General features: G+C 35.0%; 2 protein-coding genes across 5 annotated transcripts; one reads left to right on the top strand and one right to left on the bottom strand.

The window, feature by feature from the left end:
- Positions 1–18,406: 18,406 nt before the first annotated feature.
- Positions 18,407–40,095, bottom strand: LOC146165528 (contactin-2-like). Of its 4 annotated transcripts, none has more exons than XM_083381422.1 (24): positions 39,688–40,095; positions 39,197–39,340; positions 38,300–38,434; positions 37,344–37,439; positions 37,052–37,279; positions 36,893–36,989; positions 36,477–36,655; positions 32,430–32,711; positions 32,178–32,315; positions 30,910–31,047; positions 30,041–30,136; positions 29,667–29,903; positions 29,500–29,596; positions 27,435–27,613; positions 26,737–27,018; positions 24,905–25,052; positions 23,936–24,063; positions 23,673–23,857; positions 21,901–22,006; positions 20,839–21,129; positions 20,434–20,504; positions 20,245–20,370; positions 19,784–19,889; positions 18,407–19,337 (listed from the first exon to the last, which is right to left on the bottom strand). In XM_083381422.1, exons 1-24 carry the CDS (start codon positions 39,791–39,793, stop codon positions 19,210–19,212), a joined length of 3,723 nt encoding a protein of 1,240 aa, XP_083237548.1. In that variant the 5' UTR covers positions 39,794–40,095; the 3' UTR covers positions 18,407–19,209. The 4 variants fall into 4 exon arrangements, with proteins under 4 accessions (XP_083237548.1, XP_083237547.1, XP_083237549.1 ...); XM_083381421.1 differs by having other exon boundaries at positions 18,408–19,337; positions 38,300–38,437; XM_083381423.1 differs by lacking the exon at positions 39,688–40,095 and adding an exon at positions 39,498–39,678 and having other exon boundaries at positions 18,410–19,337; positions 38,300–38,437.
- A 13,610-nt stretch (positions 40,096–53,705) lies between these two features.
- LOC146165527 (uncharacterized) lies at positions 53,706–59,183 on the top strand. Its single transcript, XM_083382790.1, has 10 exons — positions 53,706–53,760; positions 54,121–54,293; positions 54,889–55,001; positions 55,936–56,021; positions 56,256–56,385; positions 56,730–56,894; positions 57,206–57,337; positions 57,517–57,594; positions 57,852–57,988; positions 58,375–59,183. The coding sequence occupies exons 2-6, from the start codon at positions 54,287–54,289 to the stop codon at positions 56,742–56,744; spliced, it is 351 nt and encodes a 116-aa protein (XP_083238916.1). The 5' UTR covers positions 53,706–53,760; positions 54,121–54,286; the 3' UTR covers positions 56,745–56,894; positions 57,206–57,337; positions 57,517–57,594; positions 57,852–57,988; positions 58,375–59,183.
- The last annotated feature ends 4,960 nt before the right edge of the window (positions 59,184–64,143 follow it).

The following is a 64,143-nucleotide window of genomic DNA, read 5'->3' as shown; positions in this document are numbered from 1 at the left end:
AAGATCACGCCCAACGTTAAAGAAAGGTGCATTTTTATAAAAACAACTATTATTGTTTGTTTAATGGGCACAATTTTTTTTAACACTAACGAAACGAGTTGTTAAAGTTACAATTGCATGGAAGACATAAATATGTAAGAATACATATAATATAATACTTGACCCACTAAAAAACTGTCACCCTAATCAAAGTATTGTTAGAAATATAAACCCCAAGACAAAAATGTGGTAGGATTCTAGACCAGTGCCGTTTAATGATATACAGCTGTTCCAAATCGGCCTGTTGTTGAGTTTTGTTAAATTACAGAATTACAAGATTAAAAATATGCCGTACATGTACAAACTAGCCTATTTTAAATTTGCTGCATTTACGCCAACGCCAAGGCCACGGGAAAAGATGAACATTTAAAATGACAAAATCGTCATTTCTAAGACTGATATTAATTCTATAACTGGAGCATTCCGTTGAAAATTAAACTGATTCAGTTCTCTAGCCTTTGCAGTCATTTACGATTCCATACACCAAGCAGAATTGGGGCGAAATAATTTCAACGACAGAGTCTGCACTTGCTGTTCAACTCCTGAATTGTAACGCGAGAAGCTAAACGCTACAAATGCTTCACATAGCAACGAACGCTTCAAAATTACGTCTTCGCGCCCAACCCGCCGTAACATTACGTCATGGCTGCCTTTTTCTCTTACGTTTTCGGCAAATAGGAAAAATGCATTTGCGCTTTACTGACATAATGCGGTTAACTGATATTATGATTTTTCCACTTGAGCGCGCTGCTTCGAGTTGTAACATTCGCTACAATTTTATTAAATAAAACAGGGACTTACCTTAAGCTTTGAGATGTGCTTTCGTCCAACATCGATATTTTAGCGGTTTACAACATTGCATTTATTTTAGTTAAACTAGAGATACTTTCAGTTGGATGTATATTTTATACTCATGGATACAAAGGTTAAAATATTATAAAATAATATGGATACAGATCATTTTACTAACAATGACTCATTTAAGAAAGAATGCAATAAGCATATATACAGGATAGCTAGATTATTATGTAACTCTTAAGAGGCACCAATATATCTGTTGTTTTATTTTTTACAGTATTTTAAAGTCTGTTTTGTATTACTGGTTGGGTTTTAACTGTGTATTGGTTTAACTATATGTAGTCATACACAATACCAACTCACATCGACCTTGTTGCTTATGAGTTTGTCGAATACGTACTTCCCCTTCCAAATATTTTCGCGAAATTCGAGGGATAAAAAACCTCACTCCCCCATCTGTACAGCCTCGTTCTAAACATCAGGTCGTGGCAAAAATTTAATAGTGTGGGTTCTAGAGGTGAAATTACCCCTTTATATAAAGGAAGACAGAATTAATATAAAGTTTGTAGATGTGGTTTTTATTTACTCCTCCCGTTGGATTTTAAGCCAATCAACCTTCTCTTGTCGCTATCCACTTGAAATTTAAGTTTTGCAAGTTCGTTTTGATACTAGTGGTGTGTAATACACATAAGCTTGAGTTGGACATTATTGCTAAAACTTATTCTGGCGCATTTTTTTGTACTTTGTTGTTATCAAAAAAAAACATTAAAATGGAAATATGGATTGGACCCACGAGAAGCACATTACGTGTTTTGTTGATCATTAGTCTTGCTACTTTAACTTTAGGTGAGGTAATGGTGTAATTTGTTAAAGTAGAGCAAGTATAAAATATAAAAAAACTTCATCTTTAAGCTTTAAATATATTATCCTAGAAATTTGTGCCTAACATAATTGTCGTCAATAGCACGTTTTGTAAATCTTATTATGCTTACTTTTTAGCCAAAATCTTCTCACTTGAACCAAAGGATTCTTTTGTTTCGTTGGATGTGAATGCTAACACAACATTAAGTTGCAAAGCAAAACTAACTGATGTGACTTATAGTTGGATTAAAGATAAGGAACATATTTCAAATGAAGGTATGACGTTTGTCTCGCGCATTAAACAAAAATAAATAATTACTTATCAATAGAAGTTCTGAGATGATTAAGTTCAACGAAATTTTATTTTGATTACAGGACAAAATGGGGTACTTACCTTGCCAGGATTGATTAAATCTGACACTGGAAATTATCAATGTTTGGCTTCCAATGAACAGGGAATCGCCTTGAGCAATAAGGCTTCTGTAACGACCAAGTGTGCGTATTTAAATGTAATTTATTTTACAAATAGTGCGAAAAAACTCATAAGTTATTCTTGCGTAATAAAGTAGTTTGCTTGAACTCAAGTAATAGTCACCTACTTCTCAGAGATATATGTGACATCTCATTTGCAAGCGTGCTAATTTACCAGCACAATGAATGTAGCTTTTACTAATACGACAAATATCCTATGCAATCGACTGTTACCCGCCAAGTGAGTATAAGCCTAGTCGGTTGCAAGGTTTACTAAACTGTGACTTTTCCATTCACCGTGTGTTTTCGGATTAGATCATTGTTTGGCGTTATGGACGACATGATTTAACAAATTGGTGGTACTTGTTACATGTAAGGAGAGTATGTCACTGAATAGTTGCTTCATTTAAGACGTAGTAAGAATATCAAAGCCCATATAGAAGTACAAGTGTCACTTTAAACCAGGGGTTTTTAAACTGGGGTCCATGGACCACTTGAGGGTCCGCGAACTAGTTTTAGGGGGTCCATGAAGGCTCACTTAAAATATTAGTGTATATTTAAGAAGTAATCTTTTTTTAAAGAAAACCGTTTGATTAAAAATAAAACGGTTTTGCACTGAATCCTATTTAGACTCCATTTCACTTTCACATTTTTGGACCAAAATCAGCAGATTTATAAAGTCTATTTGTACTGTGACGTCAATTTATGATGTCATTTTAGATTTTTTTTTGCCGACCGTGTTCAACGTTAGGTTAACAACCTCCAACCATTTTATGCTCCAATGCTTGATGAACATATGTCTATTATTTCCATTTAGTCTTCAGACCGTTTTCAAACAAAACTCAGACGCCAGTGAAAACTCAAGAAAGTGTTGGTGTGAAACTAACTTGTAATGGGGCAAACTTTTCCCCAGGTAAGGGCATTTGTAAGAAACAGTGCAACTATGAAACACTCAAACATGTTTTACTTTCCAGAAAACTCAGTGCATTTCTCGTGGGAAAGGAAAGTAAGCTTGAAACGATTCGAGTATCCGGGAACAGCCGAGTACTACGTTTCGCAAACTGATGGAACTCTTTATCTCTCCAACCCAACAATTGCTGACTCGGATGTATATACTTGCCGTATTACTTCAAAGATTTCATTTTTTAACAGTGCTAAGGAATACAACTCTCCAGGCGTCAATTTAACAGTTACAGGAAACGGTAGGCGTAACTGCAAATATTTTTGTTGGGTTGAGTACTAAACTGCTTTAATAACACAACTTTGTTTTACTTAGTAAAAGAGCATGGACCCACAATATTGTTGCTGCCTAAGGAAATAACTCAAGCTGAAGCTGGAGAAAATGTAACTTTGCATTTCTTTGCCAGTGGAAAGTAAGTGGAAAGTTATAGGTTTGCCGAAAAACTACAGAACTTCAAATACAATGGTTAACAATTTGGGCACAAATCGATTGACATTGTCATTATAAATTAAACCTTTTCCTGTTGTTCTTCTCGTTAAAGTTGTTCTTCTCGTTTTTTGTTAGATCTTGAAGTATGTATAGCCTAATAGAATAAGCAAATTATATGTTATAAGGGCATATGTCATACCGGAATTGTCGCTCTACCGCCTAAGCAAGCAGGTTCAAAGAAAACAAGCCGAAAAAGAACCATACCACCATTGCCTGCTGCACCCTGTATGCAAAAACCGCCTGTGGTAAGAATCGAACTCACGACCTCGGTAAAACCTGGACCGTCTCCTTACCTCCAAACTAGTGAAGCCTGTCGAGAAACGACGATAATACAACTGTCTGGTCCGACCTGTTCTTACATACAATTTATTCAGAAGGCCAAGATCACAGAATATATAAAATGTGTATTATAAAAGGTTTTTGTATTAAACTACATTTATCCAATGATATCTAAAGTTTAACTTTCAATAAAACAACTTTTCAGTCCCACCCCAACAATTACTTGGAAGAAGGTCGTAGGTCGACTTCCCGTGAATCACGTGATCACGAGCGCGGGACAACTTGAGCTGTATGACGTCACAAAAGATATGGCGGGAATTTACGTTTGCATCGCCACCAACAAGTTGGGGAGTATAACGACAACTGGAAGTTTGGGTGTTATCGGTGTGATATCAATTAATTATTATTAAATAATTTGTTTGAATTAAGTCGAAGGAACTGATGATGTCGCTTAGGCGAAAAACATTGCCTTATAAACAAGCGTCTGATCTGTTTACTCGAGTTACAATTTGTACTTTATTTGTTTACTTGGTAGGTCAACGAATTATTGGTTTACAATTCCAGTACTGTTTTACTCCTATTCGCACCTTGTTTCAGAGACTGTAATTTTTAAGCTACTTGCCTAATCAATCAATAGATTGTTAAAGCAAAGTTTGTTAAGTTTTTAGTCTCAAGAGCGAAAACTATAAAGCCACACAGTTAAACAACCTGTCTAACGGTAGTTAATTCTTTATACTTCTACAGTTTCTGGGTTCTCCTCTGCTTGTGGCAAAATGTCTGTACGAATGTATTATTTCTGTGTTTTTAAGGGTACATATAATGAGGTACATTTTGTTGCCAGAAAATTCACATACCAGCCCAATACTGATAACCTTATAATTTTAAGAGCGGGACCATTTTTTCTGTATTTAAAAGCAAACGTAGGGCAAAAACAAACATGAAACCATTATTTACTTTATATTTTCTATGGCTTTGGACGCTATACAACATGAGTCCTTTGCTATATATTCTGTGTTTTAAATGAAAAGGCAAAAAAACTAACGCAGCATTTTTTTTGCCAGAAAAACCGACTTGGCTCACAAAAATCGATTCGCAAAATACCAAGCTCGGCGCAAGAACACGTTATACCTGCCAGGCCACTGGTATTCCTCCGCCGGCTTACAGGTGGCTGAAAAATGGCGAGCCACTAAACATGACGTCACGTGTGAGTTTGAGCGTGGGAACAGAAGGCGGAAGTGTGATGACGATTACGGAAGTCAAAGAAAGTGATTTGGCGATTTATCAATGCGTGGCTGAAAATCCATATGGAAGTTTGTATTCCAATGGTAAACTCAGTTTAAAAGGTAAAAGGATTTTTTTTTTGGTTTTACGCTCTATTTTAAATATAAACCTTCCTTGCTTTTTATATGGTTGTTATGTAAACAACGTAATTTCAAATCAAGCTCTATTTAAAAATTTGTAATCCAAGTCTAGTGAATAATAAGGTAATTGTTTAAAAAGTAAAAAGTTAAATCGGTTAACGGTTGAAATATCAGCAGTTTGTACTTAACAGATAGACACACTTTTATTTTTAACAGAAATACGTAATTCAAAACCCCTTGAACTTAAATACATATTTACTTCAAACAGATTTATATTTAATAACTTTAATGTATAATAGACAAAGGTCCTCGTTTTGTATCTGAGGTGGAATACAGAGTGTTAAAGCATTCAAGCATAAGGTAAGTTAAAAAGCTTTTTTAAAGGGGAACTTTACGCTAAGCCCCTATAAAAATGTTTTGCTCTCAAATCTATTACGTAATACCACCAGTGGCTTCTATGATTTATTTCGGTTTTGTTGAAGTGATGTCTTTATCACTAGTCAATAAACTTTCCCAATAGTAGGCCTAAGGCAAAGTGAGAAGGTGGTGTGAAAACAGGTTGCCGAATTTCACGATATTGGGGACAACACTTAGGAAAAGTTAATTATTCTCTATAGCAGTCTTAAGATTCATTTGATTTTGACAAAAATCGTTATTTTACTTGATATTGCCTGCTACCTTAATGACATGCAAATGGAGGGATTGGAACTCTATTTTATCAACTAACTGGTTTATAGTCAAATTATTTTACAACAGCCTCGAAGAAACGGTAAAAGACCCGAACCTGCTCCTCGCCGCTCCGGATCAAGGAGCGATTATCGGTTATGACGTCATATTGAAAAGTACCTTACAAGGCTGGCCGAGGCCGCGAATCACTTGGGAAAAGAACGGAGTTCGAATCACGAAAAACTTTACGTGAGTCGCTCTGGGTGGAATTTGTTTTCTTTGTTAAACTTGGCTTATTTAAATCGAATATTATACAAAGGGTGAGATCAATGATTATCTGAATTTTTAGTCATTTTTAGTTAATTTGAATTTTGTAGTCAATTTTTAGTTTGGTTAAGGGTTTTTTTCTTGTCGATATTACTGTTTAATATTATTTTTTTTTTGATGGATAAGTGTTGGGTTTGGTCGATACACTAGATTTTATAATAAAAAACAATTGAAATTTCTAATGATAATAATTACTATTGACCGCTATTTCTTGATTTTGTGTTTAGTACAACCTCCAATGGAACGCTGACAAACGGATGGTTGTTGATTAAAAGCACTTTGAAAGTTGACCAGAAGATTTACAAATGCGTGGCGGAAAATAGCAAGGGAAAAGTAACAAGCTCAAGAAGACTGTTAGTTTTCGGTAAATTGAAGTTGTATCGATAAAACACCACATGATAATGTGCCGTAGGCGTAAGAAATCCCTAACTTTATGTTTAGTTTTTTTAAATATAATGTTTAGTACAATGTCTCCGATAAAGCACTACTTCGTAGTTTTGACTGTATATAACTGCTATGGTTTTTACTAAATGCCGATTTTGGCTTTAAGCAATGGCTTAACATTTTTAGGTTCGGATTGTAGCCAACTATTAAACAATCAACCAATTTACCAAACATATTCATTTGGCATGCAAATGCAATTTTCTAAAGTTTTCTTTGATGAGCCTATTTGCAGCTACTCTTGTCAAGCGAACCATATCCGATTAAAACTTATCTACCCATGAAAATTCAGTTTTCACAGAACATTTTACTTTCAGATAATCCAAGTTGGTACATAAGCCTCTATTCTCGAAAAGTGCTCTTTGGCGGAAAGGTTCGTTTTAGGGCCGAGGCCGTTGGTATTCCTCCGCTAACTTACAAATGGCTGAAAAACGGAAAACCAATAAATATGACGTCACGTGTGAGTGTAAGCGTGCGAAAAAAAGGCGGAAGTGTGATGACGATTGCGGAAGTTGATGAGGATGACGTGGCGTTATATCAATGTGTGGCGCAAAATGTTGCTGGAAACATAACTACGAATGCGAAACTAAGAATAAGAGGTGAGATTTCAATATATCTATGTTTTTCATTGTTGTTGAAATTAAAATGTTTAAGCCAATTTAATTCAATTTTTTTAGCGGAATTAGGTGGCGACTTTCACATATTACTAAAATAATGAATTTACACCACCAAAACAATTGCAGTGCCGCATTATTCTGTTACTGTGGCCAGTGCTTCTTTAATTGATTAAATATTATTTTTAACAAGTTTCAAGTCACCATTAGAAAGCTAGCGACGTTTAAGTCTACTTGAGTATGTACTCAATTCGATATTCTTATTCGAAATTGATATCATGTATTTTAGGGTCCATTTGATGCTTTAGTATAGATTATTTGCTATATTCAGATATAACATAATTTTTTCCTAATTTGTTATCACAGCCAAGAAGCCTCTAATTATTTCTATGGTCTACTTAAGAGCTCCGAGTTCCTCAAGTATGAGGTAAGTAATAAACAGTTTAATATCCAAGACGAAACCTTAATTAAAGTATAAGGTTTTGTTAAATTTAAGGTTAAATTTGAGTAAAAGGTGGAACCTTTTTGTTAACTTGAAAAAATTATTGTTTTGCAACTATTTGTTCCAAATAATTTTACAAAAAAAAACAATACATACAAAATACCCCAAAATCGAAAAAGTATTTTAAATTATTCATTGTTGACATTTGTTTACATTAGTCTCGCCGACGCAATTGCGAACCAGTCGATGCTCGTTGAATCTCCGCTAGATGGAGGTGTTGTACATTCTGGCGTCATAATTAGAGCTACAGTTGAAGGATACCCGAGACCGGTAATCAGTTGGACAAAACATGGCGTTCAAATTGCTGACAATTTAACGTAAGTGGGTCATACAACTTTAAAAAACTTCAAATCGGTAAATTGAAACAAAAATTAGGAAAGCGTGTTAGTTCTAAAACAACATACGACGTTGTTCCTATCGTTAGGTTTTATTTTATTTCGAAGCTAAGTCTTTCACAAATATTTTTACGACTCTGCTCAATCCGAACAATATATGTCAAATAAGACTTGTCTTCGAGATATTTTGGCCACAAAACGAACGTAAAACGGATAACGTTATTACATACAAATAACTTACAATTATTTTATTTTTATTTAGAACAACCTACAATGGAACATTCACGAATGGTTGGCTGTTGATTACCACTTCTAAATCCGATGAGGGAAACTACAGTTTTACGGCAACAAACTACAAAGGGGAATCAACATCAAGTGCCAAGATGTTTAATGTTTACGGTAAAACAAAAATAAATTTATGGTTGATGTTCTTTAACATATACCATAGAAATATGGCAATCGATAACCTTATTTAGTAAAATGTTTAATGACTCTAAGATTATTGATCTTTATAACTATGAACAAAAATAAACTTTTACGCCAATAAAATGTTGCGAAAATATAAACAACATTGATGACCAATCGGTTAACTATATTCTTACAATCAACCACCTATTTAAAAACGCACAGACCACTATTTAGCTCCGTTGCAAAGTTTATAAATGAACAACTGTCTTCATTTTCGTTTGCTTTTAGAACCAACTTTGGTGGAAGCGTTAAACAGTTCAGTTTTGACAGCAGCAGGTCAAAACGCAACATTACAATGCAAAGTAACGAACGACCAACGCCTAAATGTAAGCTGGGGGTGGTTTTACAGCGGGGACAAAGGAGAAATAACTGTCCTCAACGCTTCACTTGGTACTCTTCAGGTAGGCCAACTAAATTATTTTTAATAAAGTATATAGGGTGTATGTTTATGGAATCCCAAACCATTGGCAGCAGGTTTCTGCTTGTCGATCACTGTTCCGCTGGCGCGTATCAAAACGATAAAAAGTGTAAAAAAACGACTAAAACCAGGAACTGACGATGCCAGTGTAGGCGAAATTTGTATTACTTAAAACAATGTTTTATCCTGTGCTTTACTCGGGATATTAAACTTTAAGTTTTATTGTAATTATATTTAAGACACAAAACTCTGGGCTTTGAAAAGGTGAAATTCGCAAAACTGTTTCTTCTTGTCCTTTAAAGTTAAATGTAGGTGCATTTTTTACTTTGTTTTATTGGGAATACCGACCGAGTACACATCATAAAACACAGATTCAAATTATTATTTTTTTTTTATTAAAATTTTATTTGTTTGGTATGTATAGTTGGAAAACGTGAGAAACGATCAAAACGGTTTTTACAAATGCTGTGCAACCAGTCCGATCGATGAAAGCTGCGCTCTGATATTCCTTTTCCTGAAAGGCAAGTATGAATAATGTGTAGTGAACTATAGGCTGACCTTTATACAGAATCCGATTTTTGGCTTCTTGTTCGACTAAATCTTTCTTTGGAATGTCAAGACATATTTTTGGTAGAACTCTATGTATATTGTGGTCTATATCAATCGGATTTTTCAGTGAAAGATAGTAGGTCCGTATTTTGAAACAATGTGCTCATATAAAAATCAATAGAATTTTCGACCACTTTTTAAAATCCAAAAAATATTTTCAATCAAATTTTAATTTTTTACACACCAAGCCATTCTAACCAGTGTGTTTTTAACCAAAGGAAATTACCGACTACTCTTTCTATGTTTGGTGATTCTTGGTTGTTTGGCGCCGTTCATTCTCATACTGGTGTTGGTGATTTTATTCTGCTGCGGCTGTTGCTGCTGCTGTAAACGAAAATCCAGACGAGGTAGATTCAGTCCGGATATAAAATGAAGTTTACGTCGTTTAGTTTTGTGAATGCTTTTCGGGGGTTAATAGTCCTGTTCCTGTAAATGCTTAAGTTTGGGTGTTCCTTTGTAAAGTGTTCTGTATTTTAAGTTGATTTGTAGTTTAACGAATTTATGGTTAATATTATATTTGATATCAACGGAAAGATATAAATGCTGTCTCAGGGCTCAGTAAGTTAATAATCTAGTCATACTGTTTGTTTTATTAACTTAAAGTGCAAAACTCACTATATTGTACTTAATCGATTTTTAACAAGCACACTTCCGTTAAAAGTAAATTTTAACCACAAAAATTATAATATATTTTGTAGGCCTGGTTAAAAATTCGACTTTCCTTAAATGATTATACACAGGAAAGTATTCAACCGAAGCTGACAGAAAAGCGTCACTGGATGAAGAACTCAAGCACAGCTCATTGGTCCTCGCTGTCACTCCCAACCTCCAAGAAGAAGTACAGCAAGAGAAAAACGAGGAAGAAGTAAATAAACTGTTGCTCACATCAGCTGTTGCAAAATCCTTAGTTGAAGATGAACAAAAAAATAAGCAACAAGAAGTTAAAGAAGGTTTGATGATCCCTGCTTCCTTAGAAGTCTCTCGTACGGAAGATGACGGATCTTTTGAAGAATCATTTGAAGAAGATGATGAATTGTCTGAGGAACCTGAAATTCCTTTAGTTATTCCAACATCAACATCATCTGCAGAGGATGACAACCAAGGATCACTGATGGAAAATGAAGATCCCTTGTTGGAAAGTTCAGCCACTATCCAAGATGGAGTTCTAGGGATACGCGGAGATGATGAGATTAGTCAAGAGGATCCGACTCTAGTCGAATCATATTTGCCACCGGATCTCGCTGTAGCGCAAAGTTTTTCGGCTACAGTCGATGAATTCAGTGAGGATATTACCCTTGGTAAGTTACTTAACTGCAGCGTCGTATTCGCCACCTTAAACAAAAATAATAAATCAAATGTTGGAAAAACAAGCTTCTTTAAGAAACATCACGTTAACTTGCCAGAAACCGAAATCAACTGGATATATTGCAGGAAATTGGCCGATTAATTCATCATGTTGTTATCTTATTCGACAAAATTTTTCAAATTTGCGCAAACCTATAGGTCAAACTTGTTTTTGTGTGGTTTAAGTTTATTAAATGATAAATGGAGTTTATAAAATGAATTTAGTTCGTCAAGAGCTTGAACGTTAAAGTGTATAACAGCACGTTAGTAATTAGTTTTGCAATCTGTGTAAAACAAAAGCAGCAAAACACGTTGATTTTTTCTAATGTCATAATTTTTATTTTATTTTTGGACTAAGACCATCCGCTCATCCGACAATACGTGGCCTTGGTGGAAGAGAAAAAGTACGACGAGGCGAATCAGGTGGCGGATGACCTTCAGGCGCTTGTTCAAGGTCAAATATCCGCTGAGGAACTGTCGAAGATGGCGAGAGACTGCAGGGACAAGGATATGTACCTTGAGTCGATCCTTATGCTGCAGATCTCTTCTGCTCCTGAATCTGATCAGGATCCGAGAGCCTCCGCGATCCGTGATGTGAGCAAGAAGATGATAGAGAATAACCAGGAAGAAGTGGTGGTAAATCACGTGCTCCCTCTCATGATGAAGATGTCAGCAGCGATGGAGGAGGAAGGGAGTGATGAAGAAGAAGAATTGGGACAAAAGTCCCCAGTCCTCCAGCGCGTTTGGATCTTGCGCGACATCGAGAAGCTCCAAGGTCATCTGGGTGACCTTGAGAGTCGTGAGCGGACGCTGAGAAAGGCGATTTTGCTCATGGAGGAAGCTTTTGTTCCGGAGGAAGCATCCAAGTACAGAGTGTACGCCTACTGCTTAAACAACCTTGGCTTCGTTTGTTCCAAGACATCCAGGATCCAGGATGCTGTGGAGTGTTACGAGAGATCCTTGGAGGCGTGCCGGAGAGCGCAGGACCTCAGTGAAGAGGAGAGGAAAAATGAAATTGAAAAGACGGAGAAGAACTTGAGGAAATGCCAAGCGAAGCTCGCGGTTTGAAAAATGGAGAAAATGGAGAATACATTTTGAGTAGTTGTGAATAAGCTTGTGGTTTGAGAACTGAACAAAAAAGAGAACTTGTAAATTGAATCCCGGGCTTTATATAAAGAAAAACTCTGGGTTGCTGTAAATAGCGTTTAGTGAAAAGTTTGCGATTAAAAATGTTTACATTCAAATAAATATTAGTCAGTAAACGTTTACTTGGATCTTTCTCGGTTGTGGACAGGCCGAGAAAAGTCAATCTTAAAACATTTAAAATTTTAATTATTTTACCTATAAAATAAATATTTACTGTTAAACTAATTCACTCCGTTTAAATTACAAGTTTTTGCATAATTTCTACCAACCAATTATATAAAACTTAAATAAAAATTAAAAACAAAATCTACCTGAGATTATCGATGTAGCAACTTATTTCGATGCATACAAATCTAGCAATGTGCGAAGTTTGGCAATAAATTACTTGAAATCTCTAGATTATTCACCTTGTGTCATTTCACCATTAAAGTGAGGCAAATGTTCGCCAAGCTAGGTTTGTAACTGAGTTGTGCGCTGTGACGCGTCAGCTGAGCTTGCTACTGCTATGTAAACGTAATTGACCGTTTATTTACCTGATGCAAACCTGGTGCAGTGAATTGTTGTAACTGTCGCCGGTTGGTTTACAAATGAAATTTAAATGAAAATATTTTTTGAAGTGTTGGGATATCCACCGTGTTGTAATGACTTATATGAACTTAAGTCACTAAAAAATGACTTGACTTGACTTACGATTTTTAGTAGTTTAACAACAGATTTTAGTAGTTTAACAGCAGATTTTAGTAGTTTAACAGCAGTTTTTAGTAGTTTAACAGCAGTTTTTAGTAGTTTAACAGCAGTTTTTAGTAGTTTAACAACAGATTTTAGTAGTTTAACAGCAGATTTTAGTAGTTTAACAGCAGTTTTTAGTAGTTTAACAGCAGTTTTTAGTAGTTTAACAGCAGATTTTAGTAGTTTAACAGCAGTTTTTAGTAGTTTAACAGCAGTTTTTAGTAGTTTAACAGCAGTTTTTAGTAGTTTAACAGCAGTTTTTAGTAGTTTAACAGCAGATTTTAGTAGTTTAACAGCAGATTTTAGTAGTTTAACAGCAGTTTTTAGTAGTTTAACAGCAGTTTTTAGTAGTTTAACAGCAGATTTTAGTAGTTTAACAGCAGATTTTAGTAGTTTAACAGCAGTTTTTAGTAGTTTAACAGCAGATTTTAGTAGTTTAACAGCAGATTTTAGTAGTTTAACAGCAGATTTTAGTAGTTTAACAGCAGATTTTAGTAGTTTAACAGCAGTTTTTAGTAGTTTAACAGCAGATTTTAGTAGTTTAACAGCAGTTTTTAGTAGTTTAACAGCAGATTTTAGTAGTTTAACAGCAGATTTTAGTAGTTTAACAGCAGATTTTAGTAGTTTAACAGCAGATTTTAGTAGTTTAACAGCAGATTTTAGTAGTTTAACAGCAGATTTTAGTAGTTTAACAGCAGTTTTTAGTAGTTTAACAGCAGATTTTAGTAGTTTAACAGCAGATTTTAGTAGTTTAACAGCAGTTTTTAGTAGTTTAACAGCAGTTTTTAGTAGTTTAACAGCAGATTTTAGTAGTTTAACAGCAGTTTTTAGTAGTTTAACAGCAGATTTTAGTAGTTTAACAGCAGATTTTAGTAGTTTAACAGCAGTTTTTAGTAGTTTAACAGCAGTTTTTAGTAGTTTAACAGCAGATTTTAGTAGTTTAACAGCAGTTTTTAGTAGTTTAACAGCAGTTTTTAGTAGTTTAACAGCAGTTTTTAGTAGTTTAACAGCAGTTTTTAGTAGTTTAACAGCAGATTTTAGTAGTTTAACAGCAGATTTTAGTAGTTTAACAGCAGTTTTTAGTAGTTTAACAGCAGTTTTTAGTAGTTTAACAGCAGATTTTAGTAGTTTAACAGCAGATTTTAGTAGTTTAACAGCAGATTTTAGTAGTTTAACAGCAGTTTTTAGTAGTTTAACAGCAGATTTTAGTAGTTTAACAGCAGTTTTTAGTAGTTTAACAGCAGTTTTTAGTAGTTTAACAGCAGTTTTTAGTAGTTTAACAGCAGTTTTTAGTAGTTTAACAGCAGATTTTAGTAGTTTAACAGCAGATTTTAGTAGTTTAACAGCAGTTTTTAGTAGTTTAACAGCAGTTTTTAGTAGTTTAACAGCAGATTTTAGTAGTTTAACAGCAGATTTTAGTAGTTTAACAGCAGATTTTAGTAGTTTAACAGCAGTTTTTAGTAGTTTAACAGCAGATTTTAGTAGTTTAACAGCAGATTTTAGTAGTTTAACAGCAGATTTTAGTAGTTTAACAGCAGATTTTAGTAGTTTAACAGCAGTTTTTAGTAGTTTAACAGCAGATTTTAGTAGTTTAACAGCAGTTTTTAGTAGTTTAACAGCAGATTTTAGTAGTTTAACAGCAGATTTTAGTAGTTTAACAGCAGATTTTAGTAGTTTAACAGCAGATTTTAGTAGTTTAACAGCAGATTTTAGTAGTTTAACAGCAGATTTTAGTAGTTTAACAGCAGTTTTTAGTAGTTTAACAGCAGATTTTAGTAGTTTAACAGCAGATTTTAGTAGTTTAACAGCAGTTTTTAGTAGTTTAACAGCAGTTTTTAGTAGTTTAACAGCAGATTTTAGTAGTTTAACAGCAGTTTTTAGTAGTTTAACAGCAGATTTTAGTAGTTTAACAGCAGATTTTAGTAGTTTAACAGCAGTTTTTAGTAGTTTAACAGCAGATTTTAGTAGTTTAACAGCAGTTTTTAGTAGTTTAACAGCAGATTTTAGTAGTTTAACAGCAGTTTTTAGTAGTTTAACAGCAGTTTTTAGTAGTTTAACAGCAGATTTTAGTAGTTTAACAGCAGATTTTAGTAGTTTAACAGCAGTTTTTAGTAGTTTAACAGCAGATTTTAGTAGTTTAACAGCAGTTTTTAGTAGTTTAACAGCAGATTTTAGTAGTTTAACAGCAGTTTTTAGTAGTTTAACAGCAGATTTTAGTAGTTTAACAGCAGATTTTAGTAGTTTAACAGCAGTTTTTAGTAGTTTAACAGCAGATTTTAGTGGTTTAACAGCAGTTTTTAGTAGTTTAACAGCAGATTTTAGTAGTTTAACAGCAGTTTTTAGTAGTTTAACAGCAGTTTTTAGTAGTTTAACAGCAGTTTTTAGTAGTTTAACAGCAGTTTTTAGTAGTTTAACAGCAGTTTTTAGTACTTTAACAGCAGTTTTTAGTAGTTTAACAGCAGTTTTTAGTAGTTTAACAGCAGTTTTTAGTAGTTTAACAGCAGTTTTTAGTAGTTTAACAGCAGATTTTAGTAGTTTAACAGCAGATTTTAGTAGTTTAACATCAGATTTTAGTAGTTTAACAGCAGTTTTTAGTACTTTAACAGCAGTTTTTAGTAGTTTAACAGCAGTTTTTAGTAGTTTAACAGCAGTTTTTAGTAGTTTAACAGCAGTTTTTAGTACTTTAACAGCAGTTTTTAGTAGTTTAACAGCAGTTTTTAGTACTTTAACAGCAGTTTTTAGTAGTTTAACAGCAGTTTTTAGTAGTTTAACAGCAGTTTTTAGTAGTTTAACAGCAGATTTTAGTAGTTTAACAGCAGTTTTTAGTAGTTTAACAGCAGTTTTTAGTAGTTTAACAGCAGATTTTAGTAGTTTAACGGCAGATTTTAGTAGTTTAACAGCAGTTTTTAGTACTTTAACAGCAGTTTTTAGTAGTTTAACAGCAGTTTTTAGTAGTTTAACAGCAGTTTTTAGTAGTTTAACAGCAGTTTTTAGTAGTTTAACAGCAGTTTTTAGTAGTTTAACAGCAGTTTTTAGTAGTTTAACAGCAGTTTTTAGTAGTTTAACAGCAGATTTTAGTAGTTTAACAGCAGTTTTTAGTAGTTTAACAGCAGTTTTTAGTAGTTTAACAGCAGATTTTAGTAGTTTAACAGCAGTTTTTAGTAGTTTAACAGCAGTTTTTAGTAGTTTAACAGCAGATTTTAGTAGTTTAACAGCAGATTTTAGTAGTTTAACAGCAGTTTTTAGTACTTTAACAGCAGTTTTTAGTAGTTTAACAGCAGTTTTTAGTAGTTTAACAGCAGTTTTTAGTAGTTTAACAGCAGTTTTTAGTAGTTTAACAGCAGTTTTTAGTACTTTAACAGCAGTTTTTAGTACTTTAACAGCAGTTTTTAGTAGTTTAACAGCAGTTTTTAGTAGTTTAACAGCAGTTTTTAGTAGTTTAACAGCAGTTTTTAGTAGTTTAACAGCAGTTTTTAGTAGTTTAACAGCAGTTTTTAGTAGTTTAACAGCAGATTTTAGTAGTTTAACAGCAGATTTTAGTAGTTTAACAGCAGTTTTTAGTACTTTAACAGCAGTTTTTAGTAGTTTAACAGCAGTTTTTAGTAGTTTAACAGCAGTTTTTAGTAGTTTAACAGCAGTTTTTAGTAGTTTAACAGCAGTTTTTAGTAGTTTAACAGCAGTTTTTAGTACTTTAACAGCAGTTTTTAGTAGTTTAACAGCAGTTTTTAGTAGTTTAACAGCAGTTTTTAGTAGTTTAACAGCAGATTTTAGTAGTTTAACAGCAGTTTTTAGTAGTTTAACAGCAGTTTTTAGTAGTTTAACAGCAGATTTTAGTAGTTTAACAGCAGATTTTAGTAGTTTAACAGCAGTTTTTAGTACTTTAACAGCAGTTTTTAGTAGTTTAACAGCAGTTTTTAGTAGTTTAACAGCACATTTTTATGACAAGGACTTGACCTGGAAATAAATTGCTCTAATAATGACTTGACTGGGACTTAAGTCATTTCAAAATGACTTGTTACCAACACTGGATACCCATGCTATTGACGTTCATCGGCCCAGCACAACAAAAATCACAAAAAGGTCATGATCTATCTTACGAAAAGCAAAATACTAAAATTTTGCGGGTTTTCGAGCTTAGCCGTATAATTGTTACATCATGCTATATATCTTTTGGTAGAAAATGCTTTTTAAACGTCCTCACTAAGGTTATGACACCACCGTGACCATTAACACTGATTGAGATCCCTTGGATAAAAAGATTTAGTATATCCACCTATTAACTTAATTATAGCTTTTTCTAACTTTAATAGTTTTGAAAAACGTCTTCCACTATCATACATTGACATACATTATCGCCTTATTATTGTAAAACGGAACTCTTTTATTCCCAATTTTATGCTAACAGCGGTTAAACAATTTTGTTCAACTATTCTTACTGAATACGACAAGAGTCTTAATTGGGTGTGTGCTTGTGGCATGATTGGCTTGTAATCGTTTTTAAAGCGTATTTTGTTTTCAATTACTGCACACTGAAGGTTGTTGTTTCTGCTTTCAACACCAAAACAAGTAATTGACATAATAGCAAGTGGACTAAGAGGCATTTCACTTTGTTAGCTTATGTGTGTACACAAGAATATGTTCATGGAATGTCAATGGCAAAGCAACCAGCCACATAAGCCAAGTAATCCACAACCAACAGAAATGGAAACAAATTCTATGGTGAGTAGTATTTGTTTTTTTTGTCGTGTACTAAATACCCTTCCCTAAAGCGTCCCATAACTGACTTTTCGTATATTACGTTTCATTTATTCTGTTTTTTAAGGTTGTTTAGTTGCGAAAATCGTATACCCGTTTGTGGATGAAAAATAAAATACAATAATGTACAGCATATACCTGACACCGGCTTGAATAGTTTTATACTCGCAACATTGATTTACTTTTTAAGCTTAAATATTTTTTTCTGTTTTGGTTACCTGTGTGGGATTTAAGCACAATGAAAGAATATTTATTGCAATTAAACAAACGACAAACAGTACTTACACAGGTACTTACGATACATACAATAAATTACGTCCGTGTACGGTACGTAGCGATCTGACCCCAGCTAAGTGAACAGTGGAACTGCTAAATTAACGATTTACAACATTTCTTATATAGCCTACATCGGACATATGTGAGTAATTACCAATTCGTTAGAAAACGCGACACAAAACACGACTTAGGAAATCGGCCATACGACCAACAAAATTACAATACGCGACGGGAAATTAAAGTGACAGCATGAGCGATTCAGCCGGCAGGCTGTTCATAGAATGGACAGAGTTGACGGGGTCACAGAGTTCCAAAGAATCCACTACACCTGCAACCTTTGTGGTTATAATTATTCAAATTAAGGACAATAAAATGGGACAGTTATCTACCATATGTTGCTAGCTAAAAAATTTAATCTCCAATTTAGTCAATTAGACTTTTCGGCAACTGTTCTGTTTTACCTAATTCTTGCATAACTCCATTCTATGAATAGTCCACTGCCAGGACTTCGCAGTTATTGTGCATTGTAGGTGGGCTACATCCATTCAGAATACATGCTTCTGGAATTGATGAAATACTAAATCTTTAAGACTATTTCCTTTATGATTTTTGCCTCAAATAGACTTGCATAAGCTCGTTGAGTAACTTAAGTGGATTCAATTTATCAAAAATATTCAGTAGAGTTACGCTTTCGAAACTGGCAGTTTTTGATTGCGTTCGCTGTAATGAGGTTGCGGTTAAGATATAATTAAAAAAAGAAATCCTACCACGTAGAGCTAGCTTAGAACATTCTCACTGCAATGTATCTCTGACCAGTTTAGCCTGGCGTCGTTATTTGCTCACGATAAATCCCCACGATAGCCGGGCAGACATCGTCTGTATGAACTGTCATTCACTGTGTGCATGAACACCCACGCACGAAAATAAATACGCAGGCGACTTCGGAACTGCTGTGTAATAAAACAATTTGGAAAAGCGCAAAAATGTTGTAACGTATGGTAAAATTAACTTAAATAGAGCGATTATAAAAGTTGATATGATTATAGGTAAAAGATGGAAAGCATTCGTGCGAAAAGCGAATAAATGCTTTATGATATTTTGAGAGGTATGGCCTTGTGCTTTCCCACCACTGGATTCCTGAGAATTACAATAGAAATGAGAACTACAAAATTACAAAGAGAATTATAAAACAAAAATTATTTTAAAGGTAGTCAAAACCTAAAGGCACAAGTGGTTGTAAAACATCAGTAACACTGTTTTCCGTGAATTCAGAATTGCACTTCAAGACTCTTCTTTTTTTGCAGCGTTTTTCTTGTGTAGTCATTTTCGAACGAGCAGTACTAGTGGTAGTAGTATTACACCAACAATGCACGCGATTGGTGCTGTAAAAATCCAAGTGATTGTGACATTTTGTTCTTTCATGCCTGTATTTTGTTCGGGCTTCATGCCTGTCAACACAAATTGTATCAAAATTTGTTTTTTTAGAAATAATACGCAATGGATTATTATTATATATCGTTAACTAAAAATCATTTCTAAAACCGGAACGCTAGCGGCTATCACTATATCGAAATTTTACAAACATTTCAAAACTTTTAAGCTTTTTATTACGAACGTTTTATAGTTCGGTAAGTTGATTGCTTTGTATTCAGGCATTTATATGGTTGGCAGTTAAGTTTTCGGCGAAATGGGTTTGGGATGTTTTAATGACACGGTTTTTAACGTATGGCGATTTGGACTTCGAAGTTGTTGTTGCCTTGCCATACTGATTTTTAATGCATTAAGGTTCCAAACCGACAAAGGTCTACTCAAAAATAATCTCAAAATAACAGGCAAACGTATTTCCTCACAAATGCCGACAACTATGTATAAAGTGTATTCTATGTTGTTGTACCTTTCAATCCTGGAATGTCTTCGGTAGATTGTGGTTCACTAAATCTACTGGAGCCTTTGTCATTCGAAACACTTACAGCAATATAAAGATTTGATGTGGGTTGCATCTGACAACAAAAACAATTAGTAACAATATATTATTTTGGGCTAAATAAATGAAACGATCTATCTAAGTTATTAACTTTTACATTTCATAAGACCTTACAAAATCAATTTGGCGTTAACTAGGTTTACACGCATGGCAATCCCTGAAAAAAAAAAATTTGTTTAATGAGCTAAACGCCTGTTTATATTGTAAATCACAACAAGTAGTGCACTAAGTTTATCTAAAGCAGATAATTGCAAATTAAATATATATTTACATATGTTACAACAATTTATCAAACCCTCTGGTTTCACACTTTCAACCAAAGTAAATGTATTTGAGTTCCTAAAATTGTTGAATTTAATATTGATACTTACTTCATATAGGTACGATGACATACCACTATCGACTTTAACAAAACTTAATTTGCTTTTTGTTTGGTCTCTGATTGAAATGTTGTAAAACAATAATTTAGATGCTCCCCAATACATTTTTTCTTCTGGCTGTAACAGACACAGGTTTATTTTATCAGGAAGAACGAGCTCACATCAATGTATAACCCTCACCTCCCACGATATTCTGAGTTTTCCATTTTCCAAGATGTCTAATTGTAATTCTGTTGGACAATGTGGTGGTTCTGCAGACAAGACAGATGATAAACATGCTTAGTAACTATGTAATGATGGCAATTTATGATTCAAGTAATATTAGCTAGTTTTCAAAAAAGTTAAAGCGACTCATAATATCAAATAAAGAATCAGGAGGGAATAAAACGACCGCAATGAGAAGTTCACGAGCAACAAAATAACACATTTTAATTTTGTCCAAGTTTTCGTCCAACTGTGGAGCTTAAACTCACAGAGGTCAAAATCAAATCATTGAGTTCAATAAAATAATTGCAAATGTGCTCTTGAAACCTAGTACTATTCAGTGATAGAATTATTTTCCAATTGGATTTATTAGATTCTTACCTCCTGCACGGGTACGAGCAAAACCACTTTTCCCACTCCTCACACTTCTGCCATTTATATTGTAAGCTGCCACCCGATATTGGTAGCCGTTAAACGGAAGTAAATATGTGATGTTGAGTTGATTCTGACTTGTTGTTCCGGCAGGATTCCACTTTTGCCCATATTCATTCAGTAACTCAACTGAGTAGTGTGTAATTGCATCGCCGTTATCGTCTGGGGCTTTCCATGTTAATAATTGCCAAGTGCTCCCAGAACCATCGATATGTACATTGTCAGGTTCGTTGGGTGGTGCTGTAATTAAATGTCATTTATAAGCCACAAAAATTGACAACAATAAATAATAAAGGTTTCCAGACACCGGTCAATAACAAATACACGTCGTTTCAATGTAATAGACTCGACAATGCAGATCAGCGTTTCCCAAACTTTTCTAAAAAAATTTCCTGGTGGACCCGTTGCAATTATTTTGATCTTTCGCGACCCTATAAAATCCAAGGGTGAGCTGACCCATGTTTCTTGTAGTACACTAGTGCAGTTACGATTCTATATAATTTAATAATAAAGCATAACTAAGCATAAGACAATAATGATGACAGATAAAGCATGAAACATTGACTAATGTTTATGTTGAAAAACCTAAAGACTAATTCTCATTGCGAACCTTCTAAAACTGTTGTACCCAGTTGGTCCACGGACCCCAGTTTGGGAACCGCTAATGTAGATATAACCAAATCTTAGGGTGTTAACTAAAAGGCTAAATTAAATGTAGGCCTAAATAATAAGAGTACTATTTTTTATATGTCTTAATAGTAAATTAACCAAAAATAAATATAAAAGCATTGTATGTTGTTACACAAAAGAAGACGCAAAATGTCGAATTTATGGGGTTAATAATATAAAAGTTAAAAAGCATATTATGTTTTATTTCCTTTTTAGCTGCGAGGGCTAGCCTACATTTGGCCTTGATAGTTAACACAAACTACAATGTTCTTTGTCACAATTGCGAAAAAATACTACTTTTTTCACAGTACGACATAAGTTTACCAAATCAAGTTTACTCACATTTGACAGTTATAAATGAATTGGCACATGTTCGGTTTCTTCTATCAATATCAACAATGGCGCAACATTTGTAAATCCCTTGTTCACTTTTCGTGACTTCCATTAACTATATTTGTAACAAGAGAAAAATTGTAAAATATCCTTCGTGATATTTATTTCTCTGTTACTATTAATTGCTTAAATTGTAAATTAAATCTGAAGTCAATTTTCTATTGGATTTTTATTCTTCTGGAGAGGTTTCTATACGGTACGATACAAAAGCGTAAGTAAATTGTTTGATTTGACAAGTTAAGAAACAAAGCAATACTTCATTAAGTAAGCATTCCAAGACCAAACGTGAAATAGTGCAAAATAGCCTGATCTAAAAATAGATCTAAAAAACTTAGGTTTTTCTTTAAGGTTTTTTTCGCGTCACTGTATATAAAGTATTAGTAGAGCAATACACTACATCAGGGGTGTTCAAATGATTTCTGCGTCGATCCATCACAGACAAACCTGACAACATGATGATTCACCAAATACGAATAGTAAACATATTGGACACGCTTTAATTTTTATGGGGTTTATTTATGTAAAGGTACCTTACAACATATTGATAACTTCGCAAAAGCAAAAATTGAAGGGGTTTACAGCACCAAGATTTGTTTGGTTCAAAATTCGAGCCCAAACTTCGTCATCCATACTACTAATGAAAAGTGTAATAAAACTTCTTTGAAGAAACGCGATAACTTTAATAGTTAATCTTTGTTTAGTGTTTGTTAACCTTTAACCCAGGGCGCACGTGACAAGCGAACCAAGCGCGATTTTTTTTAGGTACAACAGCATTTCTTTTAAATTTCTTGCAAGTTTTTATAACATTGCCGAATAATACAAAATGTTAAACATTATATGACCAACATTTTTGACAGCGTTTTCCATTAACGGTAACGAAGCGCTAATCTGGTTTAAAAGACCGCATCAAAACGTAAACAAGCCGGACGTAGAAAGGATTCGCGCGAAGCGGGGACATTTTTCAAACTTACGTAGTTAAAATAGTCAAAAAGTATTTGAAATGGACTTGTGTCTAGTTTGTCAAAGAGGCATCAGCGGGGCGCATCCGGCCGGGGGGCTGTAGCTTGCCGAACCATGTTTTAAACTTTAGGTCTTACACTAACAAAAAATTGGGACTCTCTGCCGCTGACTTATATCCTCAAACGTTTTATGCTTGATTTTTTACAAAATTCATCAACACTGACAAATGGTATTCACATGAAAACACTCTAGAAAGTTCATTTTTTCAAAGACTACATTGGAACATCCGCACAAAACGCTGAAAAGATCCGGATCCGGATCGCGATCCGCCATTTGAATATGACCGCACTACATGCTTCATTAAAATTGCATTAGCGAATTTAGTTATTATCAAGGTAATCTGGCTGAAATTTAGTTAAAGAAACCCCATGATATCCACTGAGATGAATAAAAGTTGCAAAACGTCAAGGTCCTGCCTTTCCGTTATATATATTATATTAAGAATACCGGTAGCTGAAAACTTATTTTGTCGGTGAGTCAAAATTTGTAAGGTTTCTGCTTTAGTTAAACCTTGCTTAATTGTTTGTTAGTTTTTACTTTTAACGATTTACTGTTCGGGTAAATTTGTTTTGATCTATTGCGATAGGAATTTTCGAACCTTACAAATTAGAAAATGTTAAACCTTGTTGTACTTGTTATCTAAACCAGAAATCTATTACGTTAGCGTTATCTAACAAAACAAAACAGTAACAACGTTTTACCTTAACTTTAGTTTGCGATACTCTTTTAATGTGCTCTTCGTAAATATCAATAGTTTTCCGATCAAAGAACCACTCCCACTCGACTTTTAAGAACCGTTGATCAACTGTGACATTGCAATCCAGGTAGATTGACTCTCCCACCAAAATTGATATGTCAGCTGGAATTATCGTCAGCTTTGTTCTATCTACATCGAGTATACACGTTTAATTGCGAAATTCTTACTCGGAGTAAGCCAAAATTATATTTTCGATACTGTATTTACCAAAGACCTCCAAGCGACCACAACTTTTTTCTTTTTCTTTCAAATTTGCAGCCGTGCAACAATATTCACCTTCGTCAGATTTAGACAGACTTCGTAGCACCAAACTGCCGTCAGATTTATTATATTTCCTTAACGAAAGAAAACCAATGTCAACTTAAAAGAATAGGAATATCAAAAATATGATTTATGGGGTGCCAAACTGGTGGCTGTGAGGCCCATTACTTGCGGCCCGCAAAAGCCTTTTTAAAGGCAAGTGCTGTACCAGTTTTAGATCTGCACATCGAAATCTTGGCCGGTTTGCATCTTCAAATGTGAGTATATCAGTTCAAACCAGGTGTTTTAATCTTGTGGCGTCCGAGTCTCATGCCGCCCTTTAGGCCTTTACTGACACACATATGGCCCTCGTAATATTGCATTTTTTACGCCTTGATTGCATATTGTTTTAAAATTTTTAAATACTGTTTAAAAAGATGGATTTTCTGCTTTTTGACACGAGTTTGGAAACCAAATATGTCCCAAATTGTATAAAATAGTGACGTTTTTGATGCCTAAAAATATTTTGCGAGTGCCCTTGCCATCTCATGCTGTTTGTATTTATGAATGCTGCTAAAACGTCTATATGCATATTTACACTAAAAATTAATCTAGTGCACATGCAATTCACATAACATTCGATTTTGAAACAATTCTTGTTTCTTATTCGCATTGGTGCGGCGTACATGAATTATCTCATGAGGTCCTCATTAAGACATTCGTTTTACACTTTCCGATATAGTCTCCATAAAGCCCCTATGTATCAGCAGAAAACAACGACTATGATTATACTGGTAGGAAAGAACGACTATTAAAGTTTTTTCGGCCACAAATACATTTTTTTCATCAGTGGTTAAACAAACAAAATTGTAATGAAAGCATAAAACAATTTTTTATATAATAACACGTATTTGTAATTTAACACGTACTATATACCTGACGTTATAAACTATGTCATTGTCATTTCCGGTCCAATGGATGGTGGGTTTTGGATATCCAATGGCTGCGCATTTTAATGTAACATCCGATTCGACAAGTGCTTTTGTTAGTTCCGGGACAGGTGTCAAAAATTCGGGCGTCATTTCTGCAAAATGTTAAAGTAGTATATAAGTTGAAATATATAGCATTTACAATGTAGTTTGTCACAGTGGATTTGTCACCAGTTAATGTTTAACATGTAGTTTCCAGTGGGCCAAGAAACGATGGTACTTCTTGTTTTGTTAACTTTTCCCTGGGCATGTAACTCAGGTTATGGTGCGTTTTCCACATTTCTTGTTTATTTAAATACTAATTGTTGGCCGAAAATGTGTTTCCCCTATAAGCTGACTTTACAAATAGTTAGTTTTTCAGGGAGTGGTTTTTGGCTCGTGTCGGAGTGCGCTGTATTTATTTATCAAAATCTCGTCATCCATGTTTGCAAACCTAAACGCTTGAATATTATTATTTTATTTGTTGTCCCATATACGCCGTAAAGCGGTGCCAATATATTTTAGCAGAGGGTATTGTGCTGTGCTGCTATATTGCGCCAAGGTAACGTAAAGCGTTTTGAGTCTTTTCATGATTTTGGGGGCGCTGAACGCACTTAAGGGGGCGTTACTTGAAAGTACTTATATCAAAATTTTATAAAAAGTTCACATAAAAATTGTAACAAACAGCACTGTAGGACGTAGGTAACTTTTAACCTTAAATGACAACTTCCGTACTGCGAACTGTAGTAGTTTCCCGATCATTGTTACGTAATAATTGGCTTTATTATGTAAAGCTGTTGGTTGCTGTTGCGTTTCACCATTTTATACGCGGCAAAATGTTTGTATTTTTAAACCAGGGGTCGCCAACCTACGGCCCTCGACCCGCCGCCTCTTTGACAACCAGACATGAGTTCATTTTAAATACTTTTTGACTATTTTAACTTAGATCTCTCTACGTCCAGTTAGTTACGTTTTGATGCTGTCTTTGGACTAGATCAGCGCTTCTTTACCGTTGGGACGGGAAGGTTGCCAAGGAGGTCGCGAACAAACGGAAAACGTATTCAAAAATTTTAGACATATATTTTTTAACATTTTTTATTTTTTTCGCCAATTTAATAAAAACTAGCAGGAAATTTAAAAGAAATGCCGTTATACCCCCAAAAAATCGCACTCGCTTCGCTCGCCAGGTGCGCCCGGACTTAAAAAGATTAACAAACACTATTACACTTTTCATTATTAGTATGGATAACAAAAAAATACGAGGCCCGCCTGATTCACAGTTGTTCTAACAATTTCCTTAGTTAACATTTTGTGCAGCCCACAGAGACATTTATGAGTTTGGTTGGTTCCCGTGACTAGAAAAGTATTTAAAGTCCTGATAATGACATAACCTGGTGAAATAATGTATGTATAAATTCCAATAGTGAATGTATGTGAGACAACCTAAAATATCGCTGACAGCTTATCGAAACGAAAGTGAAGACAACATTATGTTAGACAAGGATTAATATAATACTTACTGTAAAGCAAGATGAGGGGGGCGATATGAAATATTATTGAGCCCAAGGGGGCACTAGTGTAAAAAAGGTTTGGAAACACTGTTTTAAATGGTGCGGTTATAGAAGATAGTCTGCCAGGGTTCTTTGCCAAATAAGCTAATTAAACAAAAATGTTTCTGACACTTACTGAATAAACTGAAAAAGGTAAACAAAAAAACAACCCCAGCAAATGCGCTTTTTTCCAAGACAATTACTGTTCATTCAAGGCTTAACTTTAAAAAAAGAATAAAATATAACGTACCTGGTATTCTAAGCACGGCATTTGAAATCAAAATTCCAAGTGGATTTTCAGCCACACATTGATATATTGCCACGTCATCTTCACCAACTTCCGTGATTGTCATCACACTTCCGCCTTCCGTTCCCGCGCTCACACTCACACGTGACGTCATATCAATCGGAACTCCGTTTTTGAGCCACTTGTAGGTTGGCGGAGGAATACCTGATGCTCCGCAGCTGAATGTTGCAGTATATTGAAAATCAACGTTTTGAGAAAATATTCTTCGTTTAGGAAACAGAGGTTCTAAAAATAATATATAGTGTCAATACTTAGTGACATCAAAAAAATGTGTTACGAATAGAATCGTGATTTTAATCCTGTAGTGGTAAGCAGATCCTGTGTTTATATAATTTAGTATTGCCGATTTTGATGATGTAATTTAATAGTTTATAAGCCATTTAACTTTTCATTTATATATTAAAAAACAATGGATTATATGACATCCTATGAGTGGACGTTATTTTAGTTATGTAAATGGGTAAAATGCCGGCTGTAGTGCCAGAGCCAGACTCGGAGAACCGATGAAATCCCACACTTAGCCGGAGTCCGAATCGGGTTAATTTTTTTTGGGCCGGAGTCGGACTCTGGTTGTTTAAAACAGAGTCTGTAACCCTGGTTTAATTTAGCAAACTTCTTGCAAAAATATATATTAATTATACCTGAAACTATTACATTCCCTTGTGTTGTAACAAGCACCTCCCCATTACTTGCCGTGCATCGGTAAGCACCAGTGACGTCATGTGTGACGTTATGGATTTGAAGTTGTCCCGCGTCGGTAATCACGTGATTAGTGGGAAGAGATCCGTTAATTTTTGTCCACTTGAGGGTTGGAGTCGGACTAGTTTTTTTTTCAAGTTAGATATATTAAAAGTTGCAACTATAGGTGGGCTTATTTTACATAGAATACAGAAATTTAAACAATAAAGGAATTGTCAGTAAATAAAAAATTGGAAATGGCAAAATACTTGGCTTTTGTTTTGTGCTATTGACTATAAAATGCTTAAAAGGTACTTCTCACTGGTTTACAAATTTCAACTCATTGAAAGGTCCAGCCACCCTATTAGGCGTTTCCCCTACTTCGAGGTCACTGATTCCGAAAATGGCAGTAGTTTTTCTCTATCACGTCAGGTTTTTTCTGTACAGAATTTCGAAATTTTATAAAAAAGCAGCAATTTATGGTTTTTGATGTAAGTCTGCCCTGTTTGTGACAACATATTTTAACGTGTTACGACACTATTATGTAGTCTGAAAAAGAATTAGTAAAATTCTAAAAAAATGGCTTGTTAAGAATCAGTATATTTTTGCAATGCGGTTAATACAGCCTGTCTTCCAGAATAGTTGGAAGCATATATAGTAGGGGGGGGTCGCGAAATCACTTTTATTTCAAATCCACCTGCCTAGTATGGATTTTGATAGATAGACACCTAAAACCATTGTATACAAAAATTAAGCTCATTTGAACATGTATTGGAGTGAGAAAATCGAGTTCAAGTTTTGCGGAAATTCGCAAAATCAGGTAAAAATGCGAAATTTTAGTTTAAGTTTAACCTATATTTTTGAAGTGAAATTCATCTGCTGTGACCTAATACTTGTTTTTTTAGACATTTATGGAATAACTGAAGCAAGTAAGATCTGCAGAGTTTGCATTTTATCATTTATTTGCAGTAGTATTAAAAATTAAATTTGTGCCGATAATCAAAATAAAAAAGGCAAAATTTTGGATTTGCCTTTAATCTGTACTTTTCAAGTAAAACATGACTTTAAATTAATGTTTATGGAAGATAAAACTCACTACAAACAGATATAGCGGCAGGAGACTGTGTTTTAATGCTAATTGGGCCAGTATTAAAAATTGAATTTTTGCCGAAAATGTCAAAACAATAAAATTTGTCCAATGTTGCCTGTCACTGCAAATGACGTAAAGTTCTGCTTTGATTAAGAATTTTAGATGATGCATGGAGTTTTATGAAGTTCAACTTGGAAAGAATAATTTCCTTACTTATTTGAAATTTATAAACAGTTTTACTTGCTGCTTTTAGATTATATTAGCTCTTTCAATTGACTGGGAATAATGCGCAATTTTACTAAACATTATTACAAGTTTTGGAGCACGATGGTTGGAGGTTGTAGTAAGACGTAGTAAGAATATGAAAGTCCATACAGAAAAAAATGTGGGCATTTTAAACGTTTCGAAATAACTCTTTATTCATTTTCATCATGTATTATATAACCTTTCGGATTTTTTCCAACCGATGTGGGCCTTCTTCAGTAAACTGGTTCTGTTGGATATTTCCAGTTTTGCATTTCGTTATAATCGTCCGATTTCAATTTAGTGTTTTTGTATATTGAACTGTTTCACACTGTCATCTCCAAATTAATTTTGGCCATGTATCTTTTTCATATTATGGACCGCCTTTCCTCGTAATATTGGATCATTGTCAGCCCCTTACCAATGCTACAATTCCTCTATCCTTCTTTTTATATAAAAAAGGCGTGTGCATGATTAGGCGGAAGTACAGTGGAAAGTCATCTTACTGCAAAAGTTAAATCTCTAACAAGACTGTATTCAAATTTTTATAAATTATGATTTAAGTCCCCTTTTTACATGTTCAACGAAATATTCGTTTTTTGCCTCTAATTGAAAAAAATTCATAACTCAAAATCCTGACGTGATGGGCAAAAATGAATGCCAGATTTAAACTAAAAAAAAACTAAAAAACTCACTTTCCACCAGCGAAGCACTCAAGCATGACAGTTGAACCCACTTCAGCATACGTCACATTTTGGGGGTTAAGGAGAATTGTTGGAGGATAAAGTTTGTCTAAGTTGACAAAATGGATTAGTCAGATAAATTACAGAGGCTACTTAGAAACCTTTGAAAACATATTTACCAGATAATGTTACATTTAAATAAATATCGCTCGATGCTTTTCTCTTTTCAAGACCGTCCCCGTCGGGCCAATTCCACTTATAACTAATAAAGCAGAAATAATTATCAGTTAGGTCTGTTGTGGGATTTGCAAAGTAGAGGGTTCCATCAATTTGCGACACGTAATGTTCAGCAGTGTTATGTCGTCCATAGTTGATGCCCTCATTAACAGCTTCCCATACAAATTCAACCGACTGTTCTACAAATCAAATAGTGAATAATTAAAGAAACAGTTCCAATCGCCAAATTAAAAATAGACGTCAGAGTTAAATTGACAAGCTAGAGATAATTTACAGTAGGCAGGTTTCACTAACTGGTCCCTAAACTGTATCTTACTTGAAGCGAAGTTTGCAATTTCACATGGAATGGCGATTCCTTTACCGGCTTCTATTGTGTATGAATCTTTACTTCGGGATCCAAAGTCATTTATGTCTGTTATGAGCATAAAATTGACATAGAACTTTATTTTTACACCGAAAAGCCATTGCAGACTCACCGAATCTGTCGATCAATGATGCAAGCAGAGCAGACTAGAAAAACAACTACAACTGTATGGTTGTTTCTCGACTCGTTCCCTTCTGAGCCTGCATAGCTCAGTTGGTAGAGCGACGGTCCACGCTTGACCGGAGGTCGTGAGTTCGAACCTCACTGCAGGCTAGTTGTTTTTCTAGTCTGCTCTGCTTGCATCATTGATCGACAGATTCGGTGAAGAGTCTGCGATGGCTTTTCGGTGTACTAATAATACGTAAGCCGTTATCGTTGGTCAAAAAGCAGCTTCAGAAGGGCTAGATCTCAGTTGTAAGCACACATATATGTGTGTACATATGTTTCAGAACTTTATTTTATAACTTTTATCCAACCCTGTTCTATAAACGTGCTTCTAAAATGATTCAAGTAGAAAAAATAAACAATTCAAAATTTGAAGACTGAATAGTGATGTATCCAGCTTTTAAATTAGAAAGCATTTCAAGAAAATCAGCATTCGTAAATCGCGCTATAGTAGGCTACTTTTGTAAAGAAAACGGGTATACCGCCTTTTGGGTATTTACTATTGTTACATACTAACTTATATTGTTTTGTCCCAAGCATAATTATTTCGTTATAAAGCAATCAGTCAAAGGACATCTTTGGTAATATATAGGCAGTCATTGTTCTCACCAATATCAATTTGCTATTTTAATTTGTTTTACCCAACACAAGCTTACACTCAATCACAAGTTTTCCAGTATTGCTTTTAGCTGAACCTTCGTCACTTGTTGCCAAGCAGTAGTAATCCCCCGCATCTGATATCCGAAGATCAGTAATCGTAAGCGTTCCAATTTCGTTGATGTGATATTTGTGATCTTTATCGGAAACAAACTAATATTTTTTATACAAATAAACAAAAATAATTGCACGTATAGGCTATACAAAATATTTTTTGTACAGCATATGTTTTGAACATTTTCAGTTAACTGATTTAGGGGGATAGGCTAACATAACGTGTTGGACAAAAATATTAGTTTTGTCATTGAGTGTTCAATGTTCATGCGGTTCTACAGCGAGAGGTTGCCCACGGCCCCTGAGCCGCGTGCTCTAGTCACGTGTCTGTAATTATTTATTGTGTTGCGCACTGATTGTATCGCAATGTAAATTACGCGACTACTCGCCTATAAATGCTCGTGCCATTCTTGTGTTATTCCCCATTCGAATTAAACCAGTTACTTACTTGGACTCTGTTTACTATTCTTGCAAGGCAAACAAAGGTTAGAAACACAAAAAAAAAAAAAAAAAAAAGATTTTTAAATAAATGCCAAATTGCCCATACTTTAAACTTTCACCCTACGGGGATTTCCACCAGATGGGAATCTGTCGTACTCGAATCGCAAAATGCTTTTCTAAGCGGCAAAGTTTTTGAATACTTTACAGTTTACATGAGACACCGAAAACCATCGCAGAATCACCGAATCTGTCGATCAATGACGCAAGGCAGGAAGTGTACTGTACTGTAGTGTAGACCAACTTTATGTGAAGTTGCTTGTACTAACAGATTGAGCAAGCATTAGCGTATGGTTGTTTCTCGACTCGCTCCTCTCCGAGCCTGTATAGCTCAGTTGGAAGTGCAACGGTCGTGGTATGACCGGAGTTCGTGAGTTCGAAACTCACTGCTGCAGGCTAGTTGTTTTTCTAGCCTACCTTGCTTGCATCATAGATCGACAGATTCGGTGAGTCTGCAATGGCTTTCGGTGTACTAATGATACGTAAGCGTTAATCGTTGGTCAAAAAGCAGCTTCCGCTGGGCTAGACAGTTGTTAACACACGTATGTGTGTGCATGTTTCATTGTACTTTACATGGTGTATTTCTTGCTATATTTGCGCCAAGAAAGAACAACTTGTTTTAATGTACGACACATCGTAAGCCAATGCACCTTACTTTGGAGTGAGACATAGCTTTGACATTATTGTCGGTAAACGTTGTCAGTTTAGGACTTACCATTTGTAATTGCAATTCCGTCTTTTAACCACTGGTAAGTGCACTCCTTAAGGTTGGATTTACATTCAAACTGCGCTTGCTTCGATTCACCATCAAATCTAACATACTGATCGCTCGGTTCTCGTAAAAACACGTAGTCTAAATAAAATGATCGGATTTGAATTGCTTACCGCCAGTTTGTAGATAAAAATAAAACTACTACAAGTAAATCAGAATTGGAAATAATAGCTAGAACGTAAATAAGACTTTCACCTTTTAAATTGAGTTTAGCATTTGAAATCAAAGTTCCAGCTATGTTTTCGGCCACACATTGATATATCGCCGCGTCATCTTCACCAACTTCCGTAATCGCCATCACACTTCCGCCTTCCGTTCCCACGCTTTCACTCACACGTGACGTCATGATTATTGGCTCACCATTTTTTAACCATTTGTATTTCGGTGGAGGGATACCCGAAGCTTTGCAATGGAACTTTGCTGTCTCTCCACGCTGGACACTTCGTGTAGAAATCGTTGTACGCCACTTTGGTGTTTCTGAAATGTTTTAAAGGGTTTTTATTAAGTTACTAAAAACATATTGGAACTATAATTTGTTTGGTATTTTTGGTAATTTTTGTTTGGTATTTTATTTGGTTTATTTGAGAACTATATTTTATTTGGCACCGACAAAATCAATAATACTGTTAAGTAGGCTTGCCATACGTCCCGGTTTAGCCGGGACAGTGCCGGTTTTAAGGCATTGTCCCGGTGTCCCGGCCGGTTAACCAATTTGTCCCAGATTTTTAAATTTTAGATTTATCAAAAAAAATTTTAAAATGTAAAATTCTTGAGTTAGCCATTTAGCAATTCTTTCTCAAAACTATAAAAGTAATACTTTTATTTTAGGTTGGTAAGGCTGTAAGCAAATTTTTTTAACATAAATTAATTATTTTTCCAGCGGGTGAGGTTGCTGGGGCTAGGTCCTTTTTTGCGTGTGGTGAGGAAAAAAATGTAAATGGATATTATCTGGCGGGTGCTGGGAGATAACTTTTTAAAGGAGGTCAGCGAGCGCCGTCGCAAACCGGTCACCGTTAAGCAATTTTTATTTTCAAGGACTTTTTTCACGTATGACGCAGTTTAGTGCCGCTATTATTTGCTTGAATATTACGCAATTCTAAACAATTGCTGTTACAACTTAAAGTTTAACATTTGTTAGTTATTCTAGATCGATAAATGTCGCAGGTTTTCAGCATTACAAATCAAATTGAAGTCAAAACACACTGATTACTTTAACAGAAAAAAGTTTTAATGTTTCCAACTTCAGACTTATATGTTTAAAAACTTCGTGATGTCTGTTACCGCGCAAAATTTAGGTAGAGTTCGCAAAATTTTGCATTTAAGGCGGCGGTTTTAATACTAACCAATTGTCAGTTTTAATCGAGATTTTACTTATGTTGGACGCAATATGACACCAGGATTACGTGTTTGCTGAATATCACGCCATGCGCACAATGGCTGCTATACAACAAGGTTTTACGTTAGTGAGTGGTTCCCTATCGATATATGTCACTGGTTTTCGTTACGTAAAATATGTTTGACGTTCTTAGCAGTTGGATATTTACTCGTTTTATTTCAAATAAGCACACATTATTTGCAATTTTGTTTTGACAAAATGCAAAATATTAGTTTGCGAAGACGAACAATTAGATGTTTCACAATCACGCAGATAAATGTGTTAATTTATAGCACGTCATCCGATTAAATGCTACTTCCACGCAGGCCAAAGAATATGACTCAATTTGTGGGGAATCATATAGTTACTAGTCAAGGGCGACCAACGAAATTGTTATGGACACAGCGCCTTTTCCAACATGTACGGCCTAATATTGATGCTGGTTTCACGAGGGCCGCATTCTACTTTAATTGTAGAAAGCCTTTACGCGACTCATTTTTTTAAAATACAGAATATTACTTTCGGTTACAATTTAAATTACTTGGACAAACCACACTGAAAATGCCCCCCTGACAAAATATAAAACAACCGCAACCCCGTTAACTTAATTATTGTCATTAAATTGTTTTGTATTAGGTCTACAGTAAGTTTACTTGCAGTTTTCAATATGCGTCCCAGATTTACGTTTCTAAAAGTCCTACAAGAATTTTCCGTATATTTAATTCACTATAATAGCAAACCACAAACGGAACTTGAACATCACACATTCACTCTACACAACGTATGAAGTTACAATTGGCATTATTTCACTCTAATCTTACACAAAGGTTGTAGTAGTTGGCAAAAATCAGATTCTTAACGATTCACAACTATATTTTGGTACCCTTGGGCATCAGAAATGGCACCCCGGTTGAGAACCACTAAATTAGTACAATTAAAAATCTAAACAAGTAAATCCTACAATTTAACAGTAAACGAAATTCTAGGCCAATACAATTTCGCGAAAACAAATTGATTCATACCAAATCAAATAAAAAAAAAATCTTTGTAACACAATATTTTCGCCACATTAAAAATTTCCCAAAGAAATTGAAACAAGTGCTGGTGTAGAGTAACTTTCTGATTAGTTCAACCTACGCTCATTTAGGTTGGCCGTGGCTTTTTTACACAAATTCTTTTACAAATCTACACTACTTTTTAAAAGAAATTATATTTTAGGTAATTTCAAGGCTACCTAGAGCTTTGTCGGAGTTCAAATAAAACGATTTGAAATGAAGTGAATTGCTTTTATCTTTCCGTTAATGCTTGACGTCACACTTTGTGGCGGAACTAAAATAAATCCTACTAGTAAAAAAGGCGAATCTGCTGTAACAAAACACTATCAACATATACGAGACAAAACACTGTAGTTGCCAGTGGAAAAAATCAATATTGTGTAACGCTTTGTGGAATCCACATTGAGAAACTTTCTCAATGTTTTCAGTAATAATAAGCTGAATAGTGAACCAGCGTTTGGTGACAAACAAGCTGGCTTTTGGTTCCAGCGTTACGCCACTCGTTGTTTTCATGCCTTCACCACGAGATGCAACAATAAGAGTCCCGAATTTGATGAAATTTTTTTTTTTTTTTTCTGATTTTCGTTACGTAAAAGATGTTTGACGTTCTTAGCCGTTGGATATTTACTCGTTTTATTTCAAATAAGCACACATTATTTGCAATTTTGTTTCAACAAAATGTAAAATTTTAGTTTGCGAAGACTAATAATTAGATGTTTCACAGTCACGCAGATCAATGCAATAATTTATTAACACGCCATCCGATTAAATGCTGCTTTCACACAGGCTAAAGACTCTACATTTGTGGGGAATCATTTAGTTAACCCATTTCAGGCACAATAAGCAAAAAACATACAAGGGACGACCAACATATATGCTGTATATAACAATTAACGATTGTAAAAATTAAAATGTTTTATTTAGAAAAAATTAAAATGTTAACGACGTTACGCACTATTTAGCACTCAAGCCAGGATATTCCCTATCCGTAACATTACTTAATAACATGGTAAATTACCTTTTTAAATCATCGGAAAAACACGCGGCTCAAGCAAATGACGTACAGCATAATATGTATGTAATAGTTCTAAGGGGCCAGCTTGATGAAATCCTACATTTTGTTTAACTTATGCTGGAGAATAATTTGGTCCAGGAATACGAATTTGTCATGTACACAGCGCTTTTGCCAACATGTAAGTACGGCCTAATATTGTTGCTGCTTTCACGAGGACCGCATCCTACTTTACTTATAGAAAGTATTTACCCGACTCATTTTATTCACAACACAGAACATTACTTTCGGTTACATTTTAAATTACTTAGGCAAACCACCCTTAAAACTAGGGCCCTGAAAAATACCCCCTGACAAAATATAAAATGACCGCAATTTCGTAAAGTTAATTACCTACATTAAATCTTTTGTATTAGGTCTACATTAAGGTTATTTGCAGTTTTCAATATGCGTCCCGGATATACGTTTCTAAAAAATGGCAAGTCTACACATAGTGCACTTGTGATATGTACGCGAACCGACTGTTAAGCAGCTAAAATTAAGTTAAATGGCATTAACGTTCTGCCTAATCGAACAGTAACTTATATTAATTCGTACAACACCCGCCCTATTCAAGTATAACAAAAGTTCGCCTCTTTTTAATAAATTTTCCGAACACGGTTAATTTAAGCAACCAAAAAATAGGGCAGTTGAAAAAGCATTTCCAGTTGGAAATGCATTTTTGTTTAAGGTAACTTTAAAATTAAGGCCTACATTCCTTTTATCTTAAAAACGTAATCTACAAGTTAAGATGTTTTTACCTTTTATCTCCAGTCTACCACTTGATGTCACACTTCCCAGATTGTTTTTAGCCTCACACTCGTAATTTCCTTCCATATCTACTGTGACGTCATGAATCTCAAGTTGACCCGCGCTCGTGATAACGCGACTTGAAGGAAGTTTACCATTAACCTTTTTCCAAGAAATGTTCGGCGTTGGACTGAAAAGTACAGTAGGTAATTTACTAATTTATCGCTTTGGTCGAGTACGATTTCTTGTATAACTGTCTTTAAACATGTTGGGCGATCTTGCTTGATGACTTAAGTTCGTAGGGTTTATCAAGGCGGGTTCGATAATAATTAATTCCAACAACTTTAAATACCTACCCCTGCAGACCATCAGTGAGGTCTGCAAAAAATCGTTGTGGTCAAGAGATTTAACGAATAAAACTACTTACTTCCCACTTGCAAAACATTCCAATACGGCTGTTTCACCAACATTAACATACGCGATTTGTTTTAGATGTAGCAATATTGCCGGTGCATAATCTTGTTCTAATATAAAACAATAAATATTGTTTTATGTAATTTTCGACATTACTTGCAATACCACCTACCTTTTCCAGTAACTGTAAGATCAACACCATGTGAGTGTTGCTCTCTGTCAATATTAAAGTATTCCTTTTTCCCAGTAATGTAGCAAGTATAAACAGCCGAGTCATCAATTGTTGGGTTGGAGAGATACAGAGTTCCGTCAGTTTGCGATACGTAGTACTGGGATGTGCCCGGATACTCAAATCGTTTAGAGATTTCTTTCTTCTCCCACGAGAAATGAACCGAGTTTTCTAAACATATGTGCAACCACAGTTTATTATTTCGTTTGTTGTAATATTACAAATTTTATCTTACCTGGAGAAAAGTTAGCTCCATCACAAGTGAGTTTCACACCAACACCTTGCTTTGTTTCAACTGGTGAGCGAGTATTATCTAGGAATCTTCTAAAATCTACAAATAAACAAATGTTGTCACTTGCTTGTTATTGGCAGCTTTTGTGGTATATTTAGTTCTAACGATAGGTAATACTTAAGAATACCATCCTAACCATTTAGTTGTGTATTAACCGTATATGCAAGAACATTTGGTTGTGATATATAGGTAAAAATTAAAGTCACCAAAAAAAAAACATTTAACACTTTTCCAATGTAACCGCAAGGCAATCTATTTTGCGAAGCTAGCTTAATTTTGTATGGTTGAGCACAATACGATGAAAAGTAAAATGCTCGTAGCACCCCAGTTTCAAACTGGTCCAGAGTTTGTCTATAATTTAGGCAATTTAAAGTACGTTTCCGCAGGTGGTTGTTTCCTTTTAAAAAACACATAATTTATTTAAAATTGCCACATGACTGCCTGCTACCCGCTGTGGTTTTGACGGCATGACACTTATGTATTTGTCCCTTACAATACATATGGTACTTAGGTACGGTACAGTTCTAATTACAAAAAGAAAATACTTACATTTGGCCTCTATAAACCCCACGTTTCTTAACAATATTTAAGACTACCATCCGAATTATTAAGTTGTGTGTTAACGGTATATGCAAGAACATCTTTTAGTTTAGGTATGTAGGTAAAAAAATGTTAGCAAAAAAACGTCATCACCATTTAGCAAAGCTTAGTTTGAAAAAACTTGCAGCTTGACTATTGCAGCATAATGTGATTGGCATAATACACATCCTTTTTTTAATATTGGCCAGTTAACCGCCTGCTACCAACTGATGAAGGACGGCATAACACAAATGTTTGTTCCTTACAATACATATTATGTTTTTTAGGTATAGTTCTAATAACAAAAAGAAAACACTTACATTTGGCCACTATGAACCCCGCGTTGCTTAAGGCTGTTCCTTCGTGATTTGACGCTAGACATTGGTATTTACCTATGTCTGAAGCGTCAACATCCAATATTGATAGAGTGCCATCTTTGTCCAACTGGTATCTGCCTTCTTAACACAAATGTCAATCTTACAAACGTAGGTCTGCTGACTGACAGTTTTATTTGTTCATAGAATTGGCGTCACACAATTGCTACTACTTTAGAGGAACTTCAGTCTGATCTGACTGCGTAAAACGTTCTGCATTCAATATAACGAGTCAAGGCTTGAAAGACGTTATATATTTAGGTAAATTCATCAGGTTTCGATAGATTCCCTCTAGTGTTTTGATAGTATTTTAACCCGATGAGAAAAAATGCAAATTTAGGGTAAATATTTAAGCTCTTTGTTTAGAGAATTTCAATTCAACTGATGTCTCACTGTTTGACAAGGCGTTAGGGCATTGTTAGTTTTGCACGAATAAAGTTTAAAATGCCCCTCAGCCAAGCCTTGGCATTTCACTTGTTTTTGTTTTAATTTGGGTTTCGGCATTTCCACTGAACTATAATAGAAGTCGAATATTTTAACTGATACATTGCGTGTGAACCAATTTCCAATAATACCTCCATTGATATGAACATATCTAACAAGCCAGTCTAAGTTTCGCAATTAGGATGCGTATACATTTAGTCTTTATTAGGAGCCGATATCGTAAAAGGTACAACACTCGTATTGTTCATATTTTCCTGTCTGTTAAAATAAGCATATGTGTAGCAATCTTAATTATACCCCTTGAAGTTGATCGCGATTTACCGGTTTGCAAACAAAGTTGGATATATATTGGCATTTCTAGCCACTGATAATGAACTGTAAAAACAAAAATTGTTTTACCTTTAGTCGTAATAACTTCTCCATCTTTTGTCCATCTATATTGCGCTCTTGTTAATTTTGTCTTACAGTTTAATGTGGTGTTGACAAACCTTTCCGTAACGTCAACAACTTTTATGTTGTTTGGCTCCAAGAAAAATAAGTTTGCTGAAATGACGAAATAGCAATATTAGAATATAACAAAACAAAGTTTAACTTTACGTGACGAAATACATTTTACCTAATCAATATTGCGGTCATTGGTTTTGAAAATATATTTTATTTTATTACGTTTAGCCTATGTGTTACTAACAAGCCAGACTACCTGAAGTTAAGGTGCTAAGAAACAAGCTTATCAAAATGAAATGCACATCCATCGTTGTCATTCTTTTTTCATTTTACCTCATTTTATTACTAAGAATACCTTTGCACAAAGCGACGGTCTACTATTTCTAGTGGGACCTATCGACAGAAAAAATCTTGTAAGGTTGCAATAAATATTATGTTAAAAATACCTCCTTCTGAGTTGGTTTTGATGTTAATGAGTTGGTTTTGATGTCGACTTGGCTTTAGTGGTTCCCTAAATGAAAAATGGATGATACGTCTATGTTGAAATAACATACATTTTTTTTTTTATTAGCTATGGATCATATATAGATTAAACATATTGCAATGTTGTTCCACGATGAATATTTTCAACAGTATTTTTGATAAGTTGTTATTGTTAAGTCTCTTATATTGTCAAACATGCATCTGAGCTTATCAAAATGAATAGGCCACTTGCAGCTTGTGGTCACGTGACTAGTTACCGCATAGCAACGCGTTACTGGAGAGCAAGCTAAGTCACGTGACCGCAAGTGGCCTATTGCACATCCATCGTTGTCCTTTATTATTTTAATACTTAGAAATATCATTAAACAAAGCAAAAGTCTACTATCTCCTAATAGGACCTGTCGACAGGGAAAAAAATTGAAAGCTTACAATAAGTATGATGTTAAAACTGCCAACAACTTCTCAATTGGTTTTGATATTTATCGTAGGTCAATTACAAACGTCAGGCATTATGCGCAAAACTTTGAACTGGTTTGTATTGTTTTTCTGTGAACATATTCTTTATACAAACTCTGCTGAACTAAGAAAGGCAGCAACAAAACATTAACTTTAAATCACGAGCGCAAATATTTAAGTTCAACAAACGCGCTCATATGGGACATTCCCAGTGGTGGGATTTAGCCGGTTCGCACCGGTTCTATAGAACCGTCTCGAGAAATTTTATGAGATTAGCGAACCGGTCAGCATTACTGGTTACTGTCAATGGATTTTCGCATCTTATCTAAAACATCGATTTTTGAGTTCCACGTTTTTTTTTCAAAATATGCAATGGTCAAGTTCGCACGTATAACAGTTCCACATTGTGTTAATTTTTATAATTGTAGCAATTTTCCTTATGTGATTGTTAGTCTGAAAATTAAATTGTTGCGTCATAAGTAAGTCATGAGACGCCTGCTGCTTTTCAATGTGGCTGTCAACTGCGATGGCGTTACACGACTTAGCTTTGCTGATATGATGTCCTCAATTTTCTACCACTGACTGAATCTTTTAAAAGTTGGATTGATACTCCTATGTTTTAATAACATATATTTATTTTTTTTATTATTAGCTATGGATCCTATATAGATTAAACATATTCTACACGAGTCTACACGAAAATTTCAAACAGTATTTTTTTTTAAGTTGTTATTGTTAAGTCTCTTATGTTGTCAAACATCCATCTTAGGTATTTTGTTTCCACTGCTTGTTTTTGCCTAAGTGCAAATGAGCTGCGCCTATCGTCAACACACTGCAAACACCACATAACACGTAATAAAACTAACAATCTTACCTGAAGCTAAGAAACATTAACCATGCACATGAAACGCATGGTGCCTCTTTACAAAACGTATGGTACCTTCGTTGTTCAAGAATGTGTATATTTAGAAACAAGTTAAGTGGTGCTAAAGCTAAGGAGCCTCGCCCTTAAGGTGGAAGCGTATCGCCGGACAGTGTACGCTATGTCCCATCACTTATTCACTTTTGTGTCGCGTAGCACGTAACAAACAATACAGTTACCTTAATAAATTGCTTAACACATTTTACCCACAGCTGGGCAGCTAAAACAGAAGCTTTTGCCTAAATTGTAATATTAAAAGTTTTTCACAGTGAGCACAACACATGCGCTTGTATGTCTTTTGCACCCGATTGCAATTATTAAATTCGACTTCAATATTTTGTAAATGTTAAATCTATCTTTTAAGTTATAACTTACAGCAGCAAGTCAAATTGGTTTGGTTCGAAAAAAAAAGTTTGCCTCGTTCAGTGGAATGCAGGGAAAAACAATATGATTTAAATAAGAAACACGAAAATCATTTGTGTTTCAACAGGAGACCGTACAAGTTTGTCTATACAATGCAAAATTGAAAAAACGCACAAACAAATGTAATTTTGAACAGATTTTCCTGTTTTCTTCGTATGGCCATCGTCAGCAGACAAAAGTGCATTAGTCAATAACTTCTGGGTTTTTTTTACGCACGAGAGATAAAAGAAATATGGGATCTAATAGAAAGCGACAGATATACCAGATATACGTTTAAAGACTGGTCCATTTAACTCGAAATACTGCGAGATTCTTATTTCCAAGCGCAGAATGGTATTCTGATTTTTTCATTGTTTTACCGAGTTCTTGAACATCATTAAGAAAGGCAAAGTTGTGCCGTGTCTACATCGATAAATCACAAAGCGAGCACAAATCAGTAAACAGTTTAACAAATAATGCTCATTAGATAGAAATCGCTCTTCCGGTGTAAACCAAGTATAAACCGACGTTTCGGCAGCAGATGCCGGCTGATCTCATCAGGGTTAATAATTAAAACGAGAGTGCGTTAGCCATCTTATTGAGAAGTAAAAAACTGAAAAAACTTAGATTAAAATAATAATTCTAGACGTCGCTGAAGTATGTGATAAGCTGTGGCGCTCCGGAGTCATCCGGTGCGGGACTGCGCCGTCGGACAACGGGCGTTTATCAGCTATTGCGTATAGCTACAACGACGAGTAGATTGCCGGATACCATGAATCCTTTTTATTCATGGTGTTAGGAGATTTGTCAATTCGGAATGATTCAATGAACCGTCTTTTGTAATAGTGCGGTTCCCAGTCTAGAATTTTACAATTATCCCATTCAATTCTGCGTCGAAGTTCAACCGCATGCTCTGCCAGAGCTGACCGGGATGCCCTTTCTTGGCGGACATCACAAATACGTTTAAGTTTCCTTGTGTAAAATGAACGTTCAGTTTCCCCTATGTATGTTGCCGAACAAATAATGCTCATATACAGTACTAAACAGAACAGTTTATGGAATGGCTTTTAGGGATATAAAATAAATTCAAGCTGTGACTTCTTCCGAAACTTTGCAGCATGTTCACAAAAGAAAAACACATAAGAAATTGTTTAAACATTTAAATTGCAAATAACACACAGGTTGGTTTAACATTAAATGAGAATAGCGCATAATTGGTCACAATCGCACGAAGATTAAGATTGATTTGAAAGGATCGCAGTTTAGTTTCAATTTTGGCTTTACAAGTGTTTTTATATAACTTACCCAATGAGTATAGGTACGAGATATAAATCCCGTCCGCACTTGCATTGTAAAACTTTTTCTGTTCGCTTAACGATGCACTGTGTTCCGCTTACACACTATGGCCGTCTTGCGGTAAACTTTCCATTGGCAGTTTCGTACTTCCTTTATGCAAATTTCAAATGTGAGCGTATGATTAGCTTATAAGTTCAAGCAGCAACTGTAGAACTGGATTATACACAAAGGGTCTGTTGTTTGTTGTTCTCTTTTTTATTTTATTTTTTTTAGTTTACTTTTTTAAAGACCAGATGCTATGATGAAGAGCCCAGAAAAAACAAGAGAGATATAATATATACGAAATTAAAAAGTTAAAAAAGCTATAAAAGCTTAATCGCAAAAAATATATATCTTTAAACAGCAAGTCGCCATTTTGAGGCGATAAAGGTAAACAAATATACCGTTTGATTGTGACAGAAGCCATTAGATAGTTTTAAAAAGTTTACACAGAATGTTAACAAGTTATATTCGACTTTTCATGTTCTTTGTCGAATGAGAGTCTGACCACGTGTAGAAACGTAAAATTACAGGAACGAATACCGTTTTGAACATCTTCTTCGAACTCCTATTTACATGAACGACAGTTGCACCATATAATCACCGCTTATCTATAAATATCCTTCACCAGTAGTGAACCTGAAATGCCATTTCCTTTATGCAAATGCAAATCTTCACGCAAGTTTAAACAACGAATAAAAAGCATTTGTATACGCGGAGGTCTGCTGAAGTCCTTGACACCTTCATTCACCTGATTATGCAAAACAATCATATTTAGTTTCGTCGTCTAAGTTTGGATCCCTCACATGTAATTGGCGTTGACAGGTAACGGCAGGAAATTTAGCAACCTGGAACTGCGCCTAAATTGCGGCAATGTATATAACGATTTTTTATTAGTTTTCTCATAAATCTGTAGTTTGTCCAGACATAGGTTTGAAAAAATGTCACTTCAAGTCAATATTTATCTTTTGGTCATTCTTGCTTCTACCGCCATAAGCACAAAGGTAGACTGCGTGCGGGGTTCGAAAATGTGTGACGACGGGGAAAAGTGTGTGGATGTTAGCAAGTGGTGCGATGGGACGAGGCATTGTAATGATGCCAGCGATGAAACGAACTGCAGCAGTTGTGGAAACGTGGCTGTACGTTGCAACGATGAACAGTGTGTTGACACTAATTGGATATGCGATGGTAAGGTTCATTGCTTGGACGGCAGCGACGAATGGTATTGCAGAGCTTGCCAGCAACAAGTGGCTGACTGTAGGATCCAATGCGTCGGACGAAAGAAGCCTTGCGATGATCGTCTTGTGCGGGTTGGCGATAAGTTAGTTCAGGTAACTCATTGCTTAAACGAGATAAGCAAAACCAAGTTCGAAGCAATTCACAACAAGGCGAATTGCCGCCAACTTATGGAGCCGTGTAAAGGCCGGAGAGACAGGGTTTGTGGGAATGGACAGTGGGTTTGTGAGGAGGGAACGCACACCAGTTTGTCACGATGCAGTAACGGTAACTTCATTTCTTCCCATAAATATTGTGATAGTGGCAGACGCCTGCAATGCAATGACGATGAAACTAAAACAGGGCTGGGCCTTAAATGTTCGGGAACAAGCAGAAAAGAAACTTGCGTTTTACCGCAGATAAACATTTACGACGACGAACCTCAATGCGCGGACAAGTCAGATATTTGTTTCGTTAATGGGCAATTCGTTTGCTTCTTGTGTTTGGACAAGAGACTTGTTATATCCCAACAGCAAGTTTGTGACGGGGTAGCAGACTGTTACGATATTTCTGACGAATGTTTGTGCGATAATCAAACTGTGTGTAAAGCTATCCTGGGCGACGCTAAAGAAACTTGTCCTCCGTACCAAATGCACTGCCACAATGAAACTGACTGCGTAGATATAGACAAAATACTGTGCAACCCAGAAGTCAGCTGTTTGGGAAAATTAAACACGAAATATTGCGGACAACGTCAGTATGGGAATGGCAAAGATAGAATAACCTGCCGACCAAACTTTAACTACGGTTCCATTTCCTTGCTCGCCACAAAATGTGATGACAAACCTGAATGTCGGAATATGGAAGACGAATGCGAAGGTTGTGAGCCTCGGCCCATTTTCTGCGACGCTAGCTGCATAAGAGACAGAGCCGAATCAGGAAAAGCATGCAAGGGCATAAAAGGCGCATTATGCAACGAAAGTGGATTGTGTCCCAAGCGTCACGATTGCGCAAGTGGAACGCTCGCCAGCATCGATATTAACAACCTCTGTGATGGAATAATAGACTGCGACGACGGATCCGACGAGGATACGACGCGATGCAGCACAACGAGGTTCTACTGTCGCAATGGAAAGCCACTATCCGTCGACGTTAAATTGGTTGAAGATGGATTTCCTCAATGTTCGGACGGAAGTGACGAATGCCCACCCATAAGTAAGCGAAGTTCCACTTTTTCAAACTTTAAAGAAATGATAGGTAACCCCGTTTACAGAGCCTTCTTTTGGATAATGGGTTTGCTAGCTGCTATTGGCAACTTTGCTGTTTTTGTCATAACTATAAAATGCTTATTTGATCAAAAAAACGACGATAAATTTACCAAAAGTAACTACATATTTTTGCTTAGTTTGGCACCTGCTGATTTTCTTATGGGAATTTATCTACTTGTAATAAGCTTAAAGGGTTTACAGTTTTCAGGGGATTATTGTTCGTTTGATGCAGATTGGCGCACAAGTAGCACCTGCAAAATTCTTGGGGTGTTGTGTGTTGTAGCTACCATGGCCTCTTCGGGTACTATGGCTGTCATGACTGCTTTTAGATTAGTTGTGGTTTGTAAACCATATATAGCCAGAATATTTAAGTTAAAATGGATTTACTTTTCATGTGCATGTATTTGGTTGCTTTCATTTATGTTTGGACTCCTGCCTTTATTTGATTACAGTTCAGGATATTTTGTTTCTCATGTTTGGTTTTCAAATAGATTTTTCAATACTAACCAAGTTAAGAAGCAAGACATAGAGCTTTTGGCCAATAATATAAAGCCGTATAACATGACGTCACTTTCTTGGCACGACGTCACCCTATTTATTGGAGAAACCTTTCCCAATCACCCAATACAGGGAGTATTTGGTTATTACAGCGAAACTAGTGTTTGCATGCCCAGACTGTTTGCCTCTACAAATGACGCTTCTTGGCAATATTCTGTGTTTCTTATTACACTCAACTTTCTACTTTTTATTTTCATGCTGGTGGCTTACATCATTATTTACATAAAAAGTAACAAAATGGCTCATGCAAGAAACAGAGGTTCTGACACCAGTTTGCAAAAACGTATTTCCCGCTTGCTTATCACTGACTTCTGTTGTTGGATTCCAATGTGTGTGTGTGGCTACTTGGCTCTTTCTGGTGTTGAGTTATCTACTGATGCTTACATTGTTAGTGCTGGTATTTTGCTTCCCATTAACAGTGCAATGAATCCCTTGCTTTACTCCACCCTGATAGAGAGATGTTGTGTTCGTTTTAAAAAATGTAAAACTTTTGTCTCTCACAGAAGTGATGATGATGTAGATATTGCTATGAACCAAATTTAACATCCAAATAAGTTTATGCGTTAATGTATATTTTTCTGTGTTTTTTGTGTAACTCCAAATACGAAAAGTTTACTTCTCTTTGCTTTAATTGTTTTATAGCAAGTTAAAGTTTAAAAGTGTCAGTTTTGTACAAAGCTAAATTAATTTCAATAAACCGCTTTATGCGATTTAAACCGGTGTGGTATTTTCTCCTAACACTTTCTCAGCCATTAAAATCGAGAAAACATCAATACAAATTGCAGAAGATTTTTGTCGTAGGCAATCACTTTAAATGCCCGTACAAGGGCGGTATTCTATACTAGTGTGAGGAACAATCAAATATCATTTTCATCACCCTCCCAAAATGCTAGGAAATTAAACTCTGTTGGAAAAATCATAGGTCTTTGGGCACTGGAATCAAAGTTAAACTTTAAATTAAAGTCAAAAACAATGAGTTTAATGTAAAAGTGGCCGATTTAAAGTTTTAAACACAGAAATGAAATGAGAGTCATTTACTTGGCTATTGTTTATAGTTCAGTGGAATTTGTGTCAATATAAACCTCTTAATGGCTGTCTGTGCTATGTGTTATTGCTGAATTTGCCAAATAGGAGGTAAGAAAATTAGGTTCTCGTATATTCGAATAAGGACAGCAATACAAAAAGTAGATCTACGAAGAAATTAAAAAAAAAAGAAAAATTATACAGAGCTTTGCAGTTGTTTACGAAATATTGTGCAAGTCTAGGTCACTTGTTTGAGCTGAATGTAACGTCATTCTGTTTGTGTGACATCATGTGATTTAGACATTTTAACTTCTGTTCTAAAAATTACAATAAAATATTATTGTAAACGAGATTTTAGTTAACTAAATTTTTGGGGAGAATGAGATTTTTTGCAAGCCCAGAAATAGCCTTTATTAATAAAAACGCTGTCAGGCAGTGGTGTGGCCAGTCGAAAAATTTGGGGAAGGGCGCCAAAAATTGAACGTGAACTAGTAAGACTGCAATTAACTTAGCAAGTAAATGTATACTTTATTGTTTAGCTATTGCCATTTTATTAACTATCGTATCGAACATAAATAAAATGCTAGCAAACCGTTTCGAGCAGCAACTAACTGAGTTTTAACACAATACTAAAAAAACATTGAAAGAGCTGTAGACTCAGAACGGCTGAGCTGCAGGCTAAGTCTCACAAAAAGGGTTGTAATTGTAAGTAAATTAAACTTACCATTGTGAGTAAATTAAAGTAAATTTAACTTTCGTATTATTTTTGCGACGCAGGTCTATCCAATTTACATTCACTTTTACAGTATGCTTATTTGTCTAAGTTACGCTAAACGGAAATTCCAACAATTAATGACTTAGCAAGCTACAGCACAGCTTACTTATCAACCTTATTTAGTAAATGAACGGAAAATATAACAATTGAGGAAACAAAGCCAATTCCAAACCACTGTTATGTCGGGCTGTTGATGCGTAGGCTTACTAGGCAAGTGAACAACAACGTTGGTATAACGTGAACGTGAAAATAGAACAGAACAAAAACAAAATGACAGAGAAAAAATGAGCAGTAGTAAACCTATATTAGTAACTATAGCAAAAGTAATAATGACCACATCGTTTATGACGTAACAGTGCATGACAATTGAACGTGTGGCATGCCTGTGATCGCGTGTTGTGACACTGTCACTGCTCAGTGATTATAAATGCTACAAAACAAATTATTATGAGTACAACACTTGTGGGCATGGCGCCTGTGGTACCTGGCTACGCCTATGCTGTCAGAAACCAAAACAAAATTTATTTTGGAAAAACACATATCTTTATGGAACCATGGAAGAAAACGTATTTGTTTTATTTTTTAACGGAAGATGAACAGTGATGTGTTGCCCCACAGATGTTAGGCTGATTTTTATTTTTGAAGCAAAGGGTATTTAAGAAAGTAATTTTCTTTAAAATATACAATAAAATGGCAAAAAATAAACGGTAAAGGAAGACCAATGTAGTAATTAGCCACACCCATTCCACAAACCCTTCTACTTCTACCGCTTAAGGTTTCCGAGAGATATTTGAGAATCTGTAAGAATCTGATTTGTGCTCAACTCTTACTTTTTGGGTAAGATAAAATAATAAATCCAAGTAGGCCTATAGCTTTTTACGTTATGCAGAGTTGATGTTTGTTGTGACAGTTCCGTTTATTGTGACATTCTAGTGATTTACCTCCCCAAAAATCCTGTAGCGTTGCGGCAATCTATTTATTTTTCTGAGGGGTGCCGCTAGCCATAAAAGGCTCAGAAACACTGGGTTAGGGTGATTCTTTATGTTAAGGGGGACTATTATAATCTCCCTGAGACTCCTTGTATTGGATTTCTATCAGAGATTGCTAAAATCGACCCAACATTAATTGAATTATCAGACCGGCTTATTAGCACCTAAAGGCCGCACCTCTTAGCGCACCTAACTTATTTTTAATTGTTCATATTTTAATTAGTCTGCGATACACAAGAAAGAGAAGGAAGAAATACAATTAATATTATTACGTACCGTAGCTGAGAAAGGAAAAAAAGGGCACAATGGCGGTTTCACGATCGCGGGAATATGCAAATTTATGTAGAATACCTTGCTACACCATTAACCATTGTGTTCAACTTTTGTTCTCTCTGTACGATGTGGCGGTAACAGACCGATTTTTGTAATTTTTTTGGAAATTTTTCCTCTTTTTGCGTTAGTTTGATATCTTCTTAACATAACACTCATAACACTTTTGAACAAAACGAAAAAAGCCTAAAAAAGCCAAATTTCATTTGGATTTTTTTTTTTTTTATTTATTTTTTTTTTTTTTTTGAAAAAATAAAATCCAAACAGGTTCAAATAAAGCCTAAATTTTCAAATTTGGCTTTAAAAAATCTTAACTGGCAACCCTGCGCGGATGTCTGCAAGCCTTGCTGAAAAAGCAATACTCTTACTGCGCGTTTGAGTTTGTGTGTGCGAACACGCCTCTGACCTCTACAATTACGTTGCGGGCAAGCGGGAAACTAATCAACACAATCCGAATTGTTCGCTGTTTAAAAACGTTGCCTGCTGTTGACAAACTTTTAGAATGTAAAACTGCAAAGTGGCTGTTGCTGGCAAAAACTGTGGAAACATAGAAAATGTGTAGTTTTGGAGGAAAATATACGTGGAAACCTAAACATAGCGCGATATAAATCTTGGTTCAAACGAAATATTTTGTCAAAAGCATAACAAAAAAATTGGTAGAAGTGTTAGAAAACATTCTGAGACTGCAATTTTAGACTAAAGGTGGGCTTTAAATTATCATATTTCCTAATCATTTATTTATAGAAAATTCAACCATAAATATATTGATTAAAAAATTATGCTAGTGTTGTTTTTTAATTATATTAAGTAGTTTATTCTACAAAAATAACGAAAGTGGTCGCTAGTCGCTAACGAAAGTTTTAATTTCTCCATTTTGTATCCAGGTCCTTGCTGTTGCTGTTGTCAATTATTGGCGGCAAATATCATTATCGTTTTTTATGCAACGCTTTGCTTTGCCTTATTTCCATCTCGCCTTTCCTTTAATAACGCCAAAACTGCGCTGGTCGCTTCTTTCGTTTCTGCCAGGTAATCGCGTGACGTCACTCCCCACGATTGTGACGAGTCACTGGTTGCTGAGCAACGTTTTATGTTTTGCTGTGTCAAATGTTATTATTGTGCTGTAGTACATTTTTACTGATTTATTTTTACTTAGTGATTATCAAACGGATTCCAGCCATAAGCTGAAATAATAATAACATCAACGTCGGAACAAAACAAAGTTAGAAATAAGACAAAAAACACTACTAACACTAGGCATAATACTCGTAATACCATTTACTTTGTATAAAGTCCTAAAGCCTTTGAAATAAAACTTAAATGGTTAAAATACAACCTTTTACCTGACCCCAAACCACACCCCTAAGAACATCACTAACCCCACTAATAACAGATTTACCCCCAACCCAATTTCTAACCCCTACCATTAACATCCAATAACCCCAAACAAGGACAAATAGTACACAACGGCGCCGGCCAAACGTTCAAACGTCGACACCAAAACGGCCTTTGCCCATAACCCCTGATCGTCCCATACCCTCTCCATACAGTTTTATTGGTTATTTTATTAATTAAGCCTTATTGCGATAAATTGATGACTTCGTCTGGTGGGGTTAGGTATTTTAAAAACATTTAGATATTATTATGTCGTGGATATTAGTATGTATTAGCCTTTTTTTATTAATGTAATGAAAACAAGCAAGCGATGTTTTTAACAGGAAGTTTAAATACAAATTAGTGATAAAATTTAGAAACAAAAAGATATGTAAATGCAATGTGTCCTTTTTGTTTAAGGTCGAGTCTCCTCAAACCCACTTCAATCCTACACACAATAGTTAGTCTGAACTCTAGCGGTTAAACCTCTTTCTACCTCTTGTTAACCCCCATGTCCTAGTTCAAGAATCACTGATCGAGTCGCATGATTGATTACGAATGTATTTGCATGAGGCGCCTCAAGCCAGCGACCGACTGAGCTGAAAAGCCAAGACTCGCCCTTTAGTGCTCCACAGCGCCACCGCGTGCTTAAGGTCACTTGCCAAATTCATTTTTATAAATCGATAGTAAGTAGTTTGACATGGAATTCCCCTAACCAGGAATGATGTTGTAGGTTGATCGGAATTGATGATTACAAACAGTTGGAAGATATTAGGACAGATTTATCCTTGGCAACAAACAAAGTAAGATAAATTGCAGCGCATCTCTACGAACAGGTTTGTAAATATTCCGAAATTCTATCAGAGGAAATCCATTACGTTAATTAAATATAATTGTAATTAAAAATGGGAAAACGTAAAATGTGATCGTTACAGAGAAGCCGGTGGATTTGGGCCGATTACTGCTGATAGCAATGAAAATGGATTGTTATGACAAAGTTGAACAAGCGCTATATTTGCAGAAATCCGTAGTTACGTCATTGTAAATTGCCGTGGAGGCAATTTTGTGTGAGCTTATGACTTAAAATTACCAAACAGTCACGTAAATTTATCGATGTGTTTGGTGCTTTCGTGTTTGGTTTAGTCAGATTTTAAATAACAATGGATTACAGGCAGCGTTTGTAGTTAACACATGGAAATATGCTTTGGGTTAAAAAAATAAAATACCTCTTCTGCTTGATTGAGTTTCGAACTCGCCCCGAAAAAACTTGGGTAAAGTTGATGTTTCGCCAAATCCAAATGTAGCCTATAAACGTTTCAAAGCACAAATAAGGGACAGGAGCCTAATATGTCATCTACACCATAATACTGAAACAGAACTACATTTTTTTCATCTTAAAAAATACCTTCACAACGTGACGTCATCCTATAGACAACGTATAGTTAAAAAGTTTTTATTGTTTATTTATATATAAAAACTCTTTGGTATAGTAAACCTTCTGTGCTTTTTCGTAAGAATGCGTAGTTTAAGTTGTGTCTGATGTATTTCGTTTGCAACTTGCAAGGCTTGAGTCCATCTTTGCCCGGGATCGCATTTATCGCATTTTCTTAAAAGTTTTAATTTTTGAGAGTTGTTTGGACTGTAAAAAATATAAAATTAAAACGTATTACACTTCAATTTATAAAAATTCCATTCGTGACATTTTTATATTTATTTAACAAGCGCTTCATAAAAGTATAGACTAGAGTGATAAACTTTCGATGTAGCTTTGCGTGACATATTAAACATCCATAACTGTGTGAAAAGAGCATGTAGCGGTCAGTAAAAGGTTTATTATCGTTATGTTTGTGACTGCGATCTTTCAAAATATTCAATAAAACATACTGCGACCTTTCTTGGATAAATAATCGTGTTCTTTGGAAGGCTGTCGTAAAAAGGTTAGTATGGGTCAGTTGGGACAACACCATAACTTATTGTGCGAACGTAAATTGTCGTAATAAACTAAAGGAAGGTTCTTTACAGTTGGGCTTTTTATTTTTGTTTTAAGTGTTAAAGGTATGTTTGGTTCTTGGATACAACTTTAGACCAGTGAACAGTAAGTTTTTACTGCTACCTACCGGCTTGTAAGCGTTATCTAATAGGTTTAATTTAAGTGTACACGTTTATCAAGCTTACTTGAATATACCATACACTTACAGGACAAAACATATCTTAAGAAAAGACAAAACTTATTATGGAATAAAAATCCCAATAAAAATAAAAGCGGTTGCTCAATTTTAAGTCATTACTGTTCTTTAATTGGGGGACTTAAACTAGGGAAATTACCCTTAGGGGAATCCCAAAATTGACAATTTCAATTTGTTTTGTTTTTATTAAACAAATTATCAAATGTAAATAAAGCTTATAGGAATCGAACTATTTTAATTAAATAGCTCAACAAATAACCGAACGTTTATTTTCTACGTATCAGTTGTAAAGAGGAATGCATTAAAAAATATTTATTTAACAGTAATGCTTGATAAAAATGTTTCCAAAACTTTTACTTATATCAATTTTAATTTCCTTGGCTAACTAAAAAAATACTTATATGGTTTAATTTTAGGAAACAATTTACAACAAAAATGTTTATGCTCCCGTTTTGCAACCATTTTTCTGTCAATTTGCAATTACAAATGTTATGCTAGTTAGGTGACCTATTAGTGTAAAACAAGAGATGTGTGTTTTTTAAACTATTCAATATAAAACAGGGAAAACAAGTAAAGGAATTCAGTATCTGTTTAACTTATAGCCTTTTTTAATGTCAAAAACAATTGCAGATTTTATTTCCCAAACTCCTGCTGGCTACATCTGTAATTGTGAACTGTGTGGCACCATGAGCCATTTTAATATAGTTTTTTCAATATTCATAAAATTTTAGTTGAATTTTGTAGCCACATTTATAGACCACACTGGAACTCTTTATTTCTCTGTTCCGGTTATAAATTTAACAAAATCCTGAAATGTTGTCGATTTTTTTGGTTTTTACAGGTGCTTGCATTACAACAACAAACCTTGTGAGGCAAACAAGTGGAAATGGCCACACTTGGGCTACAAACTATGTTGGGCCTCTTTATAATGGCTCCTTTCAAGATACAGCCACCAATAAAGTTGTTGTTTGGGTGACCGTGATTTACTTCAATTTTGGTTATTTAATCATCGCAATTCGTGCCAATGAATGTGGGGCGCCCTCAAGTGACAACCAGTCAAAGTTTAGTGCGAGTTGTTCGATAAGTGGAAATTGGGTTTCACTTTCCATTAGTGCAACTTCTCCACTGACAACTGAAATCGTTAAACTTGAAGTTATTGCGTCTGGAACATTGTGCGTCGATCTAACTAGTTTATCTCTGTGCAAGGTAGAGCTTTTGTTTTATGTTGCATGGTTGTATGTTGACAATTATTGTGAAAAAGTTTAGTTGTAAATAAAACAATTAAAATATATAGTTAAACTGATTTTAAAATAAAAAGATTAATTTACACAACAAAAATATCAAAGGCCTTGGATTATTTATTTGCACCATTTTGATAATTTCCGCTTTTAAGAATATTCCAAACTTTGATAAACTTGATAATAGATGTCAAAATGGGTCAAGTAAATCAACATCATCCTAATCAAGACAATTTGATGTGCACTTATGTTTCATTCAATTAATTAGATCAATTTAAACTTCACTTATGCAAGGTGAAGCATTCCTTATTATCCGCTGTTTGTTTAGATTGTGGAATGTGGGAGTCCAGGTCTTACTGGTGTGGAACCACCGCCAGCAAATAGTGTTTTCGGCGACTCACACTCTTTTAGCTGCAAACCACAGCAGTGAAGCTGTGAATGCAACTTGCAAAGCTGATGCAACATGGAGTTTAACAAACGTCACTTTATGCTCGATGGAAGGTTTGATTTACGCAAATAGATTTATTTTTTTTTGTTCTGGTTTACTTTTGTTCAGATAAAGGCGTGTAAGAAATATTTTGACCAAAATTTCAGATATTGGCAAACTAAAAACAAGTGGGTCTTTAATTTTAAGAACTCGTTTATCATTTAATTTTGATCATTTAAACATATTGGCCAGCCTGTCACATTTCAAAAACTTTTCGGTCTAATATTCACATAAAAAAGGGTAAAGGATCAACCTGGAGTTCATCAAACGTTACTTTCTGCTCAGTGAAAGATTTTATTTGTAAAAACAATAATTTACAGATCAAAGGCTAAATCCTACCCGCCAGTTTGTATATTATAAAGTTGTGGTGTGCCAAATCATCATTATAATGCAATTTTAATTTGTAAAAATGATAGATTGTAGGTCAATGTGCTTCCATGCAAATAATATTGTAATATTGCAAATTCATAAACCACACTTTGTGTCTCTTTTTATGTTGTATTTGTGATGTTGTTGTTTGTCACCATTATATATTGTTGATTTTTCCTGACACTTTTATATTTTAGAGGATTAATGGGATATATATGTAATAAAATGAATATTTTTTAGTTAAAAGATTCTGGATCTATCCAAGTCCCACCCAAGTTGTTGGTGGACTAGTGCACTTTGACATTGATTTTTCAAAGACCAACTTCCAAATCTACTTTACAATAGATGGAGATGTAAGTTTTAACAACTTTAATAAATGATTCTCATTTAAAAGGTTACAATTTCGGTTAAATGTATTCCACTTATTGAAGAAAGGTTGGTTTCTGATTTAAACAGCTATTTTTTTTACTTTTTCCTAATTTGTTTCAAAATATTCTTATACCCTTGTCATTAAGTTGTTAGAGCTACAAAAATATATTTTGTTATGACTATTTTGGTATTGAAACATGTGCTCGCATTCTGATTCAGTAAATGTAAGACCCTGATATTTTCAGTTCAAATCTAACTTCTAATATTGAACATTTGCAAAATCAGGGTACAATGTTTATATAGTTGAGTCCGACGTTGCAGCGTAGTGTTTCATATTTTTATTACTTTTAATGCACGTGCAGTTCCATAATATGCAATCTACCTAGCGTTGCTGGCGCTAAGCTACCTTCTAAAACTCTCCTTTATTGACAATGAACTTAGGGTGATTCTAATCAGACTCAAGTTGTTTCTTAACACCAAGACTGTGAGTCAATTAAACAAAAACAGAGTCTGACTCTTCAGCCTAAGAATCCAACTCTACAGCCTGATAAAACTACTTCTGTAACTAAAATAAGGTGGATGCTGTATATACAACATCCTCTCATGGGGCTGTCATATAACTCACTCGCTAAAATATGTGATTTGAAAATATTCTTCACAGTTTGTGTCCTTATTAGTTCTGAAATTGCATTGTATTTGCACGTCCGACGCTGGTCTCAGGGAGTCTTATTTCAATCCAAAGCCCTACCCTAGCAAAATAAATATACTAAAATAATAAACATACTAAAATAAATTGTAGCCTATTTTTGGATAAAAAATGGGCAATTGGCTTCCTCAAATAACCGTAAAATAAACAAAATGCAATCCTTGCTGAATCCCTTTTTGTAGTCCGCGTTGATTCTACACTTAAACTTTTAGATTGCCATCACATGTTCCTACAATGTTTCCTCCACATGTGAATGCACCCAAAGGATTGGAAGCCTTTACAACAATAGAACATATAGGTTGGTTTGATTTGACGGTATCCATGAAATTACAGCATAGTGTTTTAATTTCCCACATTTTTACTAAAATAAAACCTAAATGAATTCAAAAAAAATATGGATTTGTTATATTCACTCATAAGATAAACAATTAAACTTAATTGACAGAACTCAGTTGAACTTATGTGAATTAGTTTACCCAACCGACCAAGACAACCTGGTCCACAAAAGAATAAATGTTCTTTCATTTTCCAGCAGTTGTTCGATTGGTAGTTACTTCGTACACAATTACATTAGATTGGAGCCGCTCATTTTAAAGGATGAAAATATTACTGTCACAACGACTGATGGTTTAGGCCTCAAAATTTCAATCTTGATGTGCGATGTAAGTTTTTTTTTTCTTTATTTAACATTTTATAGCCTTTGTGAAATAAAAGATACAACTGAGTCTTTATAACAACTTATAAACCACGGTGATAAGATATTTATGTATTATACAGCTATACCAACACAAATATATTCCTAAAAAAATAAATTCGTCCATAAATCTACTCTCAAGTTTTTTATGTATTTCTTGGTTTTTTGTTTTTTAGTTGTTGCAAGTGTCAGCTGATTAAAAAAAAGATCAGTAATATAAAAAAATTACGATTTTAATTAAGTGCTATCATGTTATTTGAAAGATGGGTGACTGTTTTTGACTGTGGCAAAAAATCCAATCTTTTAATTCAGATTGCGGAAATGTGACATTGGATGGAGTACTCCAGGATGTTCCAGCCAACAAGGGACATGGGAGTAGTCACAAATTTACATGCAAAAGTGGATATACTGGCATGAACCTACAGCCATACTGCGATTATGATGCTCAGTGGTGGCGAACACCCTTGTGTATATTTGGTAAGAAAATAATTCCTCCTTGTTTAAACAGCTTTTTTATAAACAAACACAGAATGTTGTTAGCATAAAATGTAACTAAGTGACTTTTTATTATTGGTTCTTGTGGAGCCATAAGCAGCTAGATTAGGGTGATGCATACACTAAGTGACTAAGAGTGTTTGAAGTAGATTTGACGTTATTCAGACACACATTTTAATTTTATTATACTGGAAAGACTTGGATTGTTGCTTTTGTTGCATTATATTTTATTTACAACAATTCTATGTCCCTAAAGTGTAGTTGTAGGTGAATGACACTTTATTTATTTTCAGTTAAAATCCCCCTAACCCTTGAAACTTCACCAAATGGATTCTTACCAGAAAGCAACATAACTGCATCAATATCACTTGTGAGTTGTGACCAATTCTACAGCTTTCCGCTTCAAATGGTTTATTTCCCAACATGTAAGCATGATTCATGCGTATTTATATTTTAATTTTCTTCTTTAATATTATTATTTTAATTATGTTCACTTTCCGCCACTGTTTTAACATAATCTTACTTTTTTTATACTTTACTTTGTCTTTGTATTTCTTTAACCCAGTTGAGCATGTTTGAATGACTATTTTTTCTCTTGTTTTAGGAGGTTGGAGATTGCCATGCGTATGATTGTTATAAATATTCAAGGAGTGTTTATCAAAGTCAAGTGTTATTGAAGTTAGTAAGTAAGCATTTACCATTTGCTTTACTGATGAGTATGTTGCACGTCACTTTCAACACCAACTGATTGTTTTATTTTGTTTGTTTAACCTGTTGTTACTTCTTTAAACTCCTTAAGCACATCAAACACAAACAATGAATGCACTTTTAATTGTGCAATAATAATAGAAAATAAGTTTACTGTTTGAACTTTATTATTATATTTTGTTTAGTCTATTTTTAATTTCATGCTACAAATTTGAATATTTTAATTTGAAGCATTGTGAGAAGCGTTAGCTCAGTTGATTTATCGATGAGATTCCAAACCAACGCTACTTCTCCTTCGTACAACATAAGTCTTCAAGGTCAATACGATTCATCTGCGTCTTTCGGCTATTTGGAATTTTCGACTGCAAGTGCGATATTTGTTCATATGTTTTTTTCCAGAGTAATTATTTATCTTAATTATCTGTTTAACACGGACTTACAGTTCTTGATTTGTCCTAAATTTATTTAAAATTGTTTCCATATTTAAGGTCCTAATGATGCTCTAAATTAAAATAGACTAAACATAAGTAATATTTTCAATTATGTTTCCAATCTTTTTAGTTTCAAATGATTTGCAGAACTCAAAACTAGGCCATTTACCGCATTTAGATAACCCTACAGAATAATTTTACATGAATGCTTTGCATTGTATGTACAATGTACACGCAAGCCACTTGAGTTTTGAAAGGTCCACATTGTGCACAAAGGAATCAAATCCCTTTTTTACAAAATATAAATCATGTTGTGTTTTAAGGATGTGGAAATCCGAGCCAAGCTGGTGTGTCAGCAGCCCCAGCAAACAGTGGGTTTGGAGCGAGCCACACATTCACCTGCACCACTGGCTACACAGGGACAGCTACCGGGCTCTCAACCTGCCAAGCTGATGGTATTTGGAGCTTGGAGGGAATACCAACCTGTGTTACAACATAAGGTGGGCTGAACATTACACGCTAAACAATATTGCTTTATATCGGAACTACAAAATGTTTTTTTCACTTTACTTACTCCAGCGGCACCAAAAAAGTCTAATGTCACCTGTACTATGCATTAAGCTAGTGGAATGTTTCTGTGAAAAATATTATAGTTTATGTGTACGTCTTTGTGTTGCGATTTATTCGCTGGATTTTTTTAGAAATCTTTTATCTCGTTAATGCTACCTTTTCCGGTTGATTGCTTTGCTTCCTTTTGTTGGTTATGGCACAAATATTCATAGTAACATGTATGAATACTATACGATACACATACCTAGTCTTTATTAAAAAAGTACATTTACAATATTCAACCGTAATACCGGAAAATATCTATCATACAGATCAAGGGTTTGTTGTTAATACGTTTTTTGTCATTCTACAAGTTTGCACAACCTCTACTAGGTCTTTATAATAGAGTTAGCATTTTCGAACGGGTGAAATCCCAGGATTCATCCATGACTTTTTGAATAACTTTCTAATTGTCCACTAAACTGAATTGGTAAAAGTTGAAATTGTTTCACATGCTTGTCTCTAAAATTCTTGACATTTTTGGAAAATCCGTACATATAACAATCGTTGGTTCCCAATTCATTTCAACACAACTTAGGGTCAAGCGTTTTTAGATGACATTTTTACATTTCTGTACAATTTAACCTTATGCTTATTGACTTTTTATTTTGTCAGCGTTTCTCAAAGCACGCCGCCTTTGCTCGATAGAGGCGACAAAGATCTGGCGTAGATCTGGCGTAAATTTTTGGTTTCTGAAAAAAAAATCCGAAAAAACAAACAAAAAAGGATTTGGCCACAAGGGTATGAAAGAAACGCCGTATAAAAATTGTTCATTTAACATGATCAAAAATTACCTGTGTTGTGGAAAACAATTTAAGGAATTAAAGTTTAAAAATTAGTAAAAGTGCTTAAGATTTTTTAAAATTAATTATTTTTAATCTCACAGTTCCATAAGCTTAAAATGGTCTGGTTTTAGTTCCGAAAAATTCATCTTTTTGAGGTTAAACAACCTGAAAAAGGTCACATTTGAACGTAATAATTAAACCAAATGTGCCCGTTTGATCATAGTTATGACGTAGTTTAGGGATTGCGTATTTATTACTCAACATACGGGTTATCAGAGTAAAATACAAAGTGTAGAGTGTTGTTATCCAAAATTCAAAAAAGAGACGGGGATGCGAACATTTGGAGCAAACATTTGGAAGTTAAAGTTTAAAGTTAGAGTTGGAGTTTAGATTTGGGTTTGCTTACATTACCTATCTCAAAAAAGTGCGCACATTTGGAAATCCCTAACTCTAACTCTTTTAACTCAACTCTAACTCTCAAAACTCTAACTCTAAACTTTAAACTATAACTCTAAAAATGTGAAAAAATGTGCGCACATTTAAACATGCGTCACGTTCCCTGTTGCGCACAAAGTACTTTCTCTTAAATACTAGCTTTACCGCAGGAACTCTTAGTTTGTTGTATTGAATTCGATCGTAATCGTGCAGACACGTTATATTAACGGTGTACAAGGATAAAATTTAACACGGAATGGAATGCAAGTCTTTCCAGTAATGCTTTGTTTTGTGGAAAATTCTGTTACGAGAAAAACACAACATTTTGAAACTTATAATTATACCGCAACTGGTTAAACGCAAACCTGAGGTTATAGTTTTCAGGAAACCAGAGGTTATGGTTTGACGTCGTGCGCAGAGATTTCTGCCATTTTCAGCTCTTTTTGCAACACGTATAATATAATGGAAAAAAATGACTTTTGTGGTAAACAGATGTAAACAAATATGAAAAATACCAAGAAAGCGCAGTTTCACTGAATCATTTCGATATGCAATAAAATCTAGCGACCTGAGAAAATGTACTTTGAAATGCTGGTACATGTGTTTAGTTTTTATAAACCGTCGTTTTAAACAAGACAAATACCGACGACTTAGCAAGCCATTTATTTCATAAATAGCCACGGCCATCCTGATAATTGCGATAATTGAAAGATATTTTGTTACTGATATTCCGCCGAAGGCGCACTTTTGCGCAGCCCTGCTTTAAACTTCGCAGTCTGTTAATAATTTTGAAAGACTGTATAAGTGACTTTAGCTGTAAATATTTTGCAGCAAAAGGTAATTATTAAAAGTAAATTGTTTTTGTGACTTAAAAGTTCTAAAATAATAAAAACCTTACGTTGGGAGCCTAACACTTTTTCAGATTTAAAAATTATCAGCCAAGTCTTAATGTTCCGACCGCCGTTAGTCGCTAGAGGCGACAGAGAGTTGAATGTGATTTGAAGTTCCTCGTAATTGTTGCGCTGCAGCTTTTCAGACAGCGCTAAAACTGCTCGCCGAGTTGTCAGCCTTTCGTGAAACAAGCCGCCGTTGTTCGCTAGAGGCGACAAAGAGTTAAATGTGATTTGAAGTTCCTCGTAATTGTTGCGCTGCAGCTTTTCAGACAGCGCTAAAACTGCTCGCCGAGTTGTCAGCCTTTCGTGAAACAAGCCGCCGTTGTTCGCTAGAGGCGACAAAGAGTTAAATGTGATTTGAAGTTCCTCGTAATTGTTGCGCTGCAGCTTTTCAGACAGCGCTAAAACGGCTCGCCGAGTTGTCAGCCTTTCGTGAAACAAGCCGCCGTCAAAGTTTCCGAAGCTACATATTCAGCCACAAGAGGCGCAGCTGAGCGTAATTGTGGTTCGCGAATTTAAAAACTGCCCGAAATATCAGCAGCTTTATGGTTTTGTTGTTTGTTGCTTTTTGTATTCTATGGTAAATGTGCCATGCGCAAATTCCCTTTGTTTTCATGCAAGCGTTGTTCTTTGCTGTAGTGGCCAAAAATTTCTGTTGTATTACTGAATTTCAATTTGTTCTCTAATTTTTTATCCAACTCTTAACTGTGTGCCTTCAAATGTATTCTAATGATATTGCGATGAGGGAGCTGACTTTGATGACCTAACGGTCTTTTGCCGCTTCCTGGGAATCTATTACCGTAACAATAAACATATCTATTTACCTGGGTTAGAATCTCCCTGCTTTTCAAATTTCGTATTAAAGTGCCTTTTTTAATGTTATGATAAATAGGGTTTCAAAGTGGGCGCAAATATTTCTCAATCACGTACAACTCTTGCAAAAAATACCCAATAACCACATATTTTGACAAAAACGTGGCAATGTAATATTCCCAACAACAAATTCAAGCGATTAGTGTTTGTTTACCAAGTGCTATAATTTAACTTTTCAATGAACTTGTAAAAACCAGAAATAGGGAGAAAATTAAAACGAATTCAAAACAAATACGGTCAGTAATGTTTTGCCACATAAGGTGTAGGCTTATCTTTTATTGGCGTAAAATACTGCCATGGTTACGATTAAACCTATTGATAGGTATTTAATAACTTGGAACGTATCGTAAATCGCAGGTTATTCCCTATTGAAGGTTTATTTTGGGTTCAATAATAAGTTGGAACTCTCATTGCGATGACGAGCGTTCCGGTCTGCTGGTCGAAGCGCTGGTCTGCGCAGGCCGCTAGTACGCAGGTGACGATCCCGCTATGTAACTAAAATTCCCCTGAAAGAGTTTATTTTCTTAAGATGTGTTCTATATCCGTAGGCCTACACTTTAAAACAACTTACCCATTAGACCAGACAAGCTTTAATCTATTAAATCTACTTTCTCATTATTTATTTAAATTTGTTCAATATACCAAAAAAATCAAAAAATTACTTTTGGAACTTGTTTAACTTTAACAATTATAACCCTTCACCTAAAATGAACATGGGTATTTTTAGGCTAACTCGTCCGTTTTAATTCAATTAAGGGTTTCTGTTGATTTTACCCAACCCGTTATATGAAAGTTTTCCGATGAAATCCTTATTTGTTTGTTGAAATATTTAACCAATTTTGATTAGTTCGGATGCTACCGTGACCTTAACGAAACGAATAATAGAAAAAGCAGCTCGGCATCAATTTCATTTGAAGTCACAGGGGACGTCCCAACTTGCTTAAGCGAGATCGCTCAACTAGTGTGCCGCACTATACCACCCAAAGTAAATAAAGTCACACAAAGAACCAACAATAGGCTAAAACACAGTAAACACTCTAGGCTGAAAACTTGGTGGAGGAAGTGTCGGGCCGCCGCCACTGTGACTTCAAATGAAAATGATGCCGAGCGGCTTTTTCTATTTTATGTTTGTTAATGTCACGATTTAAGGTGCTATTTCCACATAAATACCTACATTTATATAATGGTTTAACGTAACTTAAAAGACATTTTAACTCGTTCACCACTCTGCATATAATTCAGTGGGCATTTTTTAAACATATACTGAAGTGTTAGTGTATCTTACCTAATGATCCACCCTGAACAACAAAAATCGCAAAGACGGTTTTAATTCATCCAACATACGACAATTAGGCAGTAAGCTCAATTCGGCCCTAGTCGGATATAGTTTTATTTGCATTTTGCTATTCAAACGTTCTGATAATGTTATAAACTCCGTGTACCGTGTAGTGATAAACCTAGATATTACAGTGAGCTTTGGCTGATTGATCAATCGGATATAATGAGTCATTTCAGGGGTTCTTGAACTTTTTTTTACCGCAGACCCCTAAAAAACATTTTTGCTTCGCGTGGACCAGCGTAGGCAAGGAATTGTAGAGATGACGTCATAAATTGATGCCATAATACAAATAGATTTCAAAAATCTGCTGTTTTCGGTCCAAAAATGTGTAAGCGCAATGGAGTCTAAATATGTATTCAGTGCAAAATCGTTTTATGTATAATTTAACACTTTTTGTTAAAACATGATTACTCAAATTTAAACTAATATTTTAATTGGGCCTTGATGGACCTCATAAAACTAGTTCACGTACACCCAAGGGGTCCATGTACCCCAGTCTAAGAGCCCCTGAAGTTTAACCGCCTATTAACGTATTAACTTCCAACTTTGGTAATTTTTGGAAACCAGCTTGTTCTTCCAAACTTCGTACATTAACAGCATTTTTCTAATCAAGGGTTTCTTTCAAACAGCTGTTAACATTTTTGTTCAACGATTCTCACTGAAGACCGCGAAAGCTACTATTGTGTGTGTGTGCTTGCGGCATGCCCAACCAATTAGTTAAATGGCCGTTGCTCTTTGTTGCCTTTAATAGATACTACACAGCAGTTTGCCTCTATATAAGCAACAAAGAATGTGATTTGGCTCTTGTTACTATGATGTGAGTTTATATCTACTGTCTGGTCAAACAAGAATTGGCTTGCAATGGCAAAGTTAGTTTTAACCAGGACGCAAAAGAAAACCAATGAAAACGAATTCAAAACAAATACGGTCAGTAATGTTTTGCCACATAAAGTGTAGGCTTATCTTTTACTGCCGTAAAATACTGCCATGGTTACGATTAAACCTATTTATAGGCTTTTAATAACTTGGAACGTATCGTGAATTGCAGGTTATTTCCTATTGAAAGTTTATTTTGGGTTAAATAATAATTTGGAACTCTCATTGCGATGGCGAGCGTTCCGGTCTGCTGGTCAAAGCGCTGGTCTGCGCAGATCGCTA

This window comes from Ascidiella aspersa, chromosome 2 (assembly GCF_963924565.1).
Source record: "Ascidiella aspersa chromosome 2, kaAscAspe10.2, whole genome shotgun sequence".
Lineage (NCBI taxonomy): Eukaryota > Metazoa > Chordata > Ascidiacea > Phlebobranchia > Ascidiidae > Ascidiella > Ascidiella aspersa.
The sequence above is the reverse complement of the archived record's forward strand: the minus strand, read 5'-3'. Positions and strand labels throughout refer to the sequence as shown.

What these genes read in the sequence shown, in the direction of transcription:
- LOC146165528 (XM_083381421.1), bottom strand. Translation starts at nt 39,793, where the DNA reads ATGTTATTTCAACATAGACGTATCATCCATTTTTCATTTAGGGAACCA. An exon ending in TGCTAAACTCAATTTAAAAG is followed by an intron (nt 32,316 to 32,429) that starts GTGAAAGTCTTA and finishes CATTTTATTTAG; the next exon opens with ACTACGTGTTTTTACGAGAA. An exon ending in TGGTCGCTTGGAGGTCTTTG is followed by an intron (nt 23,858 to 23,935) that starts GTAAATACAGTA and finishes TACTCGATGTAG; the next exon opens with ATAGAACAAAGCTGACGATA.
- LOC146165527 (XM_083382790.1), top strand. An exon ending in ACTTTACAATAGATGGAGAT is followed by an intron (nt 55,002 to 55,935) that starts GTAAGTTTTAAC and finishes TTAAACTTTTAG; the next exon opens with ATTGCCATCACATGTTCCTA. An exon ending in TACAACAATAGAACATATAG is followed by an intron (nt 56,022 to 56,255) that starts GTTGGTTTGATT and finishes TTCATTTTCCAG; the next exon opens with CAGTTGTTCGATTGGTAGTT.